Source organism: Gossypium hirsutum, chromosome D07 (genome assembly GCF_007990345.1).
Source record: "Gossypium hirsutum isolate 1008001.06 chromosome D07, Gossypium_hirsutum_v2.1, whole genome shotgun sequence".
Taxonomy (NCBI): domain Eukaryota; kingdom Viridiplantae; phylum Streptophyta; class Magnoliopsida; order Malvales; family Malvaceae; genus Gossypium; species Gossypium hirsutum.
The window spans coordinates 59,068,335-59,138,598 of record NC_053443.1 but is presented as its reverse complement, the minus strand read 5'-3'; the positions used below and the strand labels follow the sequence as shown (position 1 = coordinate 59,138,598).

General features: G+C 34.0%; 8 protein-coding genes, 1 non-coding gene and 1 pseudogene across 14 annotated transcripts in view; 8 read left to right on the top strand and 2 right to left on the bottom strand.

Annotated features, from left to right (window-relative positions):
* LOC107935855 (uncharacterized) overlaps positions 1-1,240 on the top strand; it is a 2,874-nt gene extending 1,634 nt beyond the window's left edge. Inside the window, exons 4-7 of the mRNA XM_016868479.2 lie at positions 1-133; positions 245-392; positions 508-739; positions 852-1,240. The exon at positions 1-133 is cut by the window's left edge and continues 113 nt beyond it. Of these exons, the coding sequence (XP_016723968.2) occupies positions 1-133; positions 245-392; positions 508-739; positions 852-1,186 (848 nt within the window). The 3' untranslated portion in view covers positions 1,187-1,240. The remainder of the gene's footprint in view (positions 134-244; positions 393-507; positions 740-851) is intronic.
* Positions 1,241-1,560: 320 nt separating this feature from the next.
* On the top strand, positions 1,561-4,577 carry LOC107935830 (probable protein S-acyltransferase 7; annotated as a pseudogene).
* Positions 4,578-4,651: 74 nt separating this feature from the next.
* On the top strand, positions 4,652-9,702 carry LOC107893244 (glycerophosphodiester phosphodiesterase GDPD2). The gene is made up of 7 exons (XM_016818181.2): positions 4,652-4,790; positions 7,575-7,941; positions 8,023-8,207; positions 8,453-8,512; positions 8,605-8,982; positions 9,063-9,259; positions 9,346-9,702. Exons 2-7 carry the CDS (start codon positions 7,857-7,859, stop codon positions 9,566-9,568), a joined length of 1,128 nt encoding a protein of 375 aa, XP_016673670.1. The 5' UTR covers positions 4,652-4,790; positions 7,575-7,856; the 3' UTR covers positions 9,569-9,702.
* A 5,984-nt stretch (positions 9,703-15,686) lies between these two features.
* LOC107893242 (NAC domain-containing protein 83) lies at positions 15,687-17,190 on the top strand. Its single transcript, XM_016818180.2, has 3 exons — positions 15,687-16,306; positions 16,400-16,659; positions 16,739-17,190. Exons 1-3 carry the CDS (start codon positions 16,126-16,128, stop codon positions 17,033-17,035), a joined length of 738 nt encoding a protein of 245 aa, XP_016673669.1. The 5' UTR covers positions 15,687-16,125; the 3' UTR covers positions 17,036-17,190.
* A 20,643-nt stretch (positions 17,191-37,833) lies between these two features.
* Positions 37,834-38,310, top strand: LOC107935832 (uncharacterized). Its single transcript, XM_016868450.1, has one exon. The coding sequence runs from the start codon at positions 37,834-37,836 to the stop codon at positions 38,308-38,310; it is 477 nt and encodes a 158-aa protein (XP_016723939.1).
* Positions 38,311-41,312: 3,002 nt separating this feature from the next.
* On the top strand, positions 41,313-42,779 carry LOC107935847 (CASP-like protein 1F2). The gene is made up of 3 exons (XM_016868467.2): positions 41,313-42,001; positions 42,070-42,193; positions 42,287-42,779. Exons 1-3 carry the CDS (start codon positions 41,769-41,771, stop codon positions 42,542-42,544), a joined length of 615 nt encoding a protein of 204 aa, XP_016723956.1. The 5' UTR covers positions 41,313-41,768; the 3' UTR covers positions 42,545-42,779.
* Positions 42,685-45,896, bottom strand: LOC107893237 (BRO1 domain-containing protein BROX homolog). 2 transcript variants are annotated; one of them, XM_016818173.2, is made up of 12 exons: positions 45,341-45,896; positions 44,961-45,195; positions 44,794-44,868; positions 44,655-44,713; positions 44,422-44,557; positions 44,230-44,326; positions 44,078-44,144; positions 43,895-43,993; positions 43,719-43,808; positions 43,484-43,638; positions 43,245-43,346; positions 42,685-43,156 (listed from the first exon to the last, which is right to left on the bottom strand). In XM_016818173.2, the coding sequence occupies exons 1-12, from the start codon at positions 45,359-45,361 to the stop codon at positions 42,985-42,987; spliced, it is 1,308 nt and encodes a 435-aa protein (XP_016673662.1). In that variant the 5' UTR covers positions 45,362-45,896; the 3' UTR covers positions 42,685-42,984. The 2 variants fall into 2 exon arrangements, with proteins under 2 accessions (XP_016673662.1, XP_016673663.1); XM_016818174.2 differs by having other exon boundaries at positions 45,448-45,889.
* A 2,366-nt stretch (positions 45,897-48,262) lies between these two features.
* On the top strand, positions 48,263-53,031 carry LOC107893240 (translocon-associated protein subunit beta). Of its 4 annotated transcripts, none has more exons than XM_041098087.1 (7): positions 48,263-49,335; positions 49,746-49,931; positions 50,539-50,637; positions 50,722-50,830; positions 50,940-51,011; positions 51,147-51,152; positions 51,424-51,846. In XM_041098087.1, exons 2-7 carry the CDS (start codon positions 49,750-49,752, stop codon positions 51,541-51,543), a joined length of 588 nt encoding a protein of 195 aa, XP_040954021.1. In that variant the 5' UTR covers positions 48,263-49,335; positions 49,746-49,749; the 3' UTR covers positions 51,544-51,846. The 4 variants fall into 4 exon arrangements, with proteins under 4 accessions (XP_040954021.1, XP_040954022.1, XP_016673666.1 ...); XM_041098088.1 differs by lacking the exon at positions 48,263-49,335 and adding an exon at positions 49,468-49,653; XM_016818177.2 differs by lacking the exon at positions 48,263-49,335 and adding an exon at positions 52,898-53,031 and having other exon boundaries at positions 49,660-49,931; positions 51,424-51,543.
* On the bottom strand, positions 52,898-54,842 carry LOC107893236 (GEM-like protein 5). 2 transcript variants are annotated; one of them, XM_041098086.1, is made up of 2 exons: positions 54,338-54,842; positions 52,898-54,239 (listed from the first exon to the last, which is right to left on the bottom strand). In XM_041098086.1, the coding sequence occupies exons 1-2, from the start codon at positions 54,732-54,734 to the stop codon at positions 53,758-53,760; spliced, it is 879 nt and encodes a 292-aa protein (XP_040954020.1). In that variant the 5' UTR covers positions 54,735-54,842; the 3' UTR covers positions 52,898-53,757. The 2 variants fall into 2 exon arrangements, with proteins under 2 accessions (XP_040954020.1, XP_016673661.1); XM_016818172.2 differs by having other exon boundaries at positions 52,898-54,248; positions 54,338-54,828.
* TRNAD-GUC (transfer RNA aspartic acid (anticodon GUC)) lies at positions 53,513-53,584 on the top strand. Its single transcript has one exon. It is a non-coding gene; the product is annotated as a tRNA-Asp (tRNA).
* Positions 54,843-70,264: the final 15,422 nt, after the last annotated feature.

Here is a 70,264-nt window from a genome sequence, read left to right as displayed (position 1 = left end):
GACCTAATGTATTTGGTGAACTGATGAGCATTTTGATTTCTCCTTCAAAAGATGTTGAGGAAGCAGTCAATTGGGTTCTTGGTGGTGGTAGGGAACCTGATATTACATTGCACATGCGGATGCTTATGAATAGGTATGCTGGTGATATTAAATTGCTTGTTCTTTAAAATCACACTTGACCATCTCGAAGATTATAATTAAGCATCTGGAGGGTATTTAAATGCTTATGAATGGTTCTTGTCAGGTCTATAAGAGCCGCACAGGCTGCATTATACTGCCTCAAACAAGCAACAAGCAACTTACAGCTTGGGTCAAGACCCAGGGTGGTTGTAGTATCTGATACCCCATCTTTTGTTAAAAGCATTGTACCAAATATAAGTGGATTTTCTGAGGTAATACACTTGGAATCCCCACCCCCAGCCCCTAAATGAAACTAGATCTAAATTAATAGAAACATTCTTAAAATGGATAATAAGAGATACTGATCTAGTTGCACTTTTTCTTCAGGTTCTTATTTTTGATTATGAACTTTTCGGAGGCAATGTATCATATAATACTGATGCATCGAAAAATTTGGACTTCAGAGTGAAAGATTGGGGTCCGGCACCCAGATGGGTTGCTTTCGTGGACTTCTTTCTTGCATCTCGCGCAAAACATGCGGTTATTTCTGGGGCACACAAACGTGTTGGGACTACGTACGCTCAGTTAATAGCTGCACTAGCTGCAGCAAACAGTATAGGTAAGGACATGTTGCTCCCTGCATTAATGGCTCATGTTTCTAACAGCTTATTTAGGTGGAACGTACTCATCGATGAAACGGTATCTTATAACTTCTTGATTGTAATGTTCAGGGGAAAATTCGACATCTTCAAGTTTTTCTTTCCTAAGCAGCTTCCAGAGTAATTTATTGGCAGAAGGATTGAATCTTCAAGTGGGATGGGGGCATGTATGGAACCGATTCGCAGGGCCGTTGAGTTGTCGGGGGCAGTCAAATCAGTGTGCTTTCACGCCACTTCTACCTCCGGCATGGTGGGAGGGGGTTTGGCAATCGCCCATACCACGCGATATTAGCAGGTTGGAACAATACGGTGTCCAACTCTCGGAGAATGGAAGAATAGATGAAAATCAACTTCGTTCATATTGTAGTGCTAGGAAAAATACTGTGAAAACTGTTACATACGTATAAAGATGTAATTGCAATTCTTTGCCTCGTTCTATACATTATTTTTGAGTTGATTCATATCATATTCCAGGCAGACACCTGGAAATCTTTGCTAATTTCACACATACCCTGAGAATTTTGCTAATTTCATATATTTAGTGTTAATATGGATGCGACATAAATTAAAATGTATTTTATTAATCGTTTAATATTATCTTTTTGCTGAAAAAGATTTCCCATTCTATTATTTGGAGAAAAAGTATAGACTGTTGTTTCAGATGATTGCTTAGCTAAACATTTGAAAAGTTTTATTGATAAAAATACAAATAATTTGGGAAGCTCATCTTAACACCTAAGAAAGAAACCAGAAATGTGTTGGTCCAACCACCCATTCCTGAAAAACACATAATGGGCCCAAAAGCCTCATCTCTCCCCGTTCTGACTCACTCCTATCTTGTCCTTTCTCTTCTCAACTAAGAACCTCTTTTTCCCCCTTAAACCTACAATTTTTACCTTCCTCTTCTGAGAGTAAACCACAGAAAGATGTATGTGGTGCTACCACCCCATGGATCGGATCCGGCGGTGGGTCAGGTGATTTATGGGTTTACCAAACTTGGAAAGGCAACAATGGAAGATTCTCCTGTTTTTTGCTATTTAATCCCTTTACTAGAGGTTTTGAGTCTTATTACTTCTTTGGACTTCAAAATCCTTCATTTCCATCTTTCCTTTCTATTTATACACTAATTCAATTATAGTTACTAACTAAAAAGACAACTTTTTTATTTTGCAAAACATCATATTTACTGTTTTTTTCTCTTTTAAAATGTTTGCAGAGATTTTTATTTAAAGGGAGGTTTATTCATTAAGGCCGACTATTTTACTTATAGTAGCTCCAGTGTCCATTTTCTGTGTGTTTGTTGCCAGAATTTTTCTCATCACTTGGGTATTTCAATTATGGCTTTTGCTGTTCTCTTCACTCATTATGCAAGTATCTTTACAATTTAATCTTTCAATCAGTTGCTATATAATTTATGCCAAATTTTTGTTATTTGTTAGGAAGATGATGGATATTTAGAGTTAGTTCATAATATTCTTCATTTGGCAGGTGATGATTTATAGTCCTCTTTGTTGTGTAGTTAATTATAGTATGAACTGTTGCATAGCAGTATTGATCAGGTTTGCATTTACTGATGGTACAAAAATTCTACCATATAAAGTAAATTAAGCTTTGTGATCTTTGCTCTCTCTTTTTGGTTTGTCCTTGAGGGGTCCTAAATGCTCAGCTGGTTCTCTTGGCTTATTATTGGTATTGTTTGATTGCCTTAATTATTGGGGCAAATAACATTCAGAATTGCATGGAGTGTCAGTTGGCCTGACTTTCTGGATGGCCATAGGAACCGCTACCTTGTTTTCGAATATCTGAATGGTGTCTTAGATGTACAAGCCAAAAAATTCTCCTTGGCTTTTAGAATGCATTTGTTTGAGTTTTGTAGAACCAGCAGAACTTGATGCTCATAAATATGTTTTGTCTTCTTTCATGATTTAGTTCTTCTGCTACTAACATCTAGAGGAGATCCTGGTATAATATCGCGCAATGCACACCCTCCAGAGCCAGAAGGTTTTAATGGGAATGTAGATGTTGGTGCTGTTAAAACTCCACAGTTACGATTGCCACGCATTAAATAAGTGGCGGTGAACAATTTGATCACCACTGTCCTTGGGTCAGGCAATGTATCAGACTGGTATGCTATCTTTTTCTTTAGAATAATGTCCTATGCTTTAATATGCAAAGAAGGATCTGCCCTCCCATCCATGAAAGGAAATTGAACATATCAAAACAAGAAGCCTCCATCTTGTGACTGCATTTCCACATGTTTGTGCTGCATTATGCCAAGTAGTTTTGACTGATCTTAGCAGTACTACTTATGGTTTGGATACACAACCGGAATTGAAGAGGACAATGACATGTTTTGCTATATTCCTATCCATAATTTTTTTCTAGAGGTCATAATCGTATGGGGAAAGCTCAAAGTGGCAAATTTATGACATGCTTGTATTTATCTTGGAGAAATTTGTTGAAGAGGGCGGTCTTGCTATTGGAACTTGTTCATTGTAGTTATTTTGCCTTCACCGTTCAGCCAATCTGTGACACCAGGAAGCCTAAATCTATGCAGGAACCTTGCTTAGTTTTTACGTGTTTGTGGTTGCAGAATTTTTAAATTAATAGTGGTTAGATTTCTTTAATTTGATAACTTCTGATTTTCTCTTTTCTCATATTATGTACGAAACTCATGGTAATTTTATTGTGTTTTGCAGCAAGACTATCGGTTCTTCTTCATGTTTGTGTTCTCTACAACCCTTCTTTGTATGTATGTATTTGGATTCAGTTGGGTGTACATTAGAAGGATCATGGCATCAGAGGAGACAACAACTTGGAGAGCCATGATTCAAACTCCAACTTCCATAGTTTTAATAGTTTACACATTCATCTCAATGTGGTTTGTTGGTGGTTTGACTGCCTTCCATTTGTACCTAATCAGTACAAATCAGGTGAGATACTCGTCTTCTCTTATCATAAGTATGCCATGACAATGAGTCCATTAAAACATTGTTACCTTAGTTTATTTGTTAGATTGGCGTAATAATCGCGGTGTCTTGCTTCTACAGACAACGTATGAGAATTTCAGATATGGATATGATCATTGAGCAAACCTCTATAGAAAAGGAGTGATTGAGAATTTCAAACAGATATTTGTTCTAGCATTCCCTTATCCAAGAACAACTTCAGGGCAAAGGTACCCAGGGAACCTGTGTTACCAACACGACCTGGTGATTTTATGAGTCCAATTATGGGGGATGTTGTGGGTGACATAGAAATGGGTAGGAAAGGTGTGTGGGGTGATATGGGGCTAGCATTGATCATTGTCAAGGGCAACTAACAGGCGAATGTGTAAATGTTAAGGAGGATGAATTAGGAGAATTGACTCCAGAAACTAGTACAGCAGATGACATGGGTGACCATGCTGGTATACATCCCAGGCAGTCTAACTGAGGTAGAAAAAGTGGTAGCTGGGAAATGTCGTCGGAAGTTGTTTCTTTGGCAGCTAGAGTGGGGAACTCAAATCGAGCAGTTGGGAGTAGCAGCAGGAGCTTGGCAACTTAGAAGCCTTAGACGTAACCAATGATGAAATATCGAGTGGCAAATATGGAAATCATTGCTAAGGTTGCTTAACATGCTCCCTCAATGTTGTGCTTTATGGGGAGAAATGTTTTGAGCCTTGTGCTCTGAGGAAGAACAGAGCTGGTGTGGTGCGGTATAAGAGTGAGGTTTGATTTTGTATTTGTGGAATTACTTGTTCCTAATTGTGTATTTGTCCTTGTGGATTCATTTTAGTGTCTTATAGTGTTCATTTCACCTCTTTCTCCGTCTCTTTGTGAGATTATGTTCATTGACGGGGTGCTGCTGATTGGCAAGTTTGGCAATGGCAGATGGGCTGTCAGTGGGTCAACAATTAGACTTTGCTTGAATGAATATTGGTGTCCCACAAAAGCAGCTGTCTCAATGCCATCCTGATGACACCTTCATCTTCTACACGAACCAAAATGCTCTATAGATAGCATACATTTGGTATGTATTTTTATATCTATCTCATTTCTTTTTTCCTTTTAGAGTCTTATATTTTTTAAAAAATTAAAAAAATTGAGAAATCAAAAAGAAAAACCAAATTTAAGATTTAATAGAAAAATGTAATATGTATAAAAATGAAAAAAAAAACATAACACATCAAAAGACATGAAAATGAAAGTTAAAAACTATGACATGGTTTTAATAATATTTAAATCCACAATACTCAAGATCCTAAAATTCAAATGCAATATCTTTAATTGTAGAAATAATATAAACAGGTACCATAGTTAAGACTTTTATTTAATTTTTGGGATGTGAAAAATGGTCTTATAATCTGAAAAATATATTTTTTATTTTAAAAAAAAAAGAAAAAGAAATTGATACCTAATTGATATCCTTATCGGGTTTAAATCAATTAAATTAAAAGACTTAAATTATTTTTGTTCTAAATACATAATTTTCTAAAAAGACTTAAATTAAATAACTTCAAATAAGACTTACTTTATTCCTCTTCTCTCAAATTGTAATTTAATTCAATACCAAAATCTAAAAAAAAATATTTAATGAAATATTTCAAAATAAATCGATAATTCATTTTGCCCAAAACATTATAAAAACTGTAATCGTTAGGTAATATTTTATCTAAATACTTCTCTTAGTTTTTACCATCATAATACACACTCTGTTAACTTAAGCATTAGAGACTATTCTTAAATTTAACTTCCAACTCAACTCTCTACTAAAAGAAGTATAAACAAAGGGTTAAAAATGTAAGTTTTAGCATACTAAGTTCAAGAGAAAGAATTATATGAAACTGTGATTCCATGTTATTCCTATCCCTTTTTAATAGGAGAATGACAAATCGGTTTTTTTTTTCTTTTGATTTATAGTATTTTTAGTTGAATTTGAATGTTTTCAAGAGAAAAAAAAAAAGAAGAAGCTGATTTGTCATTCTCCAAGATGACGTGGAATCACAGTTTAATACAATCTCTTCTCTTGAGTTGGGTTAATTCAAATTGATTAGATTATTTTTGGTTTCAAATCTACAAAGTATTTGTGGCTGATGAATCAAATTATAAAGTTGAAATAGTTGGTGTGGGTCTCCTTTTGGGATCTTAATTAGCTAGCTAGCTACACCATCCCATTGGCAGATGGTATGCATCCCAAGAAACCACATTGGTTGCTGAATCAGATTGTGCTCTCCTCTTATCAACTGTAGAATGACAACCACACATAAACAGTCTTTCTACCACATAAAATGAATTTAATGCTAAGTTATTGACATCCACAACCAGTTTTAGATGAATTGAAATTGGAGAAATGACTAATATTGATATGATTGGATTCCAACAATAAAGAAAGCAGCAACTGAATTAGAAGAGGACCCAACACTACATGATAGTTGAAACAAAACTAATGACAAATGGGTAGGTTTCGCTTCGCTGCCTTGCTAGTATTGCAATGCAATAAATTTGAAATTTATCACATTGATCAATTAGTAAATGATCAAATTACACTTTGCCCCCAAATGATAAATTTTTAATTTATTTATTTAAAAATTATAAACATATAAGCTAATACAATGATGAAATTATATTTTAACTCTCAATAAAATTCATAACACAATTCCACTCCCCCAAAAGAAAATTTATTTTTGACTTTACCCTAACTGGTTGACACGTGAACCAATTAGGATTAATTGAACGAGGCAAGAAATTTTACTGAATCAGTTGGACCAATCTTCTCTTTTATTTTTATAAGTTTTTAATAAGCCGGAACGATCTAATTGATTCGAACGCTAATCCAATTTTAAAAACTTCACCAAATATTATATCACTAAACCACAGCCTATAACAATATATTTAAAAATTCTCCCTTTAATCTCTTCACATGATATTCTTATAAATAGTTTCGTTTTGAGAACAAGAATCACGTTTTCCATGAAAATCATTTGCTTTAAACAAAAGTCTATATATGCTAATTATGACCAAATCAATAATTCATCATTCAATAAACATTATTTAACAATCTTAATCCTAACGTAATTAAAGTACTATTGAATATTAATCACTCAAAACAAAAGCACGTGATGTAATCTTAGCTACTTCATTCCAAGAAATTACTTAATCCAAATAATTCCACGTCCCTGACACGTCTTCAGATCCAGCATGTACGCTATTATGTAATATATCTACCTGCTGACAAACAATACAAATTGCCTAATTCCCAAACCATATAATCAATTAATATCTGAAAAAAAATTTAGTCAGAATTAAAGTATATACCTTTACGAATTTCATCATTTTAATAGTCTATATATTTATAATTTTTAAAAAATTAAATCAATTTTTTATCGTTTTTGAAGATCAAAAATACAATTTGATTGTTACAAATTCAAAATTTTATAAATTATTACCATATATATTTAAGTAATATTTTTGTTTGTATTTTAATGAATCCTAAACCTGTTAACCTTATAACTAAATAAGTCCCTAACCATTAATTAACCAATTAACAGGCCTTTTCAGTCTACCCTGGAAACACGTCATGCCAAATTGGCAACGCTCCCCATCATCCACCCATGCATTCCCTTTTCCTATCTATATATCCAACTATATAGTTTTTATGATATTATATTCCTAGTTAAGCTTGGCTATCGTGTACCTTTTATCAACATTATCTTATCCAATTATGGCCTTCCACGTCTCTCCTAGCTGTTATATAACTTAAACGTTGAGGAGTTAAGCTATGATCTAAAATTAACCAATGATTGTCCTAATTGAGAGCGTTGAGGAGTTCCACCGACAATTGTCATGCACCCGGGAGTAGCAGATAAATAACTGTGTTACAACGCAATGAGCTGTGATATAACGGAGAATATGTCGAAGGCACACAAAGTTGGAGGGAATATGTTATATGTAGGACTGAATATTCCCTATACACATATCTTGTCCCCTCCTTAAGTACCACACTTGTTCTTCGGCAACAATTCAAACAATCCCTCCCTCCCTCCTCGTTCCTTTAATTTCTTGTAGCAGCCTTTTAGTTTTTATTATAACAACAACAATGGCTCTTAAAACAATCCTTCATTTGTCCGACCTGCCAAACCTCGACCATGTCCCAGAAATCTACTCCACCTGTTTTTCCAAAGGTAATTTTTGTTTGTTCATTGTTCTCTATGTTGATTGAATGATATGATTGAGACCTTTTGCTTTGCTTGTGTGTGTTATAGGGTTGGATTTGAACAGAGCATCATCGTTTAGGATACCAAAGTTTATGGTGATAGGGCATAGAGGACATGGCATGAACATTTTACAGAGTTCTGATTCTAGAATGAAAGCCATCAAAGAGAACTCCATTCTCTCCTTCAACTCTGCTGCTAAATTTCCCCTTGACTTCATTGAATTTGATGTTCAGGTAACCATTCATTCATTCCTCTTTTTTCTGGGTTTCTTCTTCTTTGAATCTTACACATGAATGAACCCACGTTGTTGTGTCGGTAGGCGCCGTACAAGGCCCGCTTCTTTTTTCTTATAGATTTTTGCTGTTTCAAGTAAAAGATCACTGATGGTGTGTGTGTGTGTGTTTTCCTTCAAATGAAATAAAAAAAGATTTTATCACAGTAAAAAAATAATAAAGCAAGCCATTGTGGTTTTTTGTAGGTAACAAAAGATGACTGCCCTGTCATTTTTCATGACGACTTTATCCTGACTGAAGAGAATGTATGTTCACTTTTCTCATCTTTGGTTTCTATACTTTATGCACCATATGTTCTTTCAAAGGTTCAATTTTTATTTACTGTGTGGTATTGCAGGGTACTATATTCGAGAAAAAAGTCACAGAATTGTGTTTAGCTGAATTTCTTTGTTATGGACCCCAGAAAGAAACAGGGAAAGAAGGGAAATGTTTATATAGGAAAACAAAGGATGGGAAATTCGTTAAATGGAATGTTGAAACTGATGATTCACTTTGTACATTACAAGATGCTTTCCAGAAAGTGGAACCTTCTTTAGGTTTCAATATTGAGTTGAAATTTGATGACTCTGCTGTTTATCAGCAAGACCATCTCCTCCATATTCTCCAAGTTATCTTACAGGTGGTGTTTGAGTTTGCCAGAGATAGGCCTATAATCTTCTCCACCTTTCAGCCTGATGCAGCTCAACTTGTTAGGAAGTTGCAGAACAACTATCCTGTAAGGACCGTAGCTGCTTGATTGAGTTGGTAGGATGTTGTTTTACTAATGTTTTTTATGTTGGAAAAAAAAATCAACAGGTTTACTTCTTGACAGAAGGTGGGGCATCAATTTACTATGATGTTAGAAGGAACTCATTGGGGGAAGCCATGAAGGTGTGCTTGGAAGGTGGTTTACAGGGGATTGTTTCAGAGATAAAAGGGGTATTTAAAGATCCAGGAGCAGTGCCTAAGATCAAAGACTCCAACCTCTCTCTCCTCACATATGGGAAACTCAAGTAAGTTACTAAATTTCCAATACAATGCTGATGCATGGAAGGTTCTTAATTATATCTAACAATGAAAATTGTTATTGTTACTGCAGCAATGTGCCTGAGGCAGTGCACATGCAATACTTAATGGGAATTGATGGGGTGATAGTTGATTTTGTTGAAGAGATCTCACAGACAGTGGATGATATGATAAAGCCAGCCAAAGAGATGACTAGAGAAGGGAAAGGGGAGAGTGAGGCAAATTCAAAGCTTCAATTCTCACAGAAAGAGCTCTCCTTTCTATTAAAGCTAATCCCGGAGTTGATACAATTCTAAGTCTTGCCCTTAACAACATAATTTTGCCCCTTCTTTTTCCCTCTTCAAGGGCTGTAAACCAGTCATACAAATGTTTGTAGATAAAATTGGTGTTTTCTGAAAATCATTCCTAATATCATTTTCACTTTCTAGTCTTTTTAGCTGCAAGCATGTTTTACTCCCTTTGATTCTCCAATTTCTTTTATCCATATTAATCCTTGATTTTGATAACTTTTTTTTCAATCTTAGTTCATGCGATGATGTGTCGCCAAATTCAAGTAAAATTATGAAGGATAAAAGAGTTACTACTCTATAGTGTAACCATTAGATTAATAAAGTTTCTATCCTCCCTACTTTCTTCTAATGGTATGAAGGAAGAGAAAGATTTGTTAATCAAGCATAACCCCTTTCTTAAGCTTAATTAGAATTCTCTTTTATTAAAATTATAATTCCATCAAAAGTTATAAAATAACTACTAGCATTATTAGGTTATTACATCTTGATCACTCCTCCGTTAACTTTCGTTGTTAGGTTATTTTAAACTGTAGTTTGATTTAATTCTTTTCATATTTTATATATATTAAAATATAAAATCACCTTTATAGTAATATTTTACATTTTTTTAAATAGTTTTTTTAAATCTTTTCTTTATTAAGGCATTTGATAAGAAAAATTTTAAATCACCTAAAAATTAATATTTTCATGATTTAATTTTTTTAATTAAATTATAGAATTTTTTTTCAATGCACAAGTGTGGAAAATGGTAAAATTCTTTTTCAACTATTTCTATTTTTTTTTACTCTATTCTTTTTAATATTATCCTTTAAATATTTTATCTTTAATTTTTTTTAAATTACATTTATCAAACAATTTAATTATTCTGTACTTTATTTTAAGAAAACAAATGTATATCTTAAATTTAGTACTTAATTTTTCAATTTATCAAAACATCACTTAAGTTGATGTTTGGTTAATTCATGCCCAGTTGAGGTTTTTATAATAATATAGATAAATTAATCTTAAAGGATATTTTTTTAAAGTTAAAGAGGGAAATTTTTCGATAACACAAAATAGTGAAAGTTGAAAGTAAGTTAATTTTTACCCATCAAATATTAGTCTAGATATTTGTTAAGTTGCAGTTAGACTAAGTCACTACTAATAGGAAACAAAGATGGACACTAGAGGTTTGTTCATGTAGTTTAGGAATCTCTTATATCTACGGGACCTTACCTAGAGAATTAATTTGCTCTGCTCAACAAGTCAGACCCATTCACTAAATAGTAACTTCCCTCCTATACTCACTCAACAAATAGTAGTTTCACTCTTATACTCAGTTTAGATAACTTCTTTTTCTAAAAGTTTTTCACCGAGAGCTTAAATCTAAATTGATTGACTAAATTCAGATTACTTAAAATATTTTCACTCAATAAAACTGTTTCTATATGACAAGAGTGTACTTCCAATTGTCTCTTTAACCTAACTAGTTAGTGCATATATAAGAGTTAATATGAACAAGTTACAACTAATTACAATTACTTAATTTCACTAAAATAACCACAAAAACAAATTTTCAATAGTCTACATAATGGCGGAGATCTTCTTGGTATCTTCTTTTTAAGGAAACTTAGATTATATTAAAAGTCTTCAATCCAATTTTCACTTGTCTTGATTTTAGCTCAGTTGATTTCAATAATGAGTTCAATTCACCAACATAAACTCCAAATAAATTTCATAAAAAATAAGTCGATTTAAATATGATAAATTTTAACTTTGTTAGCTTTTCTTCAAGTTGTGTATGACATTAAAGCAAGCACTGACAAAGGTGATGAAAACAAACTATCTATAATAGTGTTGAGGGAGCTAATTTTTTTGGAAGAAGTTTTTGAAGTGTTGTCTCTCGTATTCTGTTATGAGCCAATGTACCATGAGCAGTTGCTTGGTGAGCATGATTCATAGATCTGGGAACGCCTCTGTTGGTGCACCTACAAGACCCATGAATGTATGTCAGTATATGACATGCGAATAATTATTAAACTATCTGGGCGTGGGGAGATTTAAACTATCAAATTGAAACTTATAAAATACGTACCCTCAATAATAATACCCTTAAGGTATGAAGCTCAAAAATCATTATTTTTATGTTATTTTTCATTCTTTAGCATAGAAAAATCTTTGTATATAAACCTTGTTGATTAATAAGATTTTTTGGTTTAACCTTTCAACTTTTATAACATTAATTTAATTAATAGATAGATAGATAGATATATAGAAAAGAAAAAGGGGGAAATGGCTATTCATATAATTTAAAAGATAGACAGTTAGAATGATGAATGAGAGAGAGAAAGTTTCCTAGAACAGTAGCATTCAAATGATTGGAGAATGTATAGAAATAGGAGGTAGACAAATAACAGCCCAATTTGCCCAAATATGGCGGACGACTTGTGCTTGTGTTATCATTTCATGGACATGAACACAAACTACGCATACGTGTAGTGTAGTGTAGAGCTGAATATGGATTTGGGCTTCATCCCATCTTAACCAAAGGAGTGATTGGTCACCTGCCCTTTTCAACTCTCAAAATTTGCCTTTGCCTTGCCTTCTTTTCCATCCAGTTTCGGGACAACTGTATAATAATGCAGTTGGGTGCAAAAGGATGCCATAAACATCAACTTTCAACACTTTCTTCATACAACTTGAAGGTTCCATATAGATGCACAAAATATCATTAAAACAAAAGTCCACAGTATTTTGCTACTGTTAAAAATTGCTCCCGATTCGAGCTACTATATCATATCTACACATTGATTTCCCTCATGATATATGTGCTTGATAAACCATTCAATTCCTTGTGACAAGTAATTTTTATAAGGCATAATATTTTTTTAATTTTGCTGATGTGGATTACCTTGTAGATGACATGTTCGTATTTAATTAATTTTTTAAAATTTTAAAAATTCAAAAAAGTTATTTTTAAAAATTAAAAATCATTAAAATTATTTAAAAAGTATAAAACTTTAAAATTTTAATTAAATGTTGATTTGTCATTTACATGACAATTCACGTGTATGCCAGGTCAACAAAATTAACAAACATTAACTTTTGCATCTATTTTGGGGTGCTTTGATAAAGAGTACAAATTTAAGGACTAAAAAGATAAAAATTACATGAAAGACTAAAATGATTTTTTCGTAAAATTGGAGGGCAAAAAAATCATTATGCCTTTCTAAAAGTAAGCTGAGATATTGGGTCCCTTAATTTACAAGCAAAAGGTGAGTTCTAGAGCCTTTTAAGAAAAAAAGAACTCCAAGATGGAGGCTCCTTTTGGATCTCAAGGTTGTTGACACAGACCGACCGTTAGAGAACCAGTGGATACATTTTTCTGGAGAAAGGGACAAAGTTGATTAATTTGTATAAAAAATTAATATAGAGATACAGGTGCTTGTTAAAATCTTTGAAGAGTTTTTTTTTTTTTTTTATGGATTTGGTAATTGAGTTTTCGATTGTAATTATTTAATACAGTCGGTTAGTTTTATTTATACACTAAAAAAATAAAAAAAAATAAAAATAGTTGGATTGAATTTTTAACAAATGTCATTGTCATTGTTGCTTCTAATCTCACTTGTAGTTGTTTAAAATTTATAATAAAAGAAAAATAAACAACAATAGAGGTAGAATGCAGGAAGAAGATTGAAGGGGAAGGCTTTGATTCTATTGATGGAAAAAGAAGGATGATTATTTTGTACGGTGGTTTGATTAAGTCTGTAATTAAAGATGCAAACAGGTCATTATGTTGACTCTACAGATTCTGCGGTATAGGTTAGCTACAAGCATAACTTGCTTCTACTATATACCTAATTTCAATTATTGATATATGTTAATATATAGAAATGAAAGACATGGTTCAGAAATATAAGGTGAAACAGCTGTGTAGGACCAAACTTCCAATTTTTAATTACACAATAAATTTAAATGTATTAATGATACCACCCATTTTCTCAATCTTTTACAAAATCACAATACGTTTTATACTCTTCAAAGACATTACACAAATGAACTTGATATGACATTGTTAGGAGCAAACTTAAAAACAATAAAACAAACATGTAATTATACCAAAGATTTTTAGGAAAGAGACAAAAGGTTTGTATTAAATAAAGAAAAAAACCATGGGATTTCTTAGAATGGGTAAGTATCCATCATCATTGTTGACTTAGGGCCTTGAGGAAATTGGGATACACTTTTCTTCTAAATATTCTATTGAGGAGGCCATTGTTGCTTCTTCATGAGGATGACTGTTTTTGAAATGGGTGGTCATTTTTTATTGGAACTCTTCTTTAAGATGCACATTTCCAAGAAACAAATATGGGGGCATAACTGACTGATTATATTTCACTTTTCAGGGTCAAAATAGTATTAAAGTTTTTGTCTCACCATTCATATTTATCACATGTTTTGAATACTTGAATTCTACAAAGAAAATAACACTCTAAACACTATATGTAAGAAAACCATTTTCTTAGATTTGATATTTTATAGTACAGATGTTTTTTTTTTATAATTTAAATGGTAGTTAATTATAATAAGTTTCAACTTTCAAGTTGGTTTCTAATCATTCATTACCTACTTGCACAAAGAAAGAGTAGTTTACCCCTGAAGAAGTTTATGGTCGGAGTTAAGTATGATATTAACATATTTTATGTTTTTCAAATTCAGTCGAGCTTGAAATATGAGCTTAAAATTTTGCCCAAATTCATTCATATTTGCAAAAAAAACTAACCCGAACTCATTTTAAGCTCATTCATATTTTTATTTTTTATTTTTAAAAAATATTTATATTATATTATTTTAATATTTAATAATTTTATACATTTTTTATTTATTGAAATCTTTTATATAGTCATCTTAACATTATTTTATTATTTACATTAGAGTAATATTATATATTTTGTATAGATTTATTTTTTTAAAGTATTATAAATTACATAATATATAAAAATAACATAATATAAAGTATTATAAAATTAAAAATAGGCTGGTTAGGCTAGGCTTAGGCATTGAATATTCAAGCCTAAGCCCGACCCCTATTTTAAACGAGACTAATTCTCTTATCTAATCTCATTTTTTAAGTGTAATATTTTTATCCAAACCATCTCAAATTTCAAATGGACCTCCGGACGAATAGCCAGCTTATTTCCCCTAAAAGTTGGAGCAGTAAACAAAGGTAAATTAGTAGTAATCTAGATGTAATATTTCACTTTTTGCTTTCTCTCATAATAACACCAAATATTTGAAATTTTTTATAAGTAAAAGATTTTAGTGAGAATAAATCTAGACATAATTTATAAATTGTAAGATTTAAATGTTAAAAAGAAAAAAGAAAAATCTCAAGTTTCACCCATTTTTGTCTAAGTCTTGTTCACAAGACAATATACTTGTCTTAAAACTTTTCACCCTTTACTCTCATGATAGTGAGAAATAGTGGGAATAGAAGCTGTAAAAAGATGGAAAAGTCAAAAGATAAATGATAATTAATATTCCATAACCAACAAAATTATGAAGCAAATCTAGTAGTTGGGGGAATAAAACTAAACTTTTAAGCTTTGAAAATGTTGATGTGGGCAAAAACTTTGATTTTAAGCCAAAAACATAGAATTACAGAACACAGTAGGAGGTAACAACCATGTCCATGTGCATGATTAAGTTGGAGGGTAACCAAAACATAAAATCTAACAACAAAATCTTTATCTCATTATCCACTTGAAGGATTAGAATTTAGGAAACATAAAAGGCTCCCACTTTTTCACTTTGGGTGAACTGTAAGGTTTTCCCTTTCATCATACACTTATAAAAATCTGTTTTCCAATTAACCTTATTTTCATTGACACTTCTAATTGATGATATCCACACTTATCTTTCCTTTTTTAAATTAGATCGAGGTTGAGGGAATTAAGGAAGACATTTTCAAAAGTTAATTGGGTGAACTAATAATCATAATGTTGTAAAGATGATAGTATTTGAAATGGACGATGGAGATGCAATGAATGGATGTAGTAAGTATTACAGAAAAGATATGTGCCCTTGGATGTGTTTGGAGGGGAGGGGCTCCACTTAAAAAGAGAACTAGCACCAAAGTGGGCTCATTGCAGAAAATGCAGAGAGGGAGAGAGGGTGCTTTGACCAAAAACGGTAGAAGTTTTCTTACACGTTTCTGTAAGAAAAGACCCGTCAACATAAAGCAATGGTTTTTTTTTTTTTAAATTACGGTCAAGGAAAGAGTTCCAAGCTCCGAGTCAGAATAAGAGCAGTTGTTTTCCTCTCTCTCTATATAAAAGGAACCTATCTGTCTTTCTTCTCCCTACAAGTCTTCCTTTTGTTCTTTTGCCTTTTCTTTGCTTTGGGTTTATTTGGACATTTCAATCCCACATGGGTTACTTTGCTTGATTTCAATAAACTAAGCTAGCTTCGAGTTTGGGGACTTTGAGAGATTTCATATAAGTTAAAACATATATACAAACTTGAGCTAGCTGGTTGAGGAGGGTCTTTTTTTTTTCTTTGTCGAGAGTTTTTAAGTTTTAAGCATGGAAGGTCAAAGGTTTGTTGTAAATGGAGGGATCAAAATGCCCATTGGTTACAGGTTCCGTCCTACAGATGAAGAGCTTGTGGTTCATTACTTGAAGAAAAAGGCTTTGAACCTTCCTTTACCTGCTTCTGTCATTCCTGAGTTTGATGTTTTTCAGACTGATCCTTGGAGTCTACCAGGTTAGGCAATGAAGTTCAATGCAAAGCCTTGTTAAAGTTTAATGAAACCTATGTCTATATCATGATGTTAATATTTGTGGGTTTCACTTTCAGGTGATGTGAAAGAAAAAAGGTATTTCTTTAGCAGCAGATATGGTAATGACAGTAACAACAAGAAACGTAAGAGAGTAGTAGCTGGTTCTGGTTACTGGAAGTCAATTGGTAAAGAGAAACCAATTTTAGCTTCTGGTACTAATCAAGTGGTTGGGATGAGACAAGCTTTGATTTTCTGTGAAAGGAAGCCTTGTACTGATACTAAACCCCGATGGCTCTTGCATCAGTTTCGTCTTGTTGGCTCTGCAGATCAAACACAGGTATGAACATAATATAACTTTGTAGCATAGCTCATTGGCAGCACTCGTCATAGTAATTATGGATTCTCCATATATGCAGATGACCAAGAGGGAATGGCATGGGGATTGGGTAGTTTTCAAAGTGATTCAGAGGAAGAGAAACGCAAAAAAACATGGAGTCATATGTAGCAATAGTCAGACTACTAGAGCAGCAGCCTACATGCCTAGTTGTATTGATTTTACAGTGGAAGACAGCTCTATGTTTGGTCCTCCTCAACCTACTTCACCAAGTTCAAGTGAAATCACTGAGGTGTCTCCCAATGGATTGTTAGATCAGGAGGAAAGCAGTGCTGCTGTCATTACTACTTTTTTACATTATTGTATGAGAAAACAGTAAAAAAAAAAAAGTTTCACACTTTTTCACTAGACTTTGTATGAGATGTTTTCTTTAACTGTGTTGTGCAAGAAATGAGCAAAAAGGGAACAGAGAGGGCAAAAAAAATTAACAGTTGGATTTGAAGGACTATAAGAAATTGTGTTGTTGAAGCAAAATCCCAAACCCTTTTACCATATATGAAAGTTGAATTGTTGTGAGAGGGGAAAGTGGTGGCACAAATTATTGCTGAGTATCTAAGCTTTTGTTTTATAAAAAAGGCAAATGATTTTTAAGGGATGACCAAAAGTAGATACACAAACTTGAAAGAAAAATAGAGGCATCAAAGGAAACAAGTAAAAAAGAAAAAGTGGGTTATGGCGTTACTATTATCTAAATTGTAAATCATAAGATGGTGGCACACGGGGACTCATTTTCCTTGTATATTATACATATGAAGGCTTCCATTTATGGAATCTATGAGAGGTGATTGAGATTATTATTTAAAGGGGTTTCAGTTCCAAACCACATTCAAAAGTAAAGAGATTCTTTCTCAATGTCTCTCCATTCAAAATGATTCTTGTATGTATATAATTAATGTGGTGTTGTGCTAAAAAGAATGGTTTTGGTTGTGTTGGGAAAGGGAACAAAAGACAGACAATAAGTTTATACTCCTAATATATATATTATATATATATTCCCAGGCCAACTTCTTCTCATATGTATGGCATGATGATCAGAATAGGATTCTTGTTGTCACCCAAAGAAGAAGAAAAAGGAAGCTGGATTTTTGCCTAATCTCAACTCTTCCGCTTCTGGTTTAGCCACCTGCATAGCATAGCACTTAGCAGTGAAGATTACGGTTTTTGTTAACGTTTTATTTTTATAATCGCAACTATCCATAAAAAGTAAAAGTCATGTAAGTGAGTGCAGCAATCACAAAACAGGTTAAGAATCATCCTGCAATTTCTTGATTCCTAGAAGAGCATCATTTATATTTTCTTTGGTTTGGGAGTAGGACCCAAATTCACATGTCTTATGTACTAACATGTGAATGTACAAAAGACAGCCTCCCACCAACAAATGCAAGCAGCTAGATTCAACTCAATTTCAACTAGTAGATGTATGTCGGTCGTATATTATTTAGTGAAATGGGGGAGAGGTTGGGGTGTTACGGAACTGCCGACCAATGTTTCTTGTGGGAGTGGGTTTTATTAATCATGGTGTGGGTGTTATCCCGTAAAAGACGCCATTACAGTTGGTTTGCGGCGTAGATTGCTGACTTTACGGCTTCCGTTTCTTCACTCTAGGCCTGGATTGGTAGGCCCTAAACCAATCATATTAACCCATCTATTAAAACCCACCAATTTTGTTCTAATCTTTAAACAAGGAAAGTTCAACTTTAATTACCCACAATTGCATTATGCATTTATGTCATATATTTATGTCTCTCTTAAAATAGAAATTTTTTTATTTATGTCTTTTAAAAATTTTAAAATTTTAAAATTGTAAAGATAAAATTACACTTTGATTCCACTAAAAATGATATAAATTTAATTTAATCTTTTAAAATTTATAAAGATATAAACTATTAAAATAATAAAATTATATTTTTACTATCGTAAAAATTATAATTTAATTTTTACCCCTCTAAAAAGTTTCTGACTAAATGGCCTTATAAAAGAAATTGTCTATTGTCCATGCAGTACAGTGGTTGATACTTGGGTTAATCAACCGTTGTTTTAAAACTTGATGTTTAGTGAAAGAATAAAATATACAAGAAATCTTGCTCTTTTTATAAGAAAAAATAACAAATCTAAAAAAATCTTTAAAAAATTTCATATCTAATAAATTTTCAATATTCAAGAGTAAGACTTAATTATACAAACAATTTATAAAAAGAAAAACATGTTTTATTAAGATTCATCACCGTTGTTGGGGATCGACCCATATAAACAACAAGATAGTTAAAGTGGAGAAGAACGAACATAAATATTTTACGTGAAAAACCCTCAAAAAGGGAAAAACCACGAGCAATGGAGTCTTTGACTTTTCACTAAATTAGTAAACAAACAAGAGTACAATATGGAAAAACTAAACCTAAATGTATTAAATGTACATTACCCAAACCCTAAAAATAAAACCCTAACTCAAGAATAAAATTCTCTCCATAGTTACCACGAAACTTTCACCGAAACTCTAACCAAAACTTATATGCAACTACATCTTGTCATGTCACACCCGATTCCTATTAAAGTCTGGAATTAAGAAGGATCAAGAGTTAATTGAAATAATTTGTAGATTTGGTGGGCTCTACTAAAAAATATGGAAAATTTAGTGGTTGAATGATAAATAGTTGGATTTTAATTCTGGTTTAGTTAAGTTGGAACCGGCTAGTTCCTTAGTGAAAGGTAAAATGATTATTATTGGATGGTTATTTGGGGCTTTGATAACCATGTGTAAGAGGATATATATATATATGTGCGAGAAGGATCATTCTGTAGGCAGAATTCTTCTCCATTCTGTTTCATTTTCTTCTCTTATGCATTACCTTCTTTGGTTGCTCCGAAGAAGAGAAAGTTGAGGAAAACTCTACATGGGATAATGATCAGGAGGTTTAAGTCTGGAATGTAATGAATCCAGTGAACTGGTAAGCTTCTTAATCTTACTGTGTTCGTGAATTTGAGAAAAAGAGAAGTTAAGGGTTTATGAAATCTTTGGAAACTTTTGCATGAAACTAGATTCAGGGATTTAAAGCTGCGTAATTGGTCAGGTAGTTGAAGATAGGAAAACCTTGGTGTAATGGAGGAATGGATGAATTAAAAGAGGACTTAAGGAGGACTGGTTGGAGATAGTTTCTACAGGCTCTTCGGAGCGACACATCAAAAGAGGCTTATTGACTCTTCGAAGTTGAAAGTCCATGGCGAGCCATGATACAATCCAGTGGAGGACAAATACGCCTCATGGTAGAATGGAATTTATCAAGGTAGTAAACATGGAAGCCCTTCAGGTCATATAAGTGGAAATCACTGTATGATTCACGTGGCAAAAAGTCTGACATAACGGTTTTAGCGTGTATGGGAACGCAGACAAGCGTGATGATAAGATGTCTAGCCAAGATGCGAGGTAAGAGGAACATGTGGAAACCCCTTGTATGTGTGTATATGTGGCGGAATGGGGTTTTCTCTCAAAGTATATGCAAATATGTATCCGCCATTGAGAGTCTGCCAGAGGAGATGCACAAGCCAACATGAGTTATAAGAAAGCAGGATGGCTCTAGAAAGAGTATTACTTTGTCCAAAACCAACCTGATATGTCTGCCAATGCTGCGTTCAAGAAGAACGTATGGACGTCGTTTGCGCTAGTGAACTATGAAGGTTTACAAGAAATTCAAGGAGTTCACTTACGCGCATCATATCTTTATACTTGTGATAACATTGAGTTATTCATAAATAATTAATGTAAGAAATCTCACTAAGTTCATTTGAACTTATGAGTGGTTTCCTTTAATGCAAGATCAAAGGCTGACAAGGTTATTATAGGAAGGGACCAAACCAGACATTGCCAAGTTCACACGAAAGGCGTAATAGTTGCTTCATGTATATAGAGGGGCACCCTTAGAGACTACGCATCAGGGGTTGATTAAGCGTATTTTATAACGAAGTCTTATGTTTCAAGTCCATGTAAATAATTGTTTATGCGCAGTAAGGCAAAATGATTGTAAGAGTATTAGTGATTGTAGAAAGGTTATTTGAAGTTAGATTTCGAAACATGTTGATAATAAGAAATTAGAATAATGTTATGTGGTAAATATGAATTAAATTTGTTGTTGATTAAGTTTGTAAATAAATCAAATTAAAAATGTTGTTAAGTAACTCGAGTTAATTGTGACATTTGGTATCCCGAACCCGACGATCAGGTCGGGTATAGGGTGTTACATGTCGCCCTCAAGTAAAGCCCTTGTTGATTGGCATGTTTGAATCAGGGTTACAAAGGCCCTTTAAATAGGCTAAGATTAGAGGTCTAATTATACTAAAATAACCCTGAAGTAATTAGAGTCCAACTGGGAGAAAAAAGTCTTACTTGGAGTCTAAAACACGGCTACATTAGGTGAGATATCGTCGCGATGTCACGACTCTCTTCATCGTGACGTCGCCCCTGGTCTTGCCTCAAGAGATTGTCGCCTCGTCCCGACGACCCTCGTCGCGACATCGTCCCTTGCTCGTTACGTTGTCGCAATGTCACATATCTCCTTGTTGTGATGTCGCGTGTTTGTCTCCGATAAGTGCCTACAAAACGTCCAATAAATATGAGACACACCCAACAACCGTCAACATAATGTTTAAAGGAAAAAAACCTTAGAACTTAATTAAATAAAAATTATATATATATATATAAAAACACCTTTCAAAATTCAAAGCTACCAAAACAATGGTGGGGATACTTTCGAGATTGATGAATATCACAAAGGTATGAAATAAAATATGAAAAAATATAGCATGAAAAGGAAAATCCTGAAATGATTAAAACTGTTTTTTTTTTATATAGAAAAAAAAAGAGAGAAGTGCTGAAATGAAAGTATTTAGGTTTAAATGGTATAATAAAAATGGTTTAATAAGAAGTAAGGACCTCCCATTTTTTACGTTTTCTAAAATGGCTACCGCAATTTTAAATAACCAATTCAGTCCTTTATATTTTTGTACAATTATTATTTACATATTTTAAAAATGACATAATTACAATTACGACTTCCCATCTTTTTAACAAATTATTTATGTACTTCTGCTTTTTAAAATTACTATTCAAGTCCTCTAACTTTTTACATTGTTATAACTAAATACATTAAAGTTAATTAACAATGACTGAATTAATATAATTTTAAATGATTTAAATTAATATTTATTTTTGAAATTATAAATATTTTAATAAAAAATAAATTATTTTCTATCTTAAAAAATATTAGCATTAACTTATGACAAGAAATTAAATAAAATAAAAATTAACATATTGCAACTTAGTTCATTCAAGTACATGTAAGTAAATATAAACATATTATTTTTAAATTAAAAATCATAAAATGTAATATACAAAATTACTAAAACAAAAATTTAAAGAATATTCAATAATGATAAATATCGTTATATGGTAATACTATTTAAAAAATTGTATATATTCTATTATTGTAATAATTCATATTACATGTTACATAAATATTTATATCAAATTTCATAATTAAATGTCTAAATCAAATCCCTCTTTAAAATCAATATTTACTTAACATTAATCCATACATTTATTGGAAATTAAAAACTGTGACAATTTTTTTATTTTTGGGATATTTTCAGGTTAGGTCCCTCCAATTTTGTCAGGCATATATTTAACTCTACTTTGTTTTAAAATTTTCAATTAAATGCAAGGTTTGTCTTTTGTATTTATCCTTTAGCTATTGTAAAGCTAATAGTAAATTTATACAATTTCAAAGATTATAATAAGTATAAAAATTTACTTAATAATATTTTTTAAAATATACAAACCTTTATTTTTCATTGAAATGTTTTTAAGCTTATAATTCATATAAAAAATTATTTATAATATTTTTTAAAATAATTAAAAATTAAACAATATTTGTAAAATTTTAAAAAAAATTTAGTGACAGTATAAGTATTTTTACAATACTAAATATAATATTTAAATCCCTTACAATATACAGTATTTTATTTTATTTTATTGTGAAAATGTACAAATCTTTTAAATAAATCTTACAAATAAATTTAATATTTTGTAATTAATACACTGACCTGTGCATCGCACAAAATAAAAAAAAAAGAGTTTTGAAGCTCAGAGAGTGTGGACCATAAATAGGGTTCCATCCATGGCTAACATCTCTCTCTTCATACTTTAATTTTGAATAATTTGATTTTTGTATTTTATAATGTCATTGGTTAGTTTAAGTAGTTAAGGTCGTTAATTATTCGAGTTAGAATGTTGGTGTGAATTTTACTTAAAATCTCTCTTCCAACACTAAAAAACAAATCACGAAATGATAAGTTGATAAGGGTGTATCTATTCTGGTTAAAATATGACATAAGTTTCTGTGTTCTTCGTAAATTTAAAATTTGATTTCTATACTTTTATTTTTAGGAATTTAATCCTTCTACTTTTCAGATTTCAAAATTCAGATACAATTGTTAAAACTATTTTGTTAAATTCAAGTCCATTTAAAAAAAATTAACAAAATAATTTTAAATTTTGAAATCTAAATGGTATAGAGACTAGATTGCTAGAAATAAAAGTATAAGGACTAAATTTTAAATTGATAAAGGGTACAGGGATTATGACATATTTTAACCATTTATGATTCCGTGCAACAGTATATATTCTATAATTCTGACATTACAACCAACCAAGCAGTTTTGGGTAAAATCAAATAGGTGTCAGACCAAATCTTTGTGGGCCATACGTTTTAATTTAATTGTGTTCATCGCCCAAACCAAAATTTTGGGCTTCAATTTTATGTAAACTTCCTATGCTTTCAGCAATGGTTAGTAATTCTGTACATTACCATAACATCTTCAATCTTATTTTTCTCTATCAAAATACCCACTTAAGCATCTCCTGAAGTATAAGCTTCAACGCCTCTTAACTCTCGCCATTCCCGCTATCTCTCATTTCTCACTCAATCTGAGTTGGGTTATTTACGAAAGTTTGAATAAAAATATTAAACTAAGAAAATAAATTTAAGTAAAAAAAATTAGATTCATTTAAAATATGATTCATGGCTTAAGCCCGACTTGTCCCAATTTATTTTTATTTGTAATACTTAAAAACCAAATCCATAGCATTATACAATACTATAATGTAACTATTGAAAGTTGTTTATATTTAAAATTTTAGTAAAAAAAATATAAATTTCTTAAATTTAAAATAGTACAATATCTTTTTAAAATTAAAGAATAATATGAAAAGAGCTTTAATTGGTTTAACCTAACTATTTAATTTAAACAAAATCTAAGATTCATGTTTGGGATCGAACCAAACTTGAATAAATATAAAATATATTAATATCACACACAAATTCAAATCCAACCCGACTCAATTATCTGGGTGTAAAAATAATCCACTTGCTTCAAAGCATTTGACTGAAAAGATTGTTAAACAATATTAAAAAATATTATATATCTCACCTTTTTTTATTTTTTAAAATATCAATTTCATTTATACAATTTAAAATCCTTTTGTCGAAACCAGTTTTTTGAAAATCAAAAATTTTGTTATCGACTAATTAAAAATGAAAATGGGAGTCGCCACCGATCATTTATTGAGGTGTAATCGGCTCACCTTAAAAATGATTTTTGGTCTGCAAAATTTTGAGAAAACAGGTTCGGGAGTCGGTTACGCACGAGGAAGGGTTAGCACCCTTGTAACGCCTAAAATTGGTACCGAATTGATTGTTTAATGTCTTAATATCAAAATTTTGAAAAGATTTTAAAATACGATCCTTTTAACTTGAATAAATTGAATAATAAAACACTCTTATTTCAAAGAAATAAAATGACACACCCAGTGAGTTAGGGCGCAACATTTTTAATCTTCAAAATTAAGTTTATCTCTTGACTCTAAAACCTATGTATTTTGAGAAGAATATCTGATTATTTGGATCAAATGAGAAAATAAAACCCAGTAAGTTAGGGTTCTATTTCACCAAATTCCTAAATATCGAATATTGCCTTTATTTCCAAAATCCTCGTCTCGAGAAAATAACATGTCATATCCAATGCGTTAGGACACCACGTGTTGAATTCCCGAGAATGAGTTTTTGTTTGAAATTTGTATGTTTGAAGAAATTTCGATTATTTAGATTCGACGAGAAAAATTGGAACCCAATACGTTAGGGCTCAATTCTCTCGCGGATTCCAAACTTCAAGTATTTTGAAGATTTTTGAATAAATTGGTTTTGGTACTCAAATGATATTAAGCATAACATTTTAAACGAATAAAGTATGATGGAGCGATAATGTACATCGTGAAGTGATAATTCGTAAATCACAATACATGTCAACGAGCATAAATAAATCAAGAAATACCAATAGACGCATACCATACATAAAGATAATAATCTCATGCCATGCACCATTTAAATACTAATATGAATGATTAGCAATGAATTGATTATAATACGAAATAGATTAAAATGAAATAATCGTCAAATAAATTTCAAGGTAGTAACCAAACGTTTTTAAAAATAAATAGGATTTAAGATAAGATAAGTAAAACAATTTGAATAAATGGTAATAAAATAAAAAAAAATTAAATGGATAGCACACGAAAACAAAATAAAATAATAAAAAAACTAATACAAATAGATTTAAAGCTAGTGTTATGGAATAAATTTAAAATTTAAAGTATAAAGCAACTAAAAATAAAATCATATAAAAATAACTTAAAATAAATTATTTGCAAAGTAGGTTAAAATAACACATAAAAAATTAAACATGATATATGAAAGAGGGATTTTAAAATAAATAGATTTAAGAATGATCAAATTTTAAAATAGCATGTAAAACAATTCAAACTAAATAATATATAATCGTACCTATATTAAAATAGGTGTTATATACAATAGTTTAAAATATGTAAATAAAGTAATTAAAAAGGAAATGAAATCGTTTGAAATGTAAAATATATAAAAACAATTTAAAATAAAGGTTACAATCAAATTGGAACTACCATAAAATACAGGGGTATAAATAATAAATAAAGAAAAGAGGTCAGGGACCATATTAACATATGTGCGAAGATAACGAGGATCTAAATGGACAATATCCCAATAACCCTATGCGCAATGCTACATTGGACTAGAACGTTATAAAAATAAAATGCTTGATGCAATTCGAAAATAAAATAAAATAAGGCAAAATAGATCAAATGACTTAGAGATAAATTACAAAACCCGGGGGACTGTATGCGCAAATAGACCAAACATCCAAAGTGCGCGGATCCTTCCCTGGATCGGGTCACCGCGCGGGTCGCAGGCCATTAAATGGCGCCGTTTCTTTCACTGCATAAACATAAAGTAAAAACCTAAACTAACCTAATCTGTCATTAGAAACAAAACAAAAAACCTAAACAAACACCTCATCTCTGTGCCGCCTCAAAGAAACGAAGGTTCCCCCCATTCAACTCCGATCCGAATAGAGGAGGGATTCATCAACACACCAACCCCAGGTATGAGTTCTAATCCTTTTTTCTTTTGCTTATTGTTGTATGTATATAATAAAAAAAATGAAAGAACAACACCAAAAAAACGCAGAGAAAAAAAATGAAAAGAACCACCTTCAAAAACTGATCTCTTGTTATTTTGATTTCTTTTTTTGATACAGTATGCGTGGGTGCGTAACCTTACAGATTCTAAAAAAATGGCTTTATAGCCGAATGAAAAACATTACAAAAGATGCCCTTTTCTTTTTTCTTCTTTTATTTTTTTTCTCTTTTTTTGCTGCCGACCTCTGCTCGTTTTTGCTTGCTGCGTTTGTTTGTCCTTTTTGCTGGTGTACGGAGGCCGTACGGTGACGTGGAGGGCGACATACGTGCGAAGGTGCGCGTGGGATGAGGAGTCGGGCTTCTGCTGCGGCGGTTGAGGCTTGTTAGGGTTTTTGACTTTTGGTTTGGGCTAATTGTTGGGCCTCTGTAATTGGGCTAGGGTTAAGTTAGTGGGTCTTAGTGGGCTAGGTTAATTGATTTGGGTTATCAGTTTGTAAATGGACTGTGGATTTTTGTTTACCTTGGGCTTCGGGCAAAATTTGAGCCCTACACCTTTCATTGTCAAAATTCAAAACACTTATTGATTTCCCTATTTTAATAATCTGAAAAATATTTGTTGACACCATTTTTTTGTAAAACGGGGTCGACTTGGATTTTGAAAATGAAAACGAATACGGGAGTCGCCACCAATCTTTTTTGATGAGGTGTGATCGGATCACCTCGAAAAGTGGTTGTTTTTTAATAAACGATTTGATTTTATTAAAACAACGATTTTGGTCCACAAAATTCAAAAAAACAGGTTCGGGAGTCAGTTATGTACGAGGAAGGATTAGCCCCCTCGCAACGCCCAAAATTGATACCTAATTGATTAATTAGTGTCTTAGTGTCGAAGATTGAAAACTTTGAAGAGTTTTAAAAAATACAATCTTAAAAATTTTCGAATAATATGGGCTGAAATTTAGGATTCTCTAGTTTCGAAAGAATATCATATCTCCTTATGGTTGGAAACAAACTATGGGTTCTCTTTTTTCATGTTTGTCATTCCTTTGTATCCATGGTTGATTGGAGTGTATTGTTTTTGAGGTAGTTGAGTAACTTTTCTGGTTCCGATTATGGTTTTAAAATATAGTTTTGTGCTCCTTTATATTGATTGAAGGAGCTCTTTACACAGCATTGAATTTGCATTATCTCATTGCATTCAATGGCTTTTTTATTTTTTGATGTAATTCTCATGCTCAATGGAAGAAATTAAGGTTGTGGTGGATTATATTGTGAATTTTATGGAGTATAAATTGGCAATACCGTGCATGAATACATTTGAGCTGAGCTGAGTATTAATTGTTTTGATTTTTTTCCGCATTCAGCTAATATTGTTACCTGCAATTTTCAGCAGGCGGTCACGGTGATTCTTATTGTTAGCAACATGAATTCTATGTACTTTGTCGCTTCCTGGTATAGAGGCCAGAAGATCTGTGCTATCGATTATCGTTGGATAGCTAGTTTGTGTTTGGCTTTCTAAATGGAAGCTCCTAAGAGAACTGCAGCTCAAATGTGGATGCCATTGCTTGATACATAGTACCATAGTGCGTTATTACTGAACTAGTTTTGTAGGAATCTTTTAATTACTCTTCAATGACATTGGTAGAATTATGAGACTTTAATTTCCTTTCATGTTATGCTCTACATGAATTTGATTAATTAGAACGGATTAGAAAATACTGCATTATAGAGAAGTAATAGAGGCAAACTTAGTTTACCATTCTCTACAATTTTAGCAATGGGGTTGCCGCAAGTTCCCTCAGATGATATTTCTTAGGAAGGTCAAGAAGCATCCGTAGATGCATTTTTGCAAAGTCCACCACAGATTTCAGGTGTCAGTACTTGTGGCTTGGATTGTATGCGAGGAGGAAGTTTTAGCCAGACTATTGGGGGTTCTTTGTGCTCTTCACTTGGAGGTTTTCAAAGGAAAAATTCTTTGGAGCTTTCGGAAGTTTCACAGGATTCTTTCAAACTTGGAGGGAAAATGAATGCTTCATCCAGTGTTCATGGGTTGAAGATTGGCTGTGCCAATGATGTTGGATTGTTTACCACTCCTAAAAGTGAACAAAAAGTCACATGAAACAAGCAAGGTACCTAAGGGAGTTACTAGTGATGTTCACTCTTCTCCTATTGGTTTCAGAGCTAATGACACAGAGTCTAGTCCGTTATTAGTCAGGAAGCGACTATTGTCTCCTTTAAATAGCGTGCTTTTCTCAGATCAATTCAATTGTGACCCTTTGGACAATATCTACAGCGGCATTCAAGTAGTCTCTTCTTCCTTAAATGATAAGCATAAGGTTTCTGTCTCACAAGATAATAAGAAAGCAAATATTGGCAGCAAAATGAATATTACAACATCATCATGGTCCTTGTCAAGCTGCTTGGAACATGAAGTCAATCTATTTAACAAAGGCAGAATTGCATCTTTATTTTTTACAAATGGTCCTTTACTGGAAGACAAAGACTCACACCTTTCTTATAATTTTTCATATTCATTTGGGCTTGATAAATTCCAAGAATCAAGTAAGTTAACGTTTGGAAGTGGAGCAATATCTATATCCCCCCAAATTGCAACTTCACCTGTTTCTAAGTTAAAGTTTGGAAGTGGAGCAATATCTATATCCCCCAAATTGCAACTTCACCTGTTTCTTTATCACCGCTTGGTCCGGTCTGAAGTTCAGTGAAATGATAGTAATTGATGGAGGCTGCAGGAATCTTACAAAGGATATCAGTGATTCTCATTCATCCTTAAAGAATATAGAGCAGTCAGTTGACAGGTTCGACACTGGTGTTATATTTGTCCCTGATGAAGAGGAGTTTGAGATTTCAAGCAGATCATTTGACGATATTGATTATTTGCATGAAGAATTTTGCCCTTCTTCTCTAGAAAATGCTGCTGGATTAAGCTGGCCCTTGCCTCAAGAACCAGCCCCCACATCTCCTTGTAGGAGATCCATAAAAGGCTTGAGTGGACTTCCTGTTAGGAGATCTTTGGTTGGTTCATTTGAGGAGTCATTATTGTCTGGAAGATTCTTTTCTGGAAAGCTAAGTCAGGTTAGTTGTAAATTTAGGCTCTTGTTATTCTGAGTCTTAGTAAGAAAGTTTTCATTAACAGATGATTGCATTACTCGTATGTTTACTACTTATGTTTTGCATTTAGAGGATTGTTGGTTTCTTAGCTGTTCTAAGCATAACTGGAGGGACCTTCTCACCACAATCATAAAAACTTACATTTCCCGTAACCAGTGTGGATGGAGATTGTTCTCTCCTTTATTACGTATCCATAGACCTTTCAAGGAATTCACCATCAAGTAAATGTCGAGATAAGAAGCTGAAAAGAGGCCTTGGCAATGATGAACAGCAAGCTGTTAGAAGCTGGTTGCATATTCCTATGAAAGGGCGCATAAAATTGGTATATATACTCCTCACCAGAATTTGATTGACTGCTTCTCATTGTCTTGATGTCATCAATTAAGCTTTAGTCTAGTTCTACAACATTGTATCATCTATTGCAACTCAAATATGACCATTCTAATTGACAAAAAGGGCCTGCCACTAATTGTTCATGTTTGAGCTTTCATAGCATGATTTTGTAGCCTTCTACATCATGCTTTTCTTTCACTCTAGATGGATTTGCATGTGGGACCTTGGTTGACAGCCTACAAAGATTTGGCTAATCCTAGTGTCACGGACTTAGAGTTTTCCCACGAATCCGTGCGGCCTTAGGCAGTTTCTTTGCTTAAAAACGCCTAAGTCAGCCTAACTTGCAGTGATAAAGGATTCAACAGTAAAAACGCCTAAGTCAGTTTTAACTCGCAACGATAAAGGATTTAACAGAATTCCCTTAAGGTTTCCACGAAGAACAGCAGAAGAACGAAGTAAGAATGAGCCTTGAAAGATGAACAAAAGCAAGAACACTTGAGAGAAAAGTTTGAGTGAATACTTCTCAAAATTCTTATTAACAACTGAATCAATTACAATGAGCAAAGAGGTTTCTATTTATAGTTGAGCCTCCCTAAAATCAACGGTGTAAATCACAGTACATCAATGACTACAATTAAAAGCTGTATACAATTAGAATTCTAAGCTTACATAATTAGCTATATACAATTAGAACTCTAAGATTCCATAATTATATCTTCTAGATCACTTCCCATTTTTACTGGGCTCTTGAGATAGGCTTTTAATCTCTCCAGGCACCGGGCCAGTTTGGTTGGGCCAAATGACCTCCCTCGAATACGATGGATCGCACAAGTTTGTCATGGTTGCGTGTTCCCATGCGCAACCCATGACATTCTCCCCCACTTCTTCTAGCGATGCCCTCGTCGCATCCTCCTTATGGAACTGGTCAATCTTCCTTTGGAACAGTCACAATGCCTCGGCAGGTTCCCAACTTGCTTCGCTATCAGGAAGTCCCTTCCATCGAACTAAGTACTCATGCCGTGGACGATGGTACTTTTGTCTAATTACCCGATCTGTCTCAATGTTCTCGACTTCACGATCATACGACACCTTTACCCCCATCGGTGCTCGTTCAGACTTGCCTCGATTCAGATCCTTTTGATCCTCATAAAATTACTTAAGCATGTTTACATGGAAGACTGGGTGGACTTTAAGTTTTGCTGGCAACTCAAGCTTGTAGGCCACCTTGCCTACTCTCTTCACAACTTTGAACGACCCTTCATACCTTCGCACAAGACCCTTATGCAAACCAGTATATCGCAAAATCAAGTGTAGTTTAGCAAAGACTGAGTCACCCACTTCAAATTGTACATCCCTTCGATTCTGATCGGCCCACTTCTTGCTACGCTTACTTGCCTTGTGTAAACAAGCTCTAGCCAAGTCATTCTTCTCTTGCCAATCTTTTGCGAATCGATAGGCTGTCGGATTTGGTCCTGTATAATGGGTCACAACAGCGTTGGGTGTGAGTGGTTGTTGACCCGTCACTATTTCAAATGGACTTTGATACGTCGCCCCACTTCTCTGTAAGTTGTATGAAAATTGGGCCACATCCAATAACTTTGGCCAATCTCTTTGTGTGGCACTCACATAGTGTCGAAGGTACGCCTCCAACAATGCATTTACTCGTTCAGTTTGCCTATCGGTTTGTGGATGCATACTCGTGGAGAAATTCAAATCTGAGCCTATTGACTTGAACAACTCCGTCCAGAACCGGCCCGTAAATCGCCCATCTCGATCACTAATAATAGACAGTGGCACTCCCCAATATTTCACCACATGTCTAAGGAACAACCGAGCTGCTTCCTCAGCAAGGCACTCCTTGGTAGCCGGAATAAATGTTGCATATTTTGAAAACCTGTCCACCACAACAAGAATACTCGCAAACCCGTCAGACTTAGGCAAACCAATAATAAAATCCATGGATAAACTCTCCCATGGCCTTTCCGGAACTGGCAAGGGTTGAAGCAAACCGGCTGGAGTCTTTAACTCAACCTTGTCTTGTTGGCACACTAGACAAGTTTTCACATAGGATTCTACATCAGCGCCCATGTGAGGCCAGTAATAATGATCTTCCAAAACTGCCAACGTGCGATGCATCCCTGGATAGCCTGCCCATTTTGAGTCATGACATTCCTTCATGACTTCCTTGTGGAGTTTCCCATAATGGGGCATATAGAGGCGGTGCCCATGAGTATATAACAGCTCTCCATCAAGCCAAAAATCTTCTCGTTTTTCCTTCTTTGGCAAGCTCAATTAAATTTTTGGCCGTGGGATCATGGGACAATCCCTCTCGAATGCGTTCCAACAAAGAACCCTCAGGTTGACTAATTACTGCAAATTTCATCTTTCAACTGAGTGCATCAGCCACAATGTTAGCACTTCCTGGTTTATACTCCATTGTAAAATCAAACTCCGCTAGTAAAACCTGCCAACGAGCTTGCTTGGGAGACAACTTTTTTTGGGTTAGAAAATAACTATTGGCGACATTATCAGTAAGAACCACGAACCTGGAACCCAATAGATAGTGTCTCCATGTGTGCAAGCAGTGTACTACCGCAATCATCTCTTTCTCTTGGACCGTATATCTACGCTCCGTCTCATTAAGCTTTCGACTCTCGAAAGCAATTGGATGTCCATCTTGCATCAGTACTCCTCCAATAGCATAATCTGATGCATCCGTCTGTACCTCATACGGCTTCGCAAAATCCGGCAAGGCAAGTACTGGTTCCCTCGTCATTTCTTGCTTCAATTGATTGAAGGCATTCTCACATTCTGGATTCCAATCCCATACCTTCCCCTTTTTCAACATGTCTGTCAAGGGAGTGGTAATTCTAGAGTAGCCTTCGACAAAGCGTCGATAGTAATTTGCCAACCCAAGGAAGGATCTTAATTCTGTTACCTTGGTTGGAGGCTCCCATTCTGAAATGGCTCGAACATTGCTCTTATCCATTTGGACCTTACCACCTCCCACAATGTGGCTTAAGAATGACACCTCTTGTTGGGCAAATGAGCATTTCTCCTTCTTGATGAACAGCTTATTTTCCCTCAAAGTTTGGAACACTTCCCTCAAGTGTCCTATGTGCTCTTCAAGAGACTTGCTATACACTAAAATATTGTCAAGGTAAACAACCACAAAACGATCAAGAAAGGGTTGAAGTACCTGATTCATTAGGGTGCAGAATGTAGCTAGGGCATTCGTGAGTCCAAAAGGCATCACAAGGAACTCATACGAACCGTACCGTGTCACACAAGCTGTCTTTGGTTCGTCCCCCTCGGCTATCCGAACTTGGTGATACCCCGATCTCAAATCTAACTTGGTAAACCATCTTGCACTACCAAGCTGATCAAACAAATTTGCAATAAGAGGAATAGGGTACCTATTTTTTACAGTGATCTTGTTTAGAGCTCAATAATCGATGCACATTCTCAAGGACCCATCCTGTTTCTTTTGGAACAACACTGGCGCACCATATGGGGATTTAGATGATCTAATGAATCCCGCATCCAAAAGGTCCTTCAATTGTTTCCTCAACTTTTCTAATTCTGGCGGAGACATACGATAGGGGGCCCTTGCTGGCGGCACCACATTGGACATTAACTCGATTTTGTGGTCCACCTCCTTCTTGGGTGGCAAACTTTTAGGCAACTGTGCTGGCATTACATCCCGAAATGATTGTAACAATTGACCCACTTCTTTCGGGATCTCACTAACAGACTCAGCGGTCCATTCGATCTTCAAGGTGGCTAAATATGAAACTTCATTTCTACGTACACCTTTAGCAAATTGAATTGTTGACAGTGTTTTTCCCTCAAAGCTTCTTTTTCTTGTCACTTTCACCATGCATTGATGTTTTGCGTCTGAAATCACCATGTAATTGCTCGAAGGGGCAATAAGAGCATTAACCTGATCAAAGAAACTTAGTCCCACCATAAAATCATAATCATCAAGTGGTATTACCTTAATGGATACCTTCCCAGACCATTTGCCGAGTTGAAGATCCACTCCCTTTGCAACCCCCTTGATTGGAACACTTTCTGAGTTCACTGTTTTGATCTGACCCACTTCATTTTCTATCTTTAGACCCAGTTTACAAGCAGCCTCCTTGGATATGAACAAATCAGAAGCGCTTGTGTCAACGAGCGCGTCCAATTTTCTGCCGGCCACAATGATGTCTACAAACATTAAACCAGGGCTCATTCTATCTTCGACACCCCTAGTATCGAACCAAGATTGTTATCCTCCACATCGGACTCCCCCTTTGCTTCCATGGCCGTGAGAGCGGCCTTCTTTGGGCAGTCCTTGATCATATGAGGACCATCACAGTGAAAGCAACTTATAGGCCCACTCTTTCTCTTGTCCCAAGGCTTCTTACCATTCCCGTTCCTAGTGGGCCTTTCTTTATCTCCCCTACTATTACCATTTTGATTAAATTTGGGCTTAGAAGAATTGGGATTATCTTTTTTCCCATCAAATTCAACAAGCGATTCTGCTACTGACATAGCCTTGGTGAGTTCTTGAACTCCTCGGCGTTGCAACTCTTGCTTCGCCCACGGTTTTAATCCATCCATGAAGGAAAAGAATGCCTCTTTCTCCCCCATATCTGAGATTTGGAGCATAAGCTCACTAAACTCCTGCACATACTCCCTCACAGTGCCTTATTGTGCAAGCCGGCGTAACTTTGCCCGAACCTCATCCTCGGCATACTCTGGGTAAAATTGTGCTTTGAACTCACATCGAAACTCCTCCCATATTTCGATTTCGTTCCCACCACGTCTCACATCAGTGGACCTACGATGCCACCACAACAAAGCAACGTCAGATAAATACATTGCAGCAGTAGTTACCTTAGTACATCCTCCGTGATGCTTTTGGCATAGAAGTATTGCTCGATTCCCCACAAAAAGTTGTCCACATCTCTTGCGGACCTTGTTCCTTTGAACTCCTTGGGCTTGGGAACATCAATATTGGGCTTGGGTGCGACAGCCGCTAACCCACCATTGCCCAAAGCAACCTTGTAGATTGTGAGTTCACCCTTGAGCTCCGCAATCTCTCCCTTCAAGGCCGCCACCATAGCCTCAATGGCATCATCTCTACCAGTCAACTATTCCACATTATCTGTCACATACATTTTGAGCTGCTCCTGCATGGACTGCAATCCATCATGGAGCCTATCGTCGACATCATCAATCCTCTCCTTGATATCCCCCACGGAATTTTCGAGAGTGACGACACGATCCTTTAAAACTGACAATATGTCTCTCGAGCGACTAGCTTTCCTTGCCCTCCCACGGGTCTCCATTCCCTCAACTTCTTTCGACATCTTTCAACGGTAGCTACGAACCTTAGCTCGGATACCAACTGTCACGGACTTAGAGTTTTTCCACAGATCCGTGCGGCCTTAGGCAGTTTCTTTGCTTAAAAACGCCTAAGTCAGCCTAACTTAGAGTGATAAAGGATTCAACAGTAAAAACGCCTAAGTCAGCTTTAACTCGTAACGATAAAGGATTCAACAGAATTCCCTTAAGGTTTCCACGAAGAACAGCAGAAGAACGAAGTAAGAACGAGCCTTGAAAGATGAACAAAAGCAAGAACACTTGAGAGAAAAGTTTGAGTGAATACTTCTCAAAATTCTTATTAACAACTGAATCAATTACAATGAGCAAAGAGATCTCTATTTATAGTTGAGCCTCCCTAAAATCAACATTGTAAATCACAGTACATCAATGACTACAATTAAAAGCTATATACAATTAGAACTCTAAACTTACATAATTAGCTATATACAATTAGAACTCTAAGATTCCATAATTATATCTTCTAGATCACTTCCCATTTTTACTGGGCTCTTGAGATGGGCTTTTAATCTCTCTAGGCACCGGGCCAGTTTGGTTGGGCCAAATGACCTCCCTCGAATACGATGGATCGCACAAGTTTGTCATGGTTGCGTGCTCCTATGCGCAACCCATGACACTAGTAGTTGGTTCTTAAATTGCATCAAACTACAAACATTTTATGATTTCGTTATCTTGTCTACAGTATTATGTCAGAAATGGGTTTCATTTCTTCTTGGTGGGTTCCTATGCAGGTTCTTAGCAATCCAGAGAAAACACCTCTTCACACGTTCTTTTGCAACTATGATTTGAGTGACATGCCAGCTGGCACCAAGGTAATATGAATTATAATCTGCCTTGTCTTTCTTCATTAAGCCATTCGGGACTTTCAAGTGAATGTTACAAAAGGAATACCTTTCTTACTAATTCTTTGCACTTCAAAAATCACCTCTATTCTATAAGTAGGGATTGGGATTTGGTTTATTTCGGTATTAAGTTACCTTCATGGATGCTTATTTCTCTAAATGTTTGTGCTTCCCATAATTGGGTGTAATCCAAATCCAAATACCAAAATGGTTTAAGGCACTGTAATAATAGTGTCAATTCTTATAATTATACATTTGCGTATACATTTTACTATGATGAAGTTTCAAATTTTAAGCTCTTCTTTTGTCCATAGACATTCGTGCGCCAGAAGATTACCCTAGCATCTTCTGTTCCAAATTTTGCTGAGCTGAACAGTAGTGGAGTTAAAGGCAATGAAGGCTTGGATTCAATACAAATAACTAGTTGCAACAATGTTCGTTTCAAGGAGCACGGTGATGCATATCAGAGAACTAACCAGAAGCTTTCCCATAGTGGCATTAAGATTAATGAAAATACTAAAGGTACTGGTTCCTTGCGATATGCTCTTCATCTCCGATTTCTATGCCCTCCCGCTAAAAAAAGTTCAAAGTCTTTTCAGAGAGGTAAATCTGATCTAGGACCAATTCCATAAAAGACTGGCTCTGACAGGGATGGGGATCGGAGATTCTACTTGTACAATAACTTTCGAGTTGTCTTCCCTTAACTGCATTCAGATGCAGATGAGGGAAAGGTAATATAATTTATTACATTTTCCATATATACACAGCTGTTTCCTAAGGTTCTTTACATTCTATAGCTTCTTTCTTGTGTGTTCTAATAAGGTGGTTGGTGTGTAATGGCAGTTGAACGTGGAATACCATTATCCAGAGGATCCAAGATACTTTGATAGTAGCAACTGAAACATCTAATTTACATAACAAGAGCATGCTTTGTTTTTGCCGACTTTGTACATAGTTATCGTATGTTCCATTTCAGCCATCTCATTTGCAAATGGCACTAACTTTGATCAACCTTGTATATATCTTTAGCCTCAAATAATTTTATGGGTTATAAACATTATTAAATTGGCCAAGCCTGGCCTCCTTGTAGCGTTGTTGGAAACGGGGAATGTATATACAATTTTACAATTTTCCTTTTATCTGCTAAGTTACTATTCATGAAGCAAAAGAGCCAAAGTGGAAAAATTGATGGTGCCAATTAGTAAATGACCCTTGATAATATCTCCCATTTCATGTTGATGCATTGTTTTGTGTTGTATTGTACATGGAGGGAATGTCTCTCTCCGATGAGTGTGCACCAATTATAACCTTGAGTTCACGTAAGTGTCCCCTAGGTCTATCTTTGCCTAAAGGGAGGAGTCCAGGCCAGGGCCACGCTGAGCTGTTTACAGAACCTAAGAAGAGGGAGTAATGGAAGATTTGGATTAGGGCAGTCAGTCACTGTCACTGACATAACAAACATACTGATGAGGAGATGTGAGGCATACGTGATGCCTCCTACTGTCCTTTTATTCTCTTATTATAATCCCTATTTCCTTCATTTCCATTTTGCCCATCTTTTTTTATATAATAGGACTCAAAACCAACTATTACTTAAAACACGTCTCTTGCAACCACATTTCACTTTTGTACTAAAATGTTTCCCCTATTGAATGTGTAATTTGCATGCATCACATATATATATTCCGAAATCAGAAGGGTAAATTCGTGCTTCAACTCACTACCAATCATCGCATTCCTGTCAGCCTTTTGTGGATGTGAATACAAATAAAAACCTTAAACCCCCTATATAAACCCCTTTCTCTTTCATGACGAACCAACCTATTCTGTTTTCACTCTCTACTCTAGTCTCTGCAACTTTCAATGGCAGACCCTTCAATGTACAACTTCTTCAACCAGCCTGAGCCTTCTTCAGCTTCAAAACCCATCAAGAAACACCCTCAAACAGCTTCACCATCTGCTCCTCCCAGGCTTTTCCCATGTCTTTACTGGCCAAGGAAGTTCTACACTTCTCAAGCTCTAGGTGGCCACCAAAATGCTCACAGGCGTGAACGAGCCGCTTCTCGAAGGAAGTTCCCTGGTGGTGACCATGATCAGATTCGGGGTGTCCAACAATACAACCTGCAACAACAGCTTAACGCTTTCCCCAGCTTTAAAATTGAGCCACCTATGGACTACCCTGGTGTACCATATTTTGACCAGTGCCTCCAGCCCCACTACTTTTCTTCTACCGGCTTTATTCCTCAAGGTTTCACGAGTGTTTCTTCTTCTGAGACTTTATCTCTCACAACTGATTATGTTGATGAACCTGCAAATGTTGATCTTACTCTCCGTTTATAAGCCCCCTTCATTGCTTTTTTGTTTTTTTTTCTTTTTTTTATTTTAAAGAAAGAACTAACAATGCTAGCTTTTGATTGGGTTTCGTATGAACCTTCTAACTTCAAATTGAGAGTGAAACAAAGCAGAATATATATATAGGTTGTTGAGGGTTAGGGTTAGGAGGGTTTTAAAAGGATATTGATTTAAATCATGTCTTCTTGAGTTGTGATGTTGATATTTTCAATCCCATTTTCCATTTGCATCACACTTGCATGATGTTGTTCAATTAATCTCTCTCACATATCTTAATTTGGAAATGGTAACCTAACATTATCTTTTCAAATTTCATCTACTATTGTTAGGGTGCAACATACCAACTCTACCTTTCTTAGTTTGTTTATTTTTTTAATTTTAATTTTCCATCATTTCCAATTTCATGCTAAGCTAGCAATGGCAGAAAATGCCAGCACCTATATTATATATATTGCTGGATTATTTTTGAGGGAAAAAAGAGAGGTTTTATATAGATCATGATAAATGCTTTAAAAATTAGGAGTTTTTCTTTATCACCGAGCTTCAGAGTTGGAATATATTTTACTCTCTCAACTTAAGAAATGGACAAATCAGTTTATATACATTAGATCAATGGTAAATTGGTCCATTTTGTTAAAAATTTCAACCATTTGTATAGTTAAAAACAAATGTGGTTGGCAGAATAATTGGACAGTGACACGTGATATGTCACATGTACTTCATGTTGATGTCTAATGACCAATTTTAAACAATAGAAACTGATGAAATTTTTAACAGAGAAAGACTAATTTACTCTTTGATCTAATGTATAAAGATTAATTTACGCAATTTTTTAAGTAAAAGAAATAAAATGTAATAGGCCTCTTACTACATGAATCTCCATAAATATTTTTTTTTTGGTTTGCTGGCAATATGTGTATATATATTATTAATTCATGGGTAGTATTATGTCTCCATAATGGAGGGTCTTAATCCAATGTGAAATAGAAGTGGTTGATTTCAAAATGGAATGTAGTAATATTATTCAACTAGAATGCCTAAGTAGGCTAAATGATTTCATGATATAGGATAGGCTCTTCTTTTCCTTGGCAATAAGGATGAAAACTTAGGTCCAATTATTAAGCCCATATGTAAGGAATAAAAGAGGTTAGGCCTTTTCAGAGAGGCATTTGGGTCAAATATATTGGACCTTACCACATGGTATTATTGTGGACAACAAATCTTATATTCGTTACATTCTCAAATAATATTAAGGATGTAAATGAACAGAACGTCTGATGAACTATTCGTATAATATTTATTTATTAAGTTAAATAAGCGAGTATGAATAAAATTTTTATGTTCGTTTAATAAACGAACGAACACGAATAGAGGTGTGTTCAGTTTGTTTATGTTCACGAACAAGCTCATTTATTTATTAATGATATTTTCTAATAAAATTTCCATTATTATATATTAATAAAAATTATCTTGGTTTATATTTTTTCATTTATAATATAATTATTAATATTTATATTTGACTATTTTATATCTAAACAATATATATGTGCATATATTTATTTATTGTTTGTTTGTTTATTATTTATTAACATTGTTTGTGAACATGTTCGATTAAGTTAAATGAACGTGTTCGTGAACATTAACCAAACAAAAATGAACACACATAATTTTAAATAAACAAACATGAACAAAATTTTGAAACTCTTAACGAACACAAACTGAATACGTACAAGCTTAAAAATAAACAAATGAACATGAACAGAGATTTTTTTCGTTCAAGCTCAATTCATTTATAGCCCTAAATAGTAACAAGATGTTGTAATATAATGTATAATTTCATAACTATTCATTTCTTAAGTTATATTATGAGTGTGATCTTAAATTTTGGGAAAAAACTACCCTTTATTTTTTATTTTAATTAGTTTAGTTTTTTTCTCAAATAAAAAATAAATATAATTAAAAACAAAATAAAATTTATAACGATTTATCATAAATACATGAAAATAAAGACTAAAAAAGATTAAAGGAACAAATTAATAAAATGTGGTTATAGGTAATTTTACATTCTATCAACCAAACACTTTAATTTTACTTCTCAACTAGATGAATTAAACAAGATAATTTAAGATACGTAACCACCTTGCATATTGTTGATATATATGATTTGGGTATTTTTATATATATAGATGATTGTATTGTATGTGTTGGGTATATTATAAAATTAATGATGGAATTTATATAGATATGATTCAGTAGAAACAGAAGATTTGTGTTTAAGGGTGGGATCAAAACTTTTATAAAAAGGGCCATCAAAATTAAAATAAAATTATAGTGAAAGAAAAAGTTCCTTTCCACTGGTGATTGACATCTAATGCCAAAAAGGTGAAATTTTGCTGTTAGACCTTGTGTTTTAATAAAATTTGAGATTTAGTTTATGTGCTTAAAAAGTTAGAAACCAAGTCCTCCAACTGTGTTGATTTAGAAAGCCCAGTCCAATGATTAGAAACGTAAGTACTTTCTATCAACATTTGTCAATTTGCCATCAAACGGTGATAATGGTTAGATTAGGATTTTTAAACTGAAAAAGTATGGGGATTGAATTTATAACTTTAGGAGTTTAGGGACTAAACCTCAAATGCTATAAAAGTACAGGGACTAATAGCATATTTTAACCTAAATATGTGATATTTTCACTAAATAGAAAAGTAATAGTTATGACAAGCACTTGTCTCTTTGTATAACAAAAAAACCCCACTAAACACAATTTCATACACAAATTACCATCAATGCTACATCTTAGGTCTTATTTGTGTTTTTTTAGAGATTAGGTAACCTTTTATAATCACAAGAGTGAGACATGGCATCTACTTCAATAATAAAAATAAAAATGCCCAAAATTTACAAAGACATAAATACATTTTAGTTTCCTTGCAAAATCCAGCAATTAAGATAGTTTCCTACTTTCCTGAGGCAAACAAGACAAATCACCTTCTGAAATTTCCAACTCGATTTCCTTTTTGTCAGACTGTAATTAATTTGTTTCCACTGCCAACATCTCCCCCTATTTTATTACATTTATGCAGGTTGTTGGTCCTTGTCCTTTTTCAATAATAACTATTGAGTACAAGAAATAACACAAAATTTCCTTCTACAAGTGAAAACGTGCCATTCCAGCTTCACCAAGTTTTAATTCATCCACGATATCCCCCTTCTTTTTGACTTTTTATATGCTTGAGAGTTGAAATCCAAAGTTGTTGAAGCGCATCATTGTTGATTCTCTTGCTCCTATAAGTCGGGACAATCTTCTGTTAGATTTTGTTCAAGCTTATTTATTAGTTTTGGGGGTGTTTAGCAAGTGTCAAAAATCATCACCACCATCCTCCACACTTCCTCTCAGTTAATTGCTTTAGCCTGGTTCTCCTTCTTTCTTGGCAAGAGGTCTCCAAATGGCACCAGAGGTTGCCAGAGATAAAGCTTCATTTATGGTCCAAGCCAAATCACTGAGCCTTGCAGTGTCACTTAACACTACAACAAGTCTCTTTATGGCTCAAACCGTGCTCAGGGTTTTTGCTGCTGTTTCCACATTGGCTGCAATCTGTGTTATGGCAACAAGTTCCCAAACCATTGTTCTATTTGGATTCACCATTAGAGCTCATTATAGCTACTCATCTGCTACGAGGTAATCAGTGGTCCAACATTTTTCATATGTTTATTGCGATGGCTAACCATTTTCTATTTTTCTTACAGGTTTTTATTTGTGACAGATGCCATTGTATGTGCATCTTCTCTACTCTCATTGATCTTTGTTTACCATTTGAGCCGCTCAGGATCAAATCTCAAGACCTGTTTCTATCTGTTTTTGCATGACATGGTAAGCAGATTGCTGGTTTATTGTTGAAACGGTGGAAGTTAATAAAGTATCCTAATTTGATGAAATATTGAAAATGGGGCATTGCATTTGCAGGTGATTACGGTGTTGGCCATATCCGGATGCGCGGCGGGGACTGCGGTGGGCTATATCAGTAGGTATGGAGAAGAAAAAATGGGTTGGATGGCTGTTTGTAACCGTGTGAAGAGCTTTTGCAATCACATGACGATATCCATGGTGTTGTCTTACGTGGCTTTCTTGTCCTACTTGGCTCTTGCTGTTATGTCCAGCAACAAAGTGATGTATGAGGCCAATGGTGAGTACCAACTCAATGAAAGGCAAGCATGCCCTTGAACATTATGTAACCATCAAAGGGAAGCAGGTTTTTCAACCCAGGTCTTGAAAATTTTCATCTCTGATGCTGTTGCTTTAGAAATTACACTTCTAGCTAGTAGGAGCTACAATATGTTTTATAGTTGAAAATTAGTACTTTATGTATTATTTATCATGTTCAGAAAATACACACTATGTTTCGAACCACCTCTTAAAGGTTGTTGCATTAATTATCGAGTCGTTGGTTGACACCTAATCTCATGTTCAAATCTTGGACCACCACACTTCCTCCCTATCAAACATAAAAAGTCTTGAACACCACCAAGTCAATGCTAATGATCAACATGAAAGTAACAATTTAACAATCATTCATTGCATGTGACTATCTGTCTTACTGTATAAATGATAAAGTAAACTAGTTGTATAAGAATAGAGATACAATGAGTGTAAATAAGGTGGTTTCATTCAGTTTCAATCTCATCCTCGGAGTCATTGAGATGGTCTTTAAGGGGCTGCTGGCCCTGTTTTTCCCAGTTTCCTGAATCCCAGGCTGGATCAATTGCAGGTAATTCATAGTCATCAGGTCTCAGTGATAGTTGGAAATCTGGTATCTCAGGCAAGGATTGGAGAGCCCTGTTTTACCACCAACATATTGAAAGTAAATCCCTAAACCATTTATTCACAAAAATAAATTAAACTCCACTAATCATAAACTGCTTACTTTTCTTGTTCTAAGAGGTAGCCATACATCTGAGATTTCCTTGATGCCACCTCTGGTATTTTCTGATGTAAATGCTTCATAGCTCCCCAAAGTGGAGGTGCCCTTTTCCACCAAAAAGAACAACAAAAGAAAAAGAAAGTAAGATATATATTCGTATCCGACATTTTAACCCCATGTAGGAGCAACATAGACGATAGCATAACAACTATGGATGTTCCTATCCTAAGATTGAAACCAACCTGGTTACTGGAGTTGCAAGGCAAAAGCTTATGCAGGCTTTCTTGCTCTCTACAAGTAGTTCTTGTGCAGCTAGAAAACAGCATACAGCACTGATTTGGCATGTAGGTTCACTACCCTTGTCCAGAACCAGACCATGGTAGTAATAAGCAGCAGCCTGAATATACAATTACATAAAAAGAAAAAGTTAGATTCCTATTCAAAAAGTTTTTGGTATTAGAGGACTGTGGTTAAAACCTTTGCTTCAAGGAATTTCCATTTGATGAACCACATATGTTTCTTTCCATATCCATGGCTTAAGTCACATCCAGAAATGCATTGATAAGCCTGGTTATACAATAGGTAAGAAAACTGACTGTAATGGCTGAAACCTGAATTCATACAACCAAAAGCTAGAATTATAACTACAAAACCTGACTGTAATATATCAGCAGTTCACAGGCCAACCTCCTTTTCACTGATAAAGTAGCCTTTTGACTTTCAATAGCTAATCCAAGCTGTATTTCAGTTCCCTGTATCAAACGTCCATTTCCATTTAATTTAAATCAAGAAATCAAAGATCCATTTCCATTGACTTTTTTCAGCGATATGGATACCTGGCCTAATGCTTGGATGGAAATGGCTTCTAGTACACCATCCTGCAAATCTTTTGACATACTTTTCCTGGGAATATTGATGAGATGTTCATGTTAATAATATGCTAGTAAGTAAAACAATGTTTTCAAGGGCTGTAAATTTATGTACACACTTGATTTCTGGTGGTACACAACAGAGTACATTCCGGACACAAAATTCGAGGTACCCTGCTGCCTTGAGCAATAAATCAACAGCATCTCTCTTACAATCTAGTGGTGATTATTACAGATGATTGTTAGTGATTAAAGTAACCATAGTTGAAATTTGAAATTGCCAAATTGGATCCTTGAAAAAGGGCATAAACCTGTAGATACGACCCTAAAGCCAGAACCAGAATAATCCTTGGGGATCATAATTGTGTCAGCCTCGCATAATGTGAGCATAGCCATCATGTGAACAACAGATAGCAATTCAAACCAGGCATTTGCTACGCTAGTCTCCTGCACATTTCGGACTTGGTTACAAAATTATTTACATGCCAAGCAAGAACAAAATTATAGAAGAAACCATGTATGTATTATTTGATGAACAACATACTTGTCTTCCATCTACTAAATTTTTCCACTTGAATTCCACCAAGTTCTCAAGGCCATGTTCTGCAATATGCACAGTTTATAACATCTTAGGACAAACATGGGACACAAAGGGAGAGCCAGAGAGTTGCAGATTATGAAACCTTTCTTAGTAAGTCCAATTAGAATTGACAAGTACTCCTCCAGTGCCTGCCGCAGTTCAGTAATCGCGGATCCACCTGCAACATCCACGGTTCCAATTTAGATAACAAGACTCATCATAATACATTAACTACCGAAAGAAAAGTGAAAATAGATATGAAGAGAGTACCGGTGTCGTCTGCAACAAGTGCAATCCGATTCCTTAGACAAGATAATTTGTTGATAACATCACGCGGTATTAGACCCTTGAGGGCTCTTTGAAGATCACATTGTGCTGGAATCCTCATACAAGGAGCAAATACAACCACTTCTGGGATACTCAGCTTCTTTTTCCTTCCAACTCCATACACAGAATAAGTGCATCCCATCTTTTTCCCCGGGGATTCTTTGCACAAATTAACATCCTACAAAATCATTCGAATTATCTATACTTGATTTCCACAAATTGTACTTGTGGGAATTCAGGCACATATAAGGCCACTTGAATAACTAATAAAAAAGGAGAAAAGCTTGAGCACACATAACTAAAACAAGTGTATTTGAACTTACAAAAACAGCATCCAGGGTCATGCAAGAAATGAATCAAAGCAATTAAAAGAAAAAAACCAATACTGATGTTATGTATCATGTGTAGCAGAGATAATGAAGTAACTCACTGTATACAAAGAGAGAGACACAGAGAAAAGAAATTCCCAGGATGCAATGGAATGCTGATATCTTCATATTAAGAGATGGAGAGAGAGAGAAAGAGGGAAAAGAATCTGGGAATAGGAAGCCCAGTGACCGAGGCATATCTCACATGGCTGAGACATAGAAGTCTTCGTTGGCATTGTTAAAGGAGCAAAATGAAACTTCCCATATCAAATTATTTATTCATTTCTTTGACGCAACTGCTTATTCCCATACAGAAAATTCTAAGAAACACGTATCATATACACAATATCACTCATACATCTGTAATATATCCTTCAATTTTATGTTGCAATAGTATCCCAACTGTACTTAATTTTGGAATGGTATTATACTTATATATAGGCTATGTTGCAACCATGTATGAGCTAGTTTTTAGCTAGAATTTTAGATTGGATGCATTAAAGCTGAAATCTGGACTTATCTTCAAGCAACTAGCTAGTTGGTGTAGATATGTTTTTATTATGGTTTTCTGAAAGCGTGCACGTGGGGGGTTATCCTTCATGTATGGACCAAATGACAACTGGTGTTACATGTTTGGTTCACCATTTCTTGTACGAAGTTTCAACCCTTGGATTTGCCAATTCACTTTTTTAGATTTAATTCTTCAAATCTACTCTTCACATTGATATTCGTATATATATATAATAATCCAAACAGTGTTTTAAATGGACTACATTCATATGACATAGGGATGTGGACTGCTGCAAGCAATTAAAATCAGAAAATTAACTTGGACACAAGTGAAAGTAACTTTAGAATTAGTTAAGATAGATTAACCTCTAATCTAGGATTTTCTTTTGTTGATTCAACAAGTTAATACCAGAGAAAATAAACTATAGATCTCTGAGAAAATTTGTATGATTTGCGTTTACTTGCGGAACCAATAGAAAATGATATGTACATGGAAGTCAACAATATATATGTGTGTGTGTATACAAAAAGAAAATGGAAGGTCAGTAGTTGTCTATAGATCAGGTGTCAACACAACCAGGGTTGAACACGGTTCTGCCACCATCATGGATGCATTGCAGTGTCAGTCTGTTGCCAAAAGTATCAAAATTACCCCCTTTACTTCACCGATACACCATGTTACCCTGGACAGGATACAGGCTGGTTCATAGATGAGAAATCCAGTTTTATCCAACTTGGCAAAACAAGACAATTGTACCAACAGCATGAATTAGTGAAGGTTTTCTTCCTTATATTTTAGTCAACCACTAACCTTGGTTTTTGCTTAAATCGATTTCCAAGGCCAAGCTGATTCAGATTCATTGCTACCTAAATCAGCGGTTCAAGTAATGGGTAAAAGTCACAAGTATCTACATGATTGTGGAAACATGCAATGCAAGTAATTCTCTTTTCTATTATTATTTATTCATTCAAAAGAAGCAACACATGTCTATACAAACAACTTGGGTAATGATGTTTATCACAAACCGCTTTGTAGGCCTTATTGATGGCTGAAATGGATGCTGTTAAGGCTTAAATCCAAAATCCTTGTAGTCTTGTTGAGGCCCAAATTTGGTAATACAAAAGGCTTCAGTTAAATGGTTTACAAATAGAAGATTTGAGTGGCTTTGGCAGACAAGGGAAATGACTGAAAGGAGCAAAGTATATGTCCATAAATGATATGGACAGTCAGAGATGCTTAAAGAAGAAAGAATAAATACTACATGCATGGGTAGTCAAATAGAACAAAAGCCTTTGCTTAGTGGCAGCGGCTTTGACTTGTTTTTGGTTAAGTCAGGTCAGCTGGAGCATCTAAATTTGGTGTCAATGGGAATCATGTGTCCCACCAAATAATTGATCTGTGTTTTAGGTTTCTAAAATCAGCAAATGTGTTGACCAGTGGGCCTTTACTAGATTTTGTGCTCTCTTTCTGTTGAGCGGAAGTCAAAATCATCTATAAACGGGGAAATGCACTACATATATTATGGAGTGGTCAAAATGGTTCGAGTTCATAAAATTTTCACCTTCTAAACTCAAACAGAAGCTAACCCCTGAGCTTAAACTGTAGCAAAAACATAGCACTAACAAATACTGGGTGTGTTAGTACAGAACTTCGGCGAGAAAAATCTTGAGTATATAAATAGAATAGGAACAACAATTCGAATAGAAAGTGAAGAAATAAGACAAGACTCCAATGTATGTATCAAACTACTATTTTTAAGGTTCTATTTGGCCTTGCTTATACTCGGTGTGCAAATGAGCTTTAAGAAAACGAACCTCAATGATACAATAACTTTTAAGAATTTTTGGTATGTATTTTAAATGAAATCTCACTCTTATTTATTAAGAATTTTTATTTCTCTTCATAAAAACATATTTCAATGTGTGTCTTTTCTGAATAATCACATATCTAAAAGAGACAATTGTTCATCTAATATCTTTTAATTAAAGACAATTATTCAAATAATATTGTTTGAATAGTTATAATTCTTTGTCTATAACCAAAATATATAACTTTTGAGTAATTATACATTTTCATTTATAGTTATTAGAACATTATAAATATTTGAAAATATTCTAACAGAGTGCAACGGTAAGATAAGTTACATCTTCAACAAGAGGATATATATTAAAACTTTAGAGATGACATTGTCGAGAGGAATAACTATAAAACATAAATATGGACCAAAATATAATAATAATAATAATAATAGTAATAATAATAATAATAATAATAATAATAAACAGCTTGAGCTTGAGCCAGCCATACCAAAGCCCAAAGAGTGCACATATATAAATGAAAACCTAGCTAGATTGATAAGGAGGGGGCATCGTCATACATATCTAGATTAAGCTACAACCACCGCCCTATCTCATATATCTTTTCAGGGGATAAGCTTTGCGGCAAGTTGGCAGGCTCAAGTGCGGCTGGGTGAACAGTGGAATCGCCAGAAACTTCGAGAGCTTTCTTTAATCCTTGTGGAGATCACCTCACCTAAACATGAGGTCCCTACATGTTGAGGCGAATATATTCCTTTTATGGGCAGCGAGAAGTGCAGAGCAGGATGTAGCACATTAAAAGAACACTCATAGGAGATGAGATAGGATCAAAATTATTATTAAGTGGCAACCCGAATCTGATCTCTATTCTTGATTTCATTTGCTATAAATACTGAGTTTCAAAGTGTTGTGTGGGCATGGCATGGAATGCATAGTATAGAGAGGAAGAAAAGGTCTAACATGAAGATAAAGAGTCTTGTTTGGTAGCCAAGGATGACTTGCCTGCACCTAATGTTCACGAGGTTTTAATACATCAAAAACCCTGATTGGGTCCCAGGCAGTCACCTTGGCTAACTAGACAGGCTGTTTTCGTTCATGCTAGGCCTTATCTTCCGCCCCATTGGATATACATCAAGTTAAAGCCAAGTAATGATGGAGAAACATGCATGCATAAGACTTAAGACTTACGGGGAAGAGAAGGTCTTCCATGAAGATAAAGAGTCTTGTTTGGTAGCCAAGAATGACTTGCCTGCAGCTCATGGTACCCATGTTTGGGTGACAGGCAATCATCCTTGGCTAAGCTGACAGCCTCTTCTCTATCATGTTAGACCCTTTCTCTTCTTCCTTTCAACAAGCTACTCGTGGAGCATCATGCAGCTGAAACCTTCATTCATTTCTATCTTTTTCTCTCAACAAATGTTGTATGATTCTATATCATATTTATATGTGAATGAGGAAAAAGCACTCATGGATGATGATTTCTTTTCTTATTTTGTTTAAAAAAATTGCAGAAATTCGGAAGTGATGAGCTGATAATGAGCCACTACTTGAGGATATGGCTGATGTCAGGATCAGTGCCCGATATATATTGAATATAAACAAATATTGAAGCGGTGCAAGCGGTAAAATGAAATAATCTTTTTACACATGGGAGAATTAATTTGGAAAATGACATTCTTTGCATTTTCTGGACATGCATGCTTTTAACTTTTAATGCTTCGTGCTGCAGATTTCTTGCAAACCCTAAACTTTCTTTCTTTTTTCTTTTTTCTTTTTATTATAAATATATCACTTATACATAACTATTTCATAATTTAATTACTATAAAAAATAAAGATAATAAATAAAAACGTAAACGACGTCGTTGGTTAAACTACGCTGACTGGATTCGCAGTCCTTGTCTATTGTCTGGTCAGCTGGATATTATGAACCCTATTCTTGTCCGTTTATTCAGCTCTTCACCCATTTTGGATTTCTTATTAAACAGAATTCAAACAATAATAATATATTAAATCTTCTTCATTTCCGGCAGACCCATGGAGACAGTTATCGGAAATCCATTGATCAAGGCATTGATTATTCTTTTCTTGCTATCTGCAACTACCGCCGCCGGCGACGCTCCGTTCATTATTTCCCACAAGAAGGCTTCGCTCACCAGACTTAAATCCGGCGCTGAACGCGTCTCCGTCTCTATCGACATCTACAATCAAGGCTTCTCGTGCGTTTCCTCTCTCCCTTTCTCGTCAATTTTGTATATATTTATATAAAATCCCTTTAGTGCAGATCTACCTCTGATTTCTCCGTCAAAACGGAAGTTATTAAATTTTGAATCAATCTTAAATTTCGATTACGAGTTGAAGCTATGTTTTTTTTTCTTTTGAGTAGTTTACCATTTCGTTTTAGGAAGTGAACGTAAATAGAATTTGAATTAGTTTTTAGTTATTTGGATCTGAGAGAAGCTAGATGAAGTTGCAAATCTGATAATTTTTATCGAACTATAGTTATGAACAATATCATTCCCTTTTCTTATAAGTTTTTCCCCCTCTAAAATTTTGCCTATTTAATGAGTTTTCAAATTTCTTACTGTCAATTCATGTAGAAGAGTGATGTTACTAAATGATCAAATTGATGCTTGAGTAAAATTTGTGACAATTTCAGAAACTTGTGCTTTGTTAATATGAAAACAGGGCACATTGTCTTTGGCCATGTTCCTGCTGATGCACCTTTGAAGTTTCATGTTTTTTTAGATTTCAAATGCATTATTGTGGTGTGGGGATATTATCTAACTTGAGGAACATTCTTTCTGAAAAAAAATAAAAAAATAGGACGGCGTATGATGTGAGTCTTGTCGATGATAGCTGGCCCAAAGATTTATTTGATATCATCAGCGGTAACACTTCAAATTCATGGGAGAGACTTGATGCGTGAGCATATTGCCTTTCTGTAATTCTATTTAATCAGTTCTTCCTACATTGAATAATTAAATTGTGAAACTTTATGATCTTCAGTGGTGGCATTTTATCACATTCATTTGAAATCGATGCTAAAAGACAAGGAATGTTCCATGGTGCACCAGCAGTTATTACTTACCGTGTTCCCACAAAGGTGTCTCTACAGGTTTGAGATCCATAACAGAGTCTGTTTTCCTTGAAATTTAAGAGAAAAGTGAAGTAAAAACAAAGGTGGAAAACAAGCTTTGATGCCGTATTTTGTTGTGTGTTTTTAGGAAGCATATTCAACTCCAATCTTGCCTTTGGACATCTTAGCTGAAAGACCTACTGAAAACAAGCTTGATTGGGTTAGTTATATTTAGAATAAGAATAAACAATGAATTAATGCTCTTCAATATATATTTTCCTGTTTTCAATGTTACTAAAGGCTTATTCTTTTTGTTTTTCGTGGAACTCGCTCTGGTCGTGACTAAATATTGAAGGCTAAGGTAATGAATGGTTCTTTCTATATTTGTTAAATAATCAAGCCTCTAAAATCTTGATGGATAAGAATTGGCATGCATACAGAGATAGCCAGATTGTGGTTGAGGAATAGATTATTTTTATGCATCCCATTTTTGGGAATGACTTGCTCTTTTGATAAGTTTTTAGGATTTTAGTTTTTTTTAATCTTATATAACAATTAAAAATAAATGGACCTTTGCTGTCTCTTCTAGCTCTGAACTTTTTTTTTCTCTCATGTCATAACTTGAGTTGCAGAGGCTGCTTGCTAAATATGGATCTCAATTATCTGTGGTCTCAATAGTGTTATTGTTTATCTACCTAGTCGCTACCCCATCGAAAGCCAGTGCCGCAAAAGCAAGCAAGAAGAAGAGCTAGGTATGGTTTGCTGAGCTGAGAAAAACCAAAATCTATAACCTGTCACTACTCAACGCAATGCAGGAACCTTACTTTATGTTGCCATTAAAATAGGGTTTTTTTTTTCTTTTTTAGTTTGGATTTTTGCAATTAGATGGGGTTTTAAATGAGGTTTGTGGAAGGTGAAACAAGTGAATCCAAGTCCCAAATCCTAGACTTGATTCAAGCAGGTAATCCTGGAAGTGGGAGAACTGGTTTGTGATATCTGATGGATGGGACAATTTTGAGATTTAATACTTATATATGTATTCTATTTTTCTCAAATCTTTTCCATTTTAATTAATGTTGTAGCCTGTGAGATATACATTTATGTACACACGCATACAAACAACTTCAGGAATGATTTTTTTTTTAATCTTCTGTCATGTAAGACTATAAAATAAAAAACTCAATTTATAAAATGTAATTTTATTTTAATAAATATTGTTATACTTTATTAAAAATATTTGTGTTTTCAAATCTAATGATATTTATATTGCATTAGACTCAAGTGTCATGAAATGATGGAGATGGAGAAGATTAGGGAAGGATGGGGTGAATGGAGTCATTATTCAAAGAAAACCTTGGCCCTCCTTTGCAAACTAGCCGCTCACCCTTTCCATCCCAAAGTATTACCTTGTCCGCAGCAGCACCGGCCTCTAGGCGGGCTGTGGGCTTTTCTCTTCTCTTCTCTCTCTCTCTCACACGCTTGCTAAGGAGGACGTAAGCGAGATCCTTGATCAAATGGGACAACATTCATTTGAAGTTCTTTACTTATTCGAATAAATGAAATTTTTATAATTTGGTCCCTTTTAAATTTTAATTATATTAATCTAATTCTTTTTTTTTTAAATATAGCTTTGCCTCCCCCCCCCCCCCAAAATTTTAAAGTTTTATTTCGGCCTTCTAACTTCATCTCTGCTTATTTTCTCCTTTTTTTGATTTTTCCTCCCCCATAATCGCTCCTACTGGAAGTCCACCTCTGGCGACCTCCCACAAGCCTACCCTTGGCTCACCATGCCTGCTACTTCCTTCTCTCCTTCCCTTGTCGCCATAAACACCCTTTTGCTTCACCACCGCTGGTCTCTTTCAACCTAGCTAGCTCCCCCCTCCATTTACAGTCTCCTAGCCAGCCACTTACCTTTTTCTAACTGAAGGAGACCACTCTTTTCAGAAAAATAAATTTAAGTCGAAGGATTTGGCCTTAGACCTCCCTTGAGGGAGGTTTTCTCAAGTATTTGGTGATCCAATTTTCTGTAAGTTTATGGTGATTCAGTTTTCCAATGTCCAAGCCAATTTGTTTTGATTTGATTTGATGGATGTAATGTTTGTTCAGTGTTCGCAGGTTTCCCAGAATGGACTTGTATGTCATCAATGGATTCAACATATCAATTCTCTGGATTCAGTTTGGTGGTTGACGGTCGATATTGTGACTTGTGTTTGTGATTTTCGCTTTTGTCCGGAATTTAATTCTTGGAATCAAATGTCTCCCCAATATGTTAAACAATCATACCACTTCCTTTATGTGTTTTCTATGTGCATGTTTTAGTGTCCTAAGATTTTTATTTCCTTTGTAAAATTACTGATCAATGAAATCACAAAAATAAAAATTTGCTTTTTTGCTTCAAAAATTCTACAAATCTACTTAAATAGTTTTTTTATTATTTAATACTCACACACATGACACGCATGATAGGGACATATTCACACCACACACGCATATACTATATTCAAAAAGAGCTAATTAAATAAAGGATTAACACTTACTCTCCGAAAACTCAAACTCAAACTCAAATGGTGGAGGTTTCAAATATTTTTTTTTGTTAAATATTAACCATTTAAAATTCTCTCACAAAATGAATAACTTAAATTTTCGACATTTTGAAAAATTTATATGCAGAAGGTTGCATCTATCCAATTAAAGTAGAAAAGATCAAGCTTATGTTAATGTGTCGTTGTAGTATAGTGGTGAGTATTCCCGCCTGTCACGCGGGCGACCCGGGTTCGATCCCCGGCAACGGCGTTAATATCTTTTTGGAATTTTTTACATTGAACAAAAGGTGTACGAAATAATCAATTATTTTACAAAAATGGTACAATCGATGGAATAAATCTAAGACAAGCCGAACCCAAAATCTCCAAACAAAAGAAAAGGCCTGTAAAATATGAAAGGAACAATATAATAAAATCCTGTGTTTATGATGCAACAGGTGAAGGTTGAACAGCAATCCCAGTTGCTACAAAACTGGAAACACTCTCAGACAGATGCTTTGACGCTTTCTCATAATTCACAAATCCCATGTACCAGAAATCATGTCCATCCACCGTCACAATCTGTATATATTTCTCTGATGGATTCTCCCTCATTATCACTGGGTTTATTATCCCTACTTTGCTCAGTGGTATCATTACCTTGTAATAGCTCCATGTTTCCTGCCCTGATGGTGCTGTGAATGACAAAGGGCGATCACTACAGAAAGCTACATGGATATTGGATAGGTAAAGTGTTCCCGCTACTGGTCCTGTCGAAGTCGATAAATAGCATGCGAATGATTTCTTCAGCTTCTCGTTTGAATACGTTCCGAATGTTTGCTTATAAAGCGATTCGAATCCACCTCCTGATATTGCTTTGGCTGTCACGTTCATCTTCCCCCATGCAGCTCCCGATACAGATGGTCCTGTTTTAACTGTTCAACAATTGAACAACAAATATGTTAATCAGCTGGGATTCTTGGAAGGGAAATTAATACAAGACTAGCTAGGTTATTGGTCATACGATTGTGCCAGACATTATTGGCCATGGTCTCAGCTTTGTGACTCCAGGTGTTGAAGACTTGAAGCATGGAATCCATGGGGTTATTGCTTGATTTCTCGACGGGGGAATATTGGAGGTATGGATGATGGTAGTATTGAGCTTGGTCACCAGCACCCCACAATGTTGCTTTCTTGTTGTCTGGATGACAAGTGGGAACAGCTGGTGTTCCCATGATATGAGTCCCCCATTTCTCAGACTGTTCTGGAGGAGGTGGAGGAGGCGAGGACGATGTTGATGCGGGTGCCGCCGCGGTGGCCGCTGCAGGTTCCATGTGCGGCTGTTGATGGAAAGGGTTGGTATATTCATCAGGTGAGATAGTGGGGTAATTAGGCTGCGATTCTTTGCTGCTGCTATTCATTGCTAATTAACAGAGAATTCAAAACAAAAACTAAGCTTGTGTTATTTGGGATTTGTTTTTGCTTCAAATCAAATTTGAGGTGTGAAAAGTATTGCAGCGTGGATTGGGTTAAATATGAAAAAAGATTAGGCAAAGAAGCGTGTAAAGGTTCCTTAATCCCGTCCTAGATTTCTAGAAGTAGAAGAAAATGGATGTATTTAATGGGGCTGTTCAAAACCCAATACATTGACTTTCATCCTGCTTGGATGTTCCTTAGCCGCGTCCCTACTGCCTTACCTACGCCTTTTATTTTTTATTTATTGCTTCAATATATTTTGTAATCACGATATTCATTATTTATAATAATGATTAATTTTTTTATCGTACTTAAACAATTAATTATGAAATATGTTTCATTTTCATGGAAAGAGATCAAATACTCGATTACATTATTAAAAAATAAGATGAACAATCGCCACACCTCATCATATCGCTTATTATATACGTGAGATGTTACCTCAGGTACAACATATCTAAAACACCTGAATTCAATATTAAACATATGTATTTTTAAATCTTTAAATAGAGTTTTATGAAATCGTATAATAATAAAATTATTCTTTTATCTTATAAAAAATTTAGTATATATAACTAGTTGACTCAAATAATTTTCTGACTTTACTCTTAATGAAGAATTTAGATATAATACATTAAAATTTAGGAGGTTTTTTTTTTCTGACATGTATAATCTATGTTGTCGATGGAATTAGAAAAGCTAATTGATTGAGAGCTTAAAATATTATGAAATTCAGAGTCTAATTCCTCCAAAAAGAAAAAAAAGATTATAGAGATCCACGTTAACATGTGAGTAGGCTTAATTGCTCATTGGTTTTTGCATCTCTGGTCCTTTCAGCCTTGATGTTTGGGCTTGGGTCCATTAAATCTATTTAATAGCCAATGAGATTTGGAAGTTCCAAAACACCACAGAATAAATAATTGATGATTGACCAAAAGAAATTCGGTTTCTTTTTCACTTTTTAAAATCTATTTATTTATAAAAATTACTATTATAATTATAAAATTTCACCACTTACCATAAACATTTATACATTGAATGGTATTAGGAGAAGCTAACGATTCATTATGGGTTAAAATAAAATTTTAAAAGCTTGTTAAAATACTATATCCCTTGGCTAAGCTTGCCCAATGTTTTTTAAATCAGAGCGATGGTTGAACTAGTCAAGCCATCGGTTCCTCAATCCAATCGGTTCAATTAAAAATTATTAAAATTTTTTTAAAAAAAAGAGATTTAACTGTCGGTTCAATTGATGTTTTAGTCCGTTCATCTGATTCTTATCGATTCCCAATCTATCAGTTAAAAATTTTGTTAAAATCATATCGTTACTCACTCCTTAATATTTTGTCCAAAAATGTGATCTTATAATGTTTTAGTAATTTTGTTGTAATATTATAATGTGCAATTAATATCATGATATTTAGTTTTGATATAACTAGTGATATATGTATATGATAATATTCTCATATTTACTTAGTTGTTATGTAATGTTATATAGGTTTTAGCATGTAAGATGAGTAGCATATTTTTCATGATTATTTATCATAAGGGATAAATTTGTGACATTGAAATTGGGATCATATTTGAATTTGTTCATCCTACAAGCATTGCATTCATAAAGAGCATCAATTTGGATGAATATGCGTAAAAATTTACTAGAAAAGTCCAAGGTGATCCTGTAAGAATTGCATTCATAAAGAGCATCAAATTGGTTGAATTTGTGTGAAAATTTACTAGAAAAGTCCAAGGTGATCCTGTAAGCATTGCATTCATAAAGAGCATCAAATTGGTTGAATTTGCGTAAAAATTTACTAGAAAAGTTCAAGGTAAAAGTCAGAAGAGATTATCTAGTTTGAAATATAGATTTTTGACATCATTTTATCCAAATAGGTTTACTGCAATTGAGTTGAATGGCAATGATGATGTCGAAATGATGATTGGTGCATATTTTTCAATTGCGAATACGGTAGTAGAGATATATATCCATTTTGATGATGTTTAGGTAGGTGGTGTGAATTCGTCAAGATTTCCTATTGATATGTCCCCAATGTTGGTTAGCAATATAAATCAGATCGCCCAACAACACGATTGTGTAATTGTAACAGTCCGTTTTTCAATAGTGTCGAAAATAGTAGTTTCGGGACCACAAATCCGACGTGTGAGTTTGAAAAATTATTAATTAATATTTATGAGTCAATTATAATATTATTGAAATTTTGATTTAATAAATTTTATTAATTGGTCGTATAGTTAAGTTCAAGTGCTCAATCTCTAAGTCAAGTGATTTTAGAAAATGAGGTATCGGGACCTCGTTTTTATAAACCGAGTTAGTAAATATTTTTATTAAATATTTATGGAATGATTATATTAGTGTATTGAAATTTGGTTAAGAAATTTTAATGTTTGGATAGTTAATTAATTAAAAATGACTAAATCATAAAAACTACAAAAGTTAAATTCTATTAATTAAAGGTATTCAATAGTTAAATTAATAATGTCACAATGGTTTATGTGACAATAATACCATAGGCAAATGGTATTCACGGTTAGTGTTTAAAATTTGTTAATTTATATATTATATTTTAATAAAAATTAAAAGAAAAGTTAAGTTAAAAATAAAATAAACAAACATATCATTTTTATTTTTTTTATGTTCATCTTCTCTAAACTGAAAGAACACCATTGTTGACACCAAGGGCCTTCGGCCAAGTTCTCTCCCATGCATGTGTGAGATTTTGAGGTCCGTTTTAATGATTTTTATATTTTTGTGATCGTTTTAGCTTAATTTAGCTAACCTTGTAACAACCCGATTTTGACTCTAATCGGAATAGTGGTTTCGGGACCACACATTCGAGTCTGAAAAATATTTTAGCATTTTATTTGGTGTTTATTATGTGTGAATTTGCATGTGTGGAAGTTTCGTGAATTAATATTATGGTTTGAGTGCTTAATTAAAGAAAAAGGACTTGATCGCGTAAAAAAATAGAAAGGCTAGTTAATGTGTAAAGTGTTAAATTGCTAATGCCTTTTTAATATGGAGTCCTTAATAGGTTATTAGCCCACTATTAAGTAAGTGGATGGTATTGGTCAAGAATGACCTTGTATTATAAGGTATATAAATTCATAAACAAAGGTTAAATAAGTAAACTAGTAATATGTTAATATATGTTAAATTATATCAAAATATAATTCATTATTCTTCATCTTCTTATGACCGAAACTAAAGAAAACAAAAAGGGAAAATCATAAGCTAGGTTCGGCCAATTTACAAGCTTAATTTAAGCTTAGTTTTGTTTTAATTTTTGATAATTTTTACGTTTTTGATATCGTTGCTAAGTTATCTTTAAAGCCCATGCTTGAATTTTTGAATTGGTTGTGTATTTTGTGATATGCCATTGAAGAGAGCTTGTTGTTTTTGTTGTTAGATGATGGAAAATAAATATATGTTGTTAGATTTTTCATGTTTTAATTAGTAATTTTTAATAAAAATGTGTATTAAGGACTAAATTAAGAAAAGTGTAAATTGAGGGACTAAAATGTGAAATATATGTCATGCATGGACTTACATGAGCTTATTGAATATTCGGCTAAGCTATGGTACAATGAGAGTTTGTTAATTTTATATTTTTTTGAAATAGAGACTAAATTGTAAAAAGTGTGAAATGTCAGGGGCAAATTGGTAATTTGCCCATTTGTTTTTTTTGGACTAAACTAAATGAATTATTGAATAAAAGAGTTAATTTTTAATATGTTTAGATCGAGAAACGAAGAAAACGGAATTGGATCGGGGGAAGTCAAAAGTAGTTGAGTAGTCGACTGTGTTCGTCGATATCCGAGGTAAGTCTAATAGCAATTTAAATGTTTATTAAATTGGAATTTATATAAATATATCTATCATACATTTAGTAAGCTGGTACTAAAAGTATATAAATTGAATAAAACTTGATGATTTTTCTATGTGAAAGCCGAACATAGAAACTGATTTTGGGAGGTTAAAATTAATGGTATAAATTACATGTATATTAATTAAAGTATGCTTTAAGTTCAATGATATGAAACTAATAGTAGAATTTACATGGATATGTAGTTCGAATGTAAGATTTAATTTCATGAGTTGAATTTAAAGTTATGAATTATATATATATAGTTGAATGTATGATACAAGTTCTTTGAGTTGAACTTAATATTATGAAATATATATATATATACACACATACGGTTCGAATATATATATATTTTAAAGTTCTTGAGCTGAAATTAATGTACGAATTTTATATACATATGTGATTCAAATATAGGTTATAAAGTTCTTGAGCTGAATTTAATTTATGAATTTTACATACATATGTGTATGGTTCGAATATAGGTTACAAATTCTTTGAATTGAATTTTAATGTTGTAAATTATACGAAAGATCATCTTTGTATTTGAGATTTTCAGGCTTAATGCCTAGCAGGCTTGATGCCGGTGAATTAATTCAGACTTTATGCCTAGCAGGCTTTGTGCCGGTGAAATGTATCAGGCTTTGTGCCTAACAGGCTTTATGCCGGTGTTTTATACAAGGCTCTATGTTCTATAAATCTTATGTGAGCAATAGTAAAAGCAAATAAAGGTGTTAAGAAAGCTAAATTATTCAGGTATGTGTTAGCCATTTGCTTAATTAGTGTTAAGGTAGATTGATTGTTTTTAAATTGATAATAGTTTCAAATGAAATATAGAGTATGAGTTAACCATTTGAGTATAAACATATTTTGGCATAATGATTTATTGAATATTTGGCTTTGCTAAATATTTATGTGTATTTGGCCATATGGTTTGTTTATATGAAAATTTAATGTGATTTTATTTAAAGCATTATATGATACAAAATATTAGGATCTTTGCTTTATTTTAACTTAATGATGGAATAAGTATTAATATAAAAATATATATATGAATTTCTGCTTATGACTTACTAATCTTTAATAGCTTATTATGTGTGTTTTTGTTTACCTCGGTTTTATAGATTTTGGAATCGTGTTACGAGCTCAGGGATCATCAGCAAGCCTATCACACTATCGACTATTTTCTTCGGTATTTTACTAAGTTAAAATTTGAGCTTATGGCATGTATAGTCTGGATAAAATAATTGATTTTGGAACTTGTATGTATATAGCCATGCGAAAAATGGCTTGTCTTTAATCATTAGTATTTGTTTTGGTTTTTGTCTTATGGGTTCTTGATTAAGTGTTTAATTTTATAATTTTGGCTATGGCTTATTTATATGTAATATACGGTAGCTATGTTTTGTTGATAATATGGTGAATGAGATGATATATATATAATATGAGTGGAATGTATGGAATTGGTAATTAATTGAGTTGCATATTTATAAATTTTGGAAGTGTAGGATAGCTTGATTCGGGTTGTATTGATAATATGTTTGGGTGTATCTTGGTTATACAGGTTCGGTTTGTTTTTTTTTTAAGAAAATAAAAATGAGTTATCCATGATCATTTTGTTTAAGTTGAGTTTATGTGATTTTGAATGGATATTTGATGTGTATAATTTTTATATTTGAAATTGATTATATTGGAGCATGAATTGAGCTTGCAATCGAATGAATTATTAAGGTGATATTTAATTATGAGTTTTGACATGTTAGTTGAATTTTAATTATGCTATGTAATAATTAGGTATTTAGAAATATCGTAAATTCATGTGGTGCTTTTAAAATATGTTTGGTTTGAAAATATAAGAGATTATATGATTCAGCTTGATGTTCATATTTAAATTAATAAGTATGCGAATTGATGAATGTCAATAAAGTATAAATATGTTATAGGTAATGTGTTATAATGACCGAACATGTATTTCTTAGCCTGGTGATGATATTGAAATATGGTTATTTGGAAATGGCTCATTAGGAGTTCAGGCGTGAGCTTTGTTCTTTTATAATGATGTATATTTGTCTTTTAAATGAGTTTAAATAGGTTAGTCGAATAGAGTACATGGTAACTGGCAAGGTGTGAATATAAATTGATGTGAACAGCTGAACATAATGAATTTAATTACTCAGGAATTTTTATTGAATCGATGTGATAATTCATGATTCTTACTTAAGATTTTAATGTACATTTTCTTGTATGGCTTTGTGACATGTTTGTTTAAATATAATTATGATTATATGCAATTCAGAATTGTTTGAAAGTTGTATCTTATTTAGTAATGCATCGTAACCCTAATCCGATGACGGATAAGGGTTAGAGGTGTTACATTTTATTGGTATCAGAGCTACGGTTTAGTCGATTCTAGGACTAACGTAGCGTGTATGAGTCTAGCTATACATGCCATAATTTTATACTGAGATAGTGTGATGACTTTTGATATCTAAAAATGTGTTTTCGTATAGTAATGGATCCCGATCGAGCCGTAGTTGATGGTATTGAGAGTATAGCGCCTGCTCCCGCTCAAGGGACAGAGCCGGTAGATTCTCGACCGACCTCGAGTAACCAGGAGGGAGAGGCTAAACAAGCCTTTTTCCAAATGATGAATGATTGGTTTACTCAATATGTCTGAACTAATCCGGTTGCACAACAACCTCCACCCCCGACTAATCCATCTTCGATTCCTGTTATACTTCAAGTAAGTGATCCGATGAGATTACTTAAGCCTCCTGTTGATAAAATTCGAAAACACGGGGCCGAAGAGTTCAGAGCCACTAATAATGATGATGCTGAGTGAGCTGAATTCTGGCTCGATAATACTATTCGAGTGTTTGATGAGTTATCTTGCACCCCTGATGAGTGCTTGAAATGTGCCATATCTTTACTACGGGACACTGCATATCACTGGTGGAATACACTAGTATCGGTGGTTCCAAAAGAACGAGTGACCTGGGAATTCTTTCAGACTGAGTTCCGTAAGAAATACATCAGTCAGAGATTCATTGATCAGAAACGTAAGGAATTTCTTGAATTGAAACAGGGTCGGATGACAGTGACAGAATATGAGCGAAAATTTGTGAGACTCAGTAGATATGCTCGAGAATGTATTTCGACTGAAGATTTTATGTGTAAAAGATTTGAAGATGGGCTGAATGAAGATATTAAATTGTTTTTTGGCATACTTGAGATAAAAGAGTTCATAGTACTTGTTGAACGAGCTTGTAAAGCCGAGGAGCTCGGGAAAGAGAAGAGAAAAGCTGACTATGAAGCTTGAGATTCCCGTAAAAGATCATTTAGTAAATCGTTTCAGTCGGCTTCAGGGAAATTCAGAGAGGATCATAGCCGATCCAAAGCTACTGTAGGGTTTCCTAAACATGATCGAGATCGACCCCCTGTGAGTTCGCGAGCTACTTCAATTGCTAGTGTGGGTAGTGTTCGACAAAATAGATCAGAGTGCAAGCATTGTGGTAAATGGCATCCAGGAGATTACAGATTACATGATCGGTCTTGCTTTAAGTGTGGATCAAAGGATCATTTTATTCGAGAGTGTCCGATGGTGGCTGAGCAAAAACTTTGAAGTTTTGTTAAGAATTTCTCGAGTTTTAATAATTTTTTTGTCAAAATGGTGAAAACTTATCGAAAAATGTCGATATGATAAACTGAGTAGTTTTGTATAGTTTAAAGGTTGGGAGTTAGTCGTAGATGAATATGTAGATGAACAAAATTTGTTTCTTGCATAAAGATTAACTGTAAGTCGAGATATATGAATTTAAAGTTTTCTATGTCGAAGGTTTTGGTTAAAACAGAACATAGCTTAGGCTATTATTTTTAACTGTTTAAGGTGAGTTAATGATTGATTGTTGATTATATATTTGTGTGGTTTGTTTTGTTGAAGTTTCGAAGTCAATAGGACCTTCAACAACTAGAGACAAGGGCAAAGAAAAGCTTGTCTGAGCTTTCGGCTTTTCGGCGAAAGCATATTTGTGGTGAGTGTTTTGGAATCGCTGCTTGTAGACGATTCATTGTGTAAGTGAGAGTTTAAAGGTAGCCTAAACCCCTACTCTAAATTCTGAGTGTAAGTGTTCTCATACCTATGATTAAATATGATATACATGTGCTTGTGCAATTGTGAATATATGAACATATATAAGATGCTATGACTTGTGCCATAAGCTTGTGATGACTATTGTGAATGAGAATATGTGGGTATGTTATTCATGCCATGAGACAGTAAATATGTAGGTATGTTTTCATGCAATGTGACAGTGATTATAATGTGCTAACGATGTGAATATACAATGAATATGTGCGAGAAATTGGTAAGTAAATATGTGATAATAATGTGGATATTTTGGTCTTGTGATCTTATGAGACCGTTGGATATAGTTGGCATGCCATAAGATTGTAAGTACTCACTTTTGTGATGTGATTTTTGAGGCGTTGAGGCCTAGAGATAGTTTTCAGAGAGATAAGGGAATGCGAACTAAGCTCTATTCACCAGGATATATGTGTGTGGTGTGTTGGAGAGTGTTAGTTATATGCTTCACTTATGGGACATGTTTGACTCTATGAGTCAATTTGGTGTGTTAGAGATCCGTGTATCTATTGTGTGGTGTAGAGTCCACATTATGTTTCATAACCTCAAGAGTCAAACTATCATACAATGTGACTGAATGTGATTAAATGTGATTTATATGTGCTATGATATATGCTTAAATATTCGTGTGATTAATGTGTAAAAAAATTTCTGAAAGATGTTTAAATGTGTGAAATATGATATTAGAGTTAGAGATGTTATGGATATGAGATATACCTATTTCACTGTTGCATAATGGCTTGTTTATGTAGTGGTTATTCTGAGCATTCACTAAGCTTGTTAAGCTCACCCACTCCTTTTTAACCATTGTAGATAAGTAATGCTAGTGTGAGTGGTGTGGTCTTAATGGGTGATCCAAGCCAAATACTTTAGTTGCTATTAGTAGGTGTTATTTGATTAATTTTGTTTTGGGAATAAAAGGTAATGTGGTAGATGTTATATTGGCTTCGCTATAATTTTTAGTTGTTTGCATGCCTATTATACTTGGAAATTGTGAACTTGAAATTTGATGTTGAGACTGATATTTGGGACATTTTGGTGCTAAATTTATGTGGTATTTGATGCATGATGTTTTGAACTAGTTTGGAATGATCTGTGTGATGATATATACTGTGTTTTTAAGGCCTAGAACAGAGGTCTTAATATTCAGGTTTTAAAAAGGATACCTCTGCAATTTTTGAAGTGCAGGAAGCTAGTTTCGCTAGTTGGTATCAATATTTCACCACGAGTATCGATACCCAGGGTAAAATTATCGATACTTTTTCAGTAGTTCCGATATTTTCCAAAAGTTGAGTTTTTAAGACGAGAAATAGTAAGCTAATTTGGTATCAATTTTCCAAGTAGTATCGATACCACTTGAGAGAATTATCGATACCACTCTACCAGTATCGGTACCTATGTAACAATTTTGGGAAATTTTGTTAAATGGTCCTAATGCTTGTTTAGTGCTTTTTTTTATTGTACAATGTATGTTAGCACGTTTTGTACACCCTAGATTAAGTATGACAATAATTCGTATGAATGCCATAATAATAAAGGAAACAAAAAAAGATGTATGTTAATAATGTGTCGACTTATGTTGTATGCGATGTGAGAAAGTGGTGTAGCATTCTGCTCTCGGGCTTGGCGACCGGGCTGAGTATAGGGTGTTACACAGTATATGAATAAGAACTTATGAGTATTATATTAATGGATTGAAGTTTATTACGCAAATAAAAGGTTGAATTGAGTTTTAAATACATGTAGTTGTAATATTTTATGCCATAATAAAGTCATTTGTTTCATTTGGTTCAACGGGTATTAATGAATTAAAATGTGATTTAAATTATATGAAGTGTAATGTGATCATGAATGTTGAAATGGAAGATGATGGCTTAATTTTTTGAATGGAATGTGTTATGAAAAATGGTATTTGTGATGAATGAAAGATATATTTGGTATGTTATTATTATGTGTTTATGATAAGATTATGTGTGTATCTTGTTGAGCTTATTAACTTGTTGGGATTTTTGATGTGTATAGGATATTATAAGTTCATCAGCATGATAATAAAAATTATACATCAAGTTTATATAATTAATCCTAGTAGGTAAGTTTACATTTGTAATTATACGAGCTTACTAAACACTAGTGGCTTACTTAGTTGTTTTCTCTTCTTGTAGATCATCGAAAAGCTCAATCGGTTGGAATCTCGTCGGAGTACAATCACCCCATCCATCCACCATTTTGATAGTTTTTATTTACTTTGGTTAATGGTTATAAATGGCATGTAATAAGAGCTTTTATGCTATTTTGCCAAAGTGATGTGGTTTGAGCTTATGCTTAGCTTACTTGTATGTATATATGTCCTTGATTTTTTATTGTAAATGTCTACATGAATATATGTCTTTAGTCACCTATTTATGCCTTTGAAGTATGTGACTTATGGTAGAATTGAAATGTGAATGAAACGATTAACTAGTGTGCATGATGTATGTTTAAGGTTTGGACTTATAGTATTGCTTTTGAATTGATTTGGTGTTTGAATTGTGGTGCCAAGTAATCGCATGTTGGTTAGGCACATAGGTTGATTGATTTTGGCATGTTTGAATGTGTTTTAACCATGTGAATATGATTGGAAAAAGTTTTGTTTGATGTCCAATAAATGCTTGTTGTTTAGGCTTGAATTAGAGGTCTTAGTGGATGCACACGTCCTGGAACACGAGCAGCCACACGACCGTGTGCCACATACGGCGTCCTCACACGACTGTGTGTCCTATTAATTTTAAGTGCAGGATGAACCATACAGTCACAAAGAGTTACATGGCCTGGCGACACGACCGTGTGACCCTATTTCGAATACCCACACAGGCTGGGACACGGCTGTGTGTCCCGTACTTCGAGTTGTTCACGGTTGACCACACGACCATGTTTTTAAGCCACATGGCCTGGCTATGTCACATGGCCGTGTGACCTCTGTTTCCAAAAATTTTCAATATATTTTTTTCAAAATTTTCTGTTTATTTCAAATTAGTCATTGAACGTTCCCAAGCTATTTTTAGGACCCTGTAGGCTTGGTTTAAGGCCCATAAAAGTATTTATGATATAAATAAAATGTGTTTTTGAGTGTTATTAATTAATTTGAATGATTATTTCTGTTAAAGTGAAATTTTTTTATTTGTACTGTAATACTCCGTAACCCTAATCCGATGATAGAGACGGGTTAGGGGTGTTACATTTAGTGGTATCAAAGCTATGATTTAGTTGGTTCTCAGGCTGAACGTGGCATGTGTGGAGTTTAGAAATACATGCCATTTTATAACATGTGACAGTGTGATGTCTCTTGACTTAAATTAATTCTGTTTCTCTTTTAGATAAAATATGTCATCCAATCGAGCTAATTCCAATGAAGCTATGAGCAATGCTCAAGCCACCGATCAAGGGGATGCGCATAATGTGCTTGAGTTTCAAGAGCCTAGAGAAGAGTCTCACAGTACTTTTTTTTATATATGACGAGTGATATGTTTAATGTGTCGCACCAACTGAATTGAAGGAATTGAAGATTCAACTGCTAGATCTATTGGGCTGTAACTTTATACGTCCTAGTATATCGCCTTGGGGAGCTCCAATTCTATTCACTAAAAAGAAAGACGGCTCAATGTAACTTTGTATTAACTATCGACAATTGAATAAATTGACAATTAAGAATCAATACCCTTTCCCTCGTATCGATGACTTGTTTGATCAATTGAAAGGAGCTTCAATATTTTCTAAGAATGATTTAAGATCGGGTTACTATCAGTTGAAAGTGAATGATAATGACGTACCAAACACTGTCTTTCGTACACGTTATGGCCATTACAAATTTTTAGTGATGCCTTTCGGATTGAAAAATGCTCCTGTGGCATTCATAGATCTCATGAATCACATCTTTCAGCACTACTTAGATCAGTTTGTAGTAGTATTTATTAACAACATTTTGATATACTCAAAATCAGAAGTTGACCACAAACAACATTTGCGTATTATTTTACAAATTTTTTGAGAAAAACAACTCTATAGGAAGCTTAGTAAATGAGAATTTTGGCTATTAGAAGTGGTATTTTAAGGGCATGTTATTTTTACGGATGGGATCTGTGTTGATTAGAAAAATATTAAAGCCATAATTTAGTGGAAAGCACCGAGGAATGTGTCAAAAATCTATAGTTTTCTGGGTTTGGCTGGTTACTACTGAAGATTTGTTAACGGATTTTCAAAGATATCTATGTTGATGAAAAAATTGTCGCAAAAGAATGTATAGTTTGTTTGAAATGATCAGTGCCAAGAAAGTTTTGAAAGACTGAAACAGATGTTGATTGAAGCACCAGTTTTGACCTTACCGGAATTGGGAAAGAATTTTATGGTTTATAGTGATGCCTCGTTGAGTGGGTTGGGTTGCGTTTTAATGCAAGAATGTAAGGTAATTGTGTACGCATCCCAACAGTTGGAAACGCATGAACGTAATTACCCAACTCATGACTTAGAGCTAGGTGTTGTGGTTTTTGCTTTAAAAATTTGGAGACACTAGTTGCATGGTGAGAAGTGTCATATTTTCACCGATCATGGAAGTATTAAATACCTTCTAACTCAAAAGGAGTTGAATTTAAGACAACGTCGTTGGATCAAGCTTTTAAAAGATTATGACTGTGTTACAAATTACCACCCTAGTAAAGCTAATGTTGTCGCGGATGCGTTGAGCAGGAAAGTGGTAACTGAGGTGCAAGCAATGTTCACTTAACTCGAATTAACAATGACAACAATTTACTGGCCGAGTTGAGAATTAAACCCGTATTATTTGATCAGATTAGAGAAGCATAGTTAACAGGCATTAAATTGTCGGAGAAAAGAAAAATGGTTCAATATGGCTCAATTAAAATTTTTAGCATCGATGAACTAGATTATTTAAGATTTCGTGATTGAATATGTGTTCCAAATGTTGTTGAATTAAAAGAATTAATATTACGCAAAGCTCACGATAGTCCTTTTGCTATTCACCCTAGTGGAACAAAAATGTATTGCGACCCGCGAGAGTTGTATTGGTGGCTGGGCATAAAAGGAGAAATAGTTGAATTCATGGCTAGCTACCTAACCTGTCAACGGGTCAAGACGGAACATCAAGTCCCTACCAGATTGCTTCAGCCTATTTTTATTCCTCAATGGAAATGGGAACGCATAACGATGGATTTCGTAACCGGATTGCCATTATCTCCAAATAAGAAAAATGTTGTTTGGGTAATATTCGATCTTTTCACAAAGTCGACTCATTTTATTGCAGTGAGAGTGGATTGGTCTCTACAAAAGCTAGCTGAAGTCTATATTCGAGAAATTGTCAGATTATACGGCATACTTATGTCAATTACATCTGATCAGGATCCCCGATTCACTTTGAGGTTTTGGAAGCAATTGCAAAGTTACTTGGTATGATGCTAAATTTTAGCACGACTTTTCACCCTCAGATGGACGAACAATCTGAACGTGTTATTCTGATTCTAGAATATATGCTTCAAGCCTATGTGATTAACTTTGAATTTGGTTGGGAACATTATTTACCTTTGACCGAGTTCGTGTACAATAATAGTTTCCAATCGAGCATTCAAATAGCTCCTTACGAAGCTTTATACGGTCGGAGATGTAGAACACGCGTATGTTGGTCAGACTTGAGTGAGAAGAAAACGATTGGGGTAGAATTGATTTAAGAAATGGAAAATATGGTTAAACTGATTCGAGGCAGATTGAAAGCAGCTTCAGACAAACAGAAATCTTATGCAGATTTGCAACGTCGGGACATTGAATACCCAGTGGGTGATAAGGTCTTTTTACGAGTATCTCTGTAGAAGAAAGTATTGTGTTTTCGAAAAAAAAGGAAATTGAATCTTCATTTTATAAGTTTGTATGAGATCACTAAAAGAGTTAAACCTATTGCGTATCGGCTAGCATATCAGTAGAGTTACAGAAAATTCATAATGTTTTCCACATGTTGATACTCAGAAGATATCGATCGGATCTGTCTCGTGTCATATCAGCAGAAGAAATTGAAATTCAGCCTGATTTGACATATGAAGAAGAACCGGTTAAAATTTTAGCTCGTGAGACGAAAGAATTGCGTAACAAACAAGTTCCGCTAGTGAAGGTTCTTTGACGTAGTCATAACGTCGAGGAAGCGACTAGGAGTCGGAGGAAACGATGAGGTCTCAATACCCCCATATATTTTCTGGTAAGATTTTTTAGGACAAAATTTCTTTAGGGGGAGAGTTTTAACGACCTATTTTCTGTAGCGTCAGAAACAGTGGTTTCAGGATCTCAACTCCAATAAAAGAATCAGTGATTTATTTATTAATTAATGTTTATAGGGTTGCTGTGGGATTTTATTAAAATTTGTTAAGAAATTTAGATGTTGATTAGTGAATTTAATTAGAAAAGACTAAATTGTAGAAGGTTGAAAAGTTAGTTGTAATAATGAAAAGCTAAATGGTTAGTAAATTAGAAGTTGAAGGATTTAAGTGATAATTAAATCATTTTAAATGGGAATGGACGGTAGTGGGTGTAATTGTTAAAGAGAATTGTATGTAGTAATAAGGGTAATTTGGTATTTAAGAGTTTAAATGAGCTTTGACTAAAATATAAAAATTTAGCCATTCTCTTCAATTAATTTTGGTTCCATCGAAAAGAAAGAAAGAGTAACACCATTAGAGAGGGGAGCAAGGTTCGGTATAGTGAACTCATTGCATGTAAGTGTTCTAGCTCTTATTGTTGTTAATTTTTGTAGTTTTAGGACCCTTGAAGCTAGACCAAGCTAAATTAGGGGTCAAATTTGAAAAATGGTGGCATGTTTAGGGATTGTTTTGTTAAGACCAATGATGCTTTGAAGTATTGAATGTATTAATGAGTTTTGTGGTGTGATTAAACTAATTTTTGTGTAATGATTTTTGCTAGAACTTATCTTAAGGAGTTAAAAGTTACAAAATTAAAATAATAGGGGTAAAACTAAAATTTCAACGATTAAGGAACTACTTAAGTGTAGTATAGATAATTAATTCAAGGAAGTTAAACAATTAAGGTTTGAGGTAGAATCGAAGTATTGAATACAAATGTGTATAATATGATTAAAAAGGGGTTGAATTCTTGTGCTTTATATATATATTCTTGGAGGATGAGTTAGTTAATTAAACTAATTTATAAATTTTTATATTGAGAAACAAGAGACTCAATTGATAATCGTGGAAAGAATAAGCTTGCCGAGTAATTGTCTACTATCGTAATTTCGGTAAGTTCGTATTCCCTAAACTCGAACTTTATAAATTGTTTTAATTAATCTAGTTACTACTTGATGTTTTATTATATCCCTAATGTAATTGTCAATTCAATTGAATAAAAGTTTATGGATGTATATGTTAATTCAAGTGAATGGAAGTTTATGAAAGTATATGTATTTATA

Bases quoted from the DNA above. Each gene is read 5' to 3' on its own strand.
- LOC107893244 (XM_016818181.2), top strand. From the start codon at position 7,857: ATGGCTCTTAAAACAATCCTTCATTTGTCCGACCTGCCAAACCTCGAC. The intron at 8,513-8,604 runs GTATGTTCACTT...GTGGTATTGCAG, and splicing joins TTATCCTGACTGAAGAGAAT to GGTACTATATTCGAGAAAAA. The intron at 8,983-9,062 runs GTAAGGACCGTA...AAAAATCAACAG, and splicing joins AGTTGCAGAACAACTATCCT to GTTTACTTCTTGACAGAAGG.
- LOC107893242 (XM_016818180.2), top strand. From the start codon at position 16,126: ATGGAAGGTCAAAGGTTTGTTGTAAATGGAGGGATCAAAATGCCCATT. The intron at 16,307-16,399 runs GTTAGGCAATGA...TTTCACTTTCAG, and splicing joins TGATCCTTGGAGTCTACCAG to GTGATGTGAAAGAAAAAAGG. The intron at 16,660-16,738 runs GTATGAACATAA...CCATATATGCAG, and splicing joins GCTCTGCAGATCAAACACAG to ATGACCAAGAGGGAATGGCA.
- LOC107935832 (XM_016868450.1), top strand. From the start codon at position 37,834: ATGGCAGACCCTTCAATGTACAACTTCTTCAACCAGCCTGAGCCTTCT.
- LOC107935847 (XM_016868467.2), top strand. From the start codon at position 41,769: ATGGCACCAGAGGTTGCCAGAGATAAAGCTTCATTTATGGTCCAAGCC. The intron at 42,002-42,069 runs GTAATCAGTGGT...TTTTTCTTACAG, and splicing joins AGCTACTCATCTGCTACGAG to GTTTTTATTTGTGACAGATG. The intron at 42,194-42,286 runs GTAAGCAGATTG...TTGCATTTGCAG, and splicing joins ATCTGTTTTTGCATGACATG to GTGATTACGGTGTTGGCCAT.
- LOC107893237 (XM_016818173.2), bottom strand. From the start codon at position 45,361: ATGACCCTGGATGCTGTTTTT. The intron at 44,558-44,654 runs GTATGTTGTTCA...CGAAATGTGCAG, and splicing joins ATTTAGTAGATGGAAGACAA to GAGACTAGCGTAGCAAATGC. The intron at 43,347-43,483 runs GTTGGTTTCAAT...TTGGTGGAAAAG, and splicing joins CTTGCAACTCCAGTAACCAG to GGCACCTCCACTTTGGGGAG.
- LOC107893240 (XM_016818177.2), top strand. From the start codon at position 49,750: ATGGAGACAGTTATCGGAAATCCATTGATCAAGGCATTGATTATTCTT. The intron at 49,932-50,538 runs GTGCGTTTCCTC...ATAAAAAAATAG, and splicing joins ATCTACAATCAAGGCTTCTC to GACGGCGTATGATGTGAGTC. The intron at 50,638-50,721 runs GTGAGCATATTG...TATGATCTTCAG, and splicing joins TCATGGGAGAGACTTGATGC to TGGTGGCATTTTATCACATT.
- LOC107893236 (XM_016818172.2), bottom strand. From the start codon at position 54,734: ATGAATAGCAGCAGCAAAGAATCGCAGCCTAATTACCCCACTATCTCA. The intron at 54,249-54,337 runs GTATGACCAATA...ATTGTTGAACAG, and splicing joins CAATAATGTCTGGCACAATC to TTAAAACAGGACCATCTGTA.